The following is a 72,089-nucleotide window of genomic DNA, read 5'->3' as shown; positions in this document are numbered from 1 at the left end:
GTGGTCTGGCAGCTGTCCGACCAATGCGTGCACATTTGAAAAATCGACCCCCAACAAGAACCCCAACAAAAACAACAACAACACAAAGCTCTTGCAGATCTGCGACATGTCTGTCGCAGGTAAAAAATGATATGCAGAACTTTATCCATATTAGATGTGAGAAGTACAATACACATCTGTCACCAAAAATATATTACTCGTATTTACTTCGCTTACTCATTATGACAACCCAGAGGCGAAATTAACCTGAGAAACCACAGCATGCTAAATCGAGATAACTTCTTTTTTGTCTCGTTCTAAATAAACGGCAGGACATCCGAAAGTATTACTTACAGCTGGTGTGTCAAAGTGGCGAAGCCAAAATAAAACTCAAAACAAACTAGAACGGTACTCAGTAGAGAGCATACCTCCACCAGGTGAACAGTTTACGTTTTGTATCCCAGAGTAGACCAGAAAATCACAATACAGAATCACGTTGAATCAAAATCATCCGTCCACAACTTTTTAAGATATCCTGCTATGTATAGTTTTTGGCCCTATCTCCCAATGGTGAAGATTCACTTTTAAAATTCTACTAGCCGGATCCTAATCCGGAGCTTCACCAAAATTGAATCAATTCGTCCTTGTCAGACACACAACCTGTCCACCAAGTTTCGTCCAAATCCGTCCATAACTTTTTGAGATATCCTGCTACAATATACGTTGGTTTTAGCCCTATCACTCAATGTTGAAGAATTACTTAAAAAATTAAATAATTCTCATATCCGAATTCATATTCAGATCTTCACCGAAATCGAATCTTTTTGTCCTTGTCAGACACCCAACTGGTCCACCAAGTTTCGTCTGAATCCGGCCGCAACTTTTTGGGAAACAAACAAACAAGAAGACGTCATGCAGAGCACGATACTTGCAAAATGCCCCCCCCCACCCTCCACAAAAGGTTGCCATTAATACAGGAAATTGTCCATTTAATCAAGATTAAAATTGACGATCTTGATCAAAGCTCGGGTCAATAGGATGAAAAGTTATGATTTTAGAAGTTTGACCTTGAGTTGACTTTTGAACTTAAAAATAGTTGGTTTCCCTATTCAGTGATGCACTATGCAAATGCTGTTCAATTTGCAAGTAAATCGGATGAAAACTGATGAGTTTTCAGATGAAAATTCATGATTTTGGAAGTTTGACCTTGAGTTGACCTTTGACCTTTTTGCCTCAAAAATAGTTAGTTTCCCAATTTAGTGACAATGTGCAAATGCTGTTCAATTTTCAAGTCAATTGGATGAAAATTGATAGTTTTTCAGATGAAAATTTATGATTTTGGAAGTTGACCTTGAGTTGACCTTTGAGCTTTTGACCTAAAAATAGTTGGTTTCCTAATTCAGTGAGGCAATATACAAATGCTGTTCAATTTTCAAGTCAATCAGATGAAAATTTATGATTTTTCAGCTGAAAATTGATGATTTTGGAGGTTTGACCTTGAGTTGACCTTTGACCTTTATGCCTCAAAATAGTTGGTTTCCTAATTCATTGGGGCAATATGCAAATGCTGTTCAATTTCTAAGTCAATCAGATGAACATTTATGATTTTTCAGCTGAAAATTGATGATTTTGGAGGTTTGACCTTGAGTTGACCTTTGACCTTTAGACCTCAAAATAGTTGGTTTCCTAATTCATTGGGGCAATATGCAAATGCTGTTCAATTTTCAAGTCAATCAGATGAAAATTTATGATTTTGGAGGTTTGACCTTGAGTTGACCTTTGACATTTAGACCTCAAAATAGTTGGTTTCCTAATTCAGTGAGGCAATATGCAAATACTGTTCAATTCTCAAGTCAATCAGATGAAAATTTATGATTTTTCAGCTGAAAATTGATGATTTTGGAGGTTTGACCTTGAGTTGACCTTTGACCTTTATGCCTCAAAATAGTTGGTTTCCTAATTCAGTGAGGCCATATGCAAATGCTGTTCAATTTTCAAATCAATCAGATGAAAATTGATGATTTTGGAGGTTTGACCTTGTGTTGACCTTTGACGTTTTGACCTCAAAAATAGTATGTTTCCCAATGTAGTGACTCAATGTGCAAATGCTGTTAAATTTTCAAGTCAATCGGATTAAAAATGGCGATTTCAGAAATTTGACCTCCAGATTACCTTTGACCTTTGACCTCAAAATCAATAGGCTTCTCAATTGGGACGATCTATACAACTTGGTGAAGTTACAAACAAACAGACAGAATAACAAATGCAACCAACAAATATACTTGAAAAATATTTGATTTTGCACGTAACAAACGGACAAATATCCACCTTTGGTGGTGGAGGTAAAAAAGGAATAAAGGCAGTGGAGGTAATAAAGGCAGTGGGAGAAAAAAGGGGGAGAGAGAGGGAAGCACACAAGCACAACAACAGCAGGGAACAGGGACGTCGGTAGATCTGTGGAAGGGAGAAGGCAGGTGGGGTGGTGGGCAGGAGGGGGGGGGGGGGGGGGGGGAGAGAGAACGGTACACGGTATAAAGCAAATGAACATGACTAGGAATTTCAGGAATGAAGTCGGAGATTGAAAGAGGTGGATTTGGGTTGTATCAATGGGGGTAGAAGAGATCAGGGTTTTGGATGGGGGAAGATAAGAGATGGTGGTGAACAGCTGTTTTAAAGACCTGGAGGGAGGAGTGGGATTGAAGAGAGTGAGGGAGTTTGTTCCAGAGGCGGGAGAAAAGAGGAATGAAAGAGTGAAGGTGAGCAGAGAGTCTTGATTTTGGCAATTTCACCAGAAGAGGGTCGCTGACAGATCTTGTGCGAAGTCCTTCCTTGGTACACCTGAGCTCCTCACCACATACAAGGCTTTCATCCGCAGCTCAATGGAATACTGCTCTCCCCTCTGGGCCGGTGCTCCTGCCTCACACCTAGCTCGGCTTCACGCTGTAAAAACCAAAGATTTCAGAATCATTGCAATCTCCTGCGATGGAGCTGATTCTGAGGGCCTTTCACTCACTCTTCACTCACTCACCGGCGGCAGGTAGGTGGTCTTTCTGTCTTCTACCGACTCCTCTCCGGCCTAGCTCCCGCAGCCCTATCTGTGCTCTGTCCCCTTATAGTTCTACATTTTCTCCCCGCCACCCTCTTTTCTAAACCTCTCCAAAACTGAATCTACATTAAATAAATACGCTTCTTCCTCTAAAAACATTTTTAAATCAAGAAAAAAATCCATTTCAACCCTTGGATCTTCTTCAGAAAGACTGGTGTTGGCTTTCTGCCTGAAGATCTTCTAAAGGGTTGTGAGTTCTAGCCCCTGTCGTGCTCTAGCAATAACACCAGGTGGGTCGACTCAACCTGTCATCCTTCCAAGGTTGGCAAAATGAGTACCAGGATCACTGCATCAGTGGCACAGCTGAATTCCAGAAATGATGCAACCACCAGCCATAGGCTGCACAGAAAACAACAACATATTCGGAAATGCTGCACATGTTTTCCTGCTGCACCACAATCTGTCTCTTTTTCTTCTTCACAAGGATTATTTTTCCGAGGTGTTTGTTCGTCGGAGCTTGGTCCCAAAACCCTCTCCGCAGAGTTTCTTTTTGCCTTCAACAAGGAACCTTATCTCCCATCCAGGATCTTTAACTCTGTTTGTAAAAGTTGGGAATCTGGAATCTGAATAAGCATCCACCCCTTCCCCACGCAGACAATGCTTCACCTGCACTCCACACTCTCAACCCTACCGTCGCACTCCACACACACAATCCTTCACCCACACCCCACACTCTCAACCCTTCCGTCGCACTCCACATACACAATACTTCACCCACACTCCACACTCTCAACCCTTCCCTTGCACTCCACACACACAATCCTTCACCCGCACCCCACACTCTCAACCGTTCCCTTGCACTCCACACACACAATCCTTCACCCGCACCCCACACTCTCAACCGCTCCCTTGCACTCCACACACACAATCCCTCACCCGCACCCCACACACTCAAACCTTCACCTGCACTCCACACTCTCGACCCTTCCATCACACTCCACACACACACAAACCTTCACCCGCACCCCACACTCTCAACCCTTCCCTCACACTCCACACACACAAACCTTCACCAACACCCTACACTCTCAACCTTTCCAACGCACTCCACACACACAATCATTCACCCGCACCTCACACTCTCAACCCTTCCCTCGCACTCCACACACACAATTCTTCACCCGCACCCCACACTCTCAACCCTTCCCTCGCACTCCACACACAATCCTTCACCCGCACCCCACGCTCTCAACCCTTCCCTCGCACTCCACACACAATCCTTCACCCGCACCCCACGCTCTCAACCCTTCCCTCGCACTCCACACACACAATCCTTCACCCACACCCCACAATCTCAACCCTTCCCTCACACTCCGCACACACAATCCTTCACCCACACCCCACAATCTCAACCCTTTCCTCGCACTCCACACACAATCCTTCACCCGCACCCCACACTCTTTTTTTTTTTTTTTTTTTTTTTTCCTATACATAATCGAGGCTCGTGAAAGAGCTAACATTTATCAAACAAACAAATCAAACAGACAAAGAACCAAAGTATATAAAAAGCGGCGCTTAGACAAGATGGGGAGAGAAGGGGAAGCACATAAACACAACATTTGTGAGGGACATCGGGAATGTGTAGGAAGGAGAGGGCTTGGGGGGAGGCGGCGTGGAAAGGGGGGGGGGGAGGGGGTGGGAGAAGTATAAACACAAGGACACCAAGGACTTCCAGGAAATAAGTTGGTATTTCAAAAAAGAGGATTTGGGGTGAAATTAGCGGGTGCAGAAAAGATCAAGGTTTTGGATGGGGGAAGATAAGAGATGGTGGTGAACAGCTGTTTTAAAGACCTGGAGGGAGGAGTGGGATTGAAGGGAGTGGGGGAGTTTGTTCCAGAGGCGGGAGAAAAGCGGATTGAAAGAGTGAAGGTGAGCAGAGAGTCTTGATTTTGGCAGTTTAACCATAAGAGGGTTGCAGGCAGATCTTGTGCGACCTTCAGGAATATTTGGGGGGCAGAGCCCAGAGAGAGCTGGAGGAGCAAGGCCGGAGAGGAGTCGGTAGAAGACAGAAAGACCACCAACCTGCCTGCGGTGAGCAAGTGAAAGGCCCTCGGAGGTAGCTTCATCACGGGAAATTCCAATGATTCTGAATGCTTTGGTTTCAACAGCATGAAGGCGAGCTTGGTGTGAGGCAGGAGCACCAGCCCAGAGGGGAGAGCAGTATTCCATTGAGCTGCGGATGAAAGCCTTGTATGTGGTGAGGAGCTCAGGTGTGGCAAGGAAGGACTTCGCACGACGGAGGACACCCAGTCGGCGACTGGCTTTGGAGGCCAGATTTGAAATGTGGTTTTCCCAGGAAAGATCATGGCAGATAGTGAGACCCAAAAGCTTGAGTGACAGAACTTCTTGGAGAGGATTATTCAGAAAGTGGATGGGAGGGATGTCCAGTCGGTCTTTTCGGAGAGACACCGTAAGAGTGTGAGATTTGTCAGGATTGAAAGACATGTTCCACTTGTTTGCCCAGTCAGTGATTTTGTCCAGGTCTGCAGAGAGTGAGGGGGCTGCAGACTGCCAATCTGAGGGATGAGGAATGGAGCGGCAGAGAGTGGAGTCATCAGCAAGGAGATAGAGAGGATTTTCAAGAGAGTCGGAGAGATCATTGATGAAGACCAGAAAAAGCACAGGGCCCAGAACACTGCCTTGGGGAACTCCAGCCTGAACAGGAAGAGGAGATGAGAGAAACCCATTCAGGGCCACACGTTGACTACGACTAGAGAGGAAGTCCGCCAGCCATGCATGGAGATTTCCATGGATACCAAAGGAGGAGAGTTTGGTGAGCAGAGCGGGGTGCCAGACCGTATCGAAGGCACATGATATGTCGAGGGAGAGAGCTCTAATTTCCTGTTTGGCATTGAGGACCTCCATCCATTGTTGAGACAGCAGAAGCAGCATGTCCAGAGTAGAGTGACCTGGTCTGAAACCAAATTGATGATCAGAGATCAAGCCATTGGAGAAGAGGAAAGATTTCATATCCGAAGTAATGATGGATTCCATGACTTTGCTGATAATTGGGAGAAAGCTGATTGGTCTGTAGTTGCTAGGATCTGTTTTTGCACCTTTTTGTGTAATGCGGTGATGTTGGCTGATTTCCAAGCAGATGGCAGTTGACCTTGAGCAAAAGAGAGGGTGTAGAGAACAGAGAGAGGGAGTGAAAGAGCGGAAGAACAGGATTTTAGGACCCGTGGGCTGATGCCTCAGGTCCAGTTGCAGAATCAGAGTCGAAGGTTGACAGAAACTTTTCCACCTTGTCAGGAGGAAAGGACACAGAGTCCAGGAGCAGCTGGGTACGACTGGGTACAGTGGGTACAGAGAGGGATGGGTTTGGGACACAAGATTTAGAGGCAAACACAGAGTTGAGGCATTCAGCTTTTTCACGTGCGGAGTCGCTCTCAACCCTTCCCTCACACTCCACACACACACAATCCTTTACCCGCACCCCACACTCTCAACCCTTCCCTCGCACTCCACACACACAATACTTCACCCGCACCCCACACTCTCAACCCTTCCCTCGCACTCCACACACACAATCCTTCACCTGCACACCGCACTCTCAGCCCTTCCCTGACACTCCACACACACAATCCTTCACCCGCACCCCACACTCTCAACCCTTCCCTCACCATCCGCACACACAATCCTTCACCCGCACCTCACACTCTCAACCCTTCCCTCGCACTCCACACACACAATCCTTCACCTACACCCCTCACTCTCTACCATTCCCTTGCACTCCACGCACAGAATCCTTCACCCGCACCCCACACACTCAAACCTTCACCTGCACTCGACACTCTCGACCCTTCCATCACACTCCACACACACAAACCTTCACCCACACCCCACACTCTCAACCCTTCCCTCACACTCCACAGACACAAACCTTCACCAACACCCTACACTCTCAACCCTTCCATCGCACTCCACACACACAAACTTTCACCAACACCCTTCACTCTCTACCCTTCCCTTGCACTCTACACACACAAACCTTCACCCATACCCCACACTCTCAAACATTCCCCCACTCCTCACACATTCAATCCTTCACCCGCATCCCACACTCTCAACCCTTCCCCCACTCCTCACACATTCAAACCTTCACCTGCATCCCAAACACTCAAACCTTCACCCACACCCCACACTCTCAACCCTTCCCTCGCACGCCACGCACTCAAACATTCACCCACATCCCACACACTCAAACCTTTACCCGCATCCCACACACTCAAACCTTCACCCACATACCACACACTGAAACTTCTCAAGCACCCCTCTCACACACAAACCTTCACACATGCCCCACACTCTGAACCCTTCCCTCGCATCCCACACACTCAAACGTTCGCCCACATCCCAAACACTCAAACCTTCACCCACACCTCACACTCTCAAACCTTGCCCCACTCCTCACACGTGCAAACCTACACCCGCACCACACATACTCAAACCTTCACTTGCACTCCACACACTCAAACATTCACACGCAATCCAATACACTCAAACCTTCTCCAGCACCCCTCTCACAAACAAACCTTCCCTCACATCACACACAAACAAACCTTCCCCCGCACCCAACACACTCAAACCTTTTCACACACCACACAGACTCAAAGCATCCCCACACCCTGCCATCATAAACCAGACATCATCTGTTTAACAGAATCCTTCCTCGCACAGGACGTCCCCGACTCCTTAGTATCTCTCCCCGGTTATTGTCTCCTCCAATTTGATAGGCCTGAACTACGTCCTGGCAGCGGAGTTGCACTTTACATCAAAAACACACGTTTGCCCTTCCTGGGAGATGTCATGTGCCAGTTATTACTCGTTCTTAATGTTCGTTCTAATGTTCTAATGTAATGTACACGACATGACCAAAAGTATGTGGACACCTGAACATCACACATCTCATTCCAAAATCATGGGCATTATGATGGAGTTGGTCCCCACTTTGCTGCCATAACAGCCTCCAGTCTTCTGGGAAGGATTTCCACTAGTTGTTGCAACATTGCTGTGGGGATTTGCTCCCATTCAGCTACAAGAGCATTAGTGAGGTAGGGCATTGATGTTGGGCGATTAGGCCTGGCTCGCAGTCGGCGTTCCAATTCATCCCAAAGGTGTTTGATGGGGTTGAGGTCAGAGCTCTGTGCAGGCCAGTCAAGTTCTTCCACACCAATCTCGACAAACCATTTTAGTATGGACTTCGCTTTGTGCATGGGGGCATTTTCATGCTGAAACAGGAAAGGGCCTTCCACAAACTGTTGCCCCAAAGTTGGAAGCACACAATCGTCCAGAATGTCATTGTATGCTGTAGCGTTAAGATTTCCCTTCACTGGTACTAAGGGGCTGAGCCCGAACCATGAAAAACATCCCCAGACCATTATTCCTCTTCCACCAAACTTTACAGTTGGCACTATGCATTCAGGCAGGTAGCGTTCTCCTGACATCCGCCAAACCCAGATTCGTCCGTCGGACAGCCAGATGGTGAAGCGTGATTCATCACTCCAGAGAACGCGTTTCCACTGCTCCAGAGTCCAATGGCAGCAAGATTTACATCACTCCAGCCGACGCTTGGCATTGCGCATGGTGATCTTAGGCTTGTGTGTGGCTGCTCGGCCATGGAAACCCATTTCAGGAAACTCCCGACAAACAGTTGTTGTGCTGATGTTGCTTCCAGAGGCAGTTTGGAACTCGGTCGTGAGTGTTGCAACCGAGGACAATCGAGTTTTACGCGCTTCATCACTTAGCGGTCCCGTTCTGTGAGCTTATGTGGGCTACCACTTCATGGCTGAGCTGTTGTTGCTCCTAGACGTTTCCACTTCACAATAACAGCACTTACAGTTGACCGGGGCAGCCCATTCTACTTCCAATGTTTGTCTTTGGAGATTTCATGGCTGTGTGCTTGATTAATTATATATACCTGTCAGCAATGGGTGTGGCTGAAACAACCGAATCCACTAATTAGAAGGGGTGTCCGCATACTTTTGGCCATGTATTGTATGTGTGTGTATATATATATATATATATATATATATATATGTATATATATATATATATATATATATATATATATATATATATATATATATATATATATTCCAATAAACCCTCTTATCACAATTTACCATCAAGGCATTTTGCACTATGGAACATATTTGCTCCAGGAAGATGTTGCCACATACCACATGTCCAGAACCATCTCTTCCTGGAAGAGACAGAAGGGGCTGCAGCTCCTTCTTTCACACCACAGAGAGTCATGATATGAACACAATCAAACACGTTTGAGAACATATGGATCGGAAGTCGGAAGCTTCAGGAAAACCGACATTTAAGCAACTAACATGCAAGAGTTGCAACACAATCTGACTCAGGATGTGAATGAATTGAATGAATATGAATGTACACTCATTGTAGTACAAATGTACTGTACAAAATGTACAAATGTAGTATGAATGTACAAATGAATGTACACTCATCATACACTCAGGATGTAATACAGAAAATCTTGATTCAATGTATTCAGGAGTTCAAGCACTATGTGATGCCAACAGCCATCTTGCCTCAATTGATCCTAACTGGTCTGTAGTTATTGCAGCCACTCCACGAAGCTCCATGGACGATGGAATCCCAATAACTCAGATAAGGACATGTTTCCAGGCACAAACAAAACAATTGCTTTCAGGGTGTTTTTCACAAAGATGAGAAAACCTGAACTCGATTGGAGAGTGCCCTCTGGTGGCAGCAACAATGTGATAACACTGCAAATATTTAAATGAGTCAAAGGGACAATTTAAGTATGGATTAATCAGGTGTTGCTCATGGGATCATCTCAAACTACTGAGCATAAAATAGATAACGCTTTTTGGCAAAATTATCGTCAAAACCTCTTCCAACTCCGCCCCGACCCACACAGCCACGCCCCCTCCCTCCATCAAGCCATTTTCAGACCAGTCTGGACGTTGCAAAAACAAATGGAAGAAAAACAACAAGAAAAATAAATAAATAAATAAATAACACTAAAAATTAAATAAAAGAAATTATCAATTAGTGTTCTCGAAATTCTCATAATAAAGGTTTGTTGAAAATTTGATGACAAAAGCTCAAATGTCTTCTCCAATATAATTATTGCATAGATCACGCTCAAGAAATTTCAAACTGATCGGACTAAGTGTTGTAGGCTACTTGTTGAATTATGATGTTATGATGAACGCACCAATGACGTCATTGTTAACGGCACTTATTTTATTCCCCGTGCAGAGTTCTTCACCATGAGTCATGTTTCAATTTATTTCCATGGAACAGTTCTGGACATGTGGATAGAGAGGTGCACATTGTTCCGTTTTCCAAGATGGCGCCCTACCACTTGAGCTATGGCGTCATAATTATCACAACAAATTTCTACATGATATTACAAATTTCTACACGTATACGCATATTATATGGTGAACATTGTGTGTCAATCGGACCAACGGACGCCGAGAAAAAGATTTTTACCCTCGCCAGAGGAGAGGGTATTGCATTTGAGTCTGTTTCTCTGTCTGTTTGTTTGTTTGTCTGTTTGTTTGTCTGTTTGTTACTTGCCGGAAAAGATTCCGGCAAGTATGTTGATGGTTGGTTTGTCTGTCTGTCTGTTTGTCTGTCTGTTTGTTCGCAGTACTACGTGTACACCGTTGCACGTAGAATCGCCAAACTTTACACACATATTTGTCTTGCCCTGGAATAGACTGTGCCCATCGGTCACATCATTGATGACGTCATCGGTCAAGTGGTTCGGCCACCATCTATGAAAAACCAAAAAACTTTGCACCTCTATATCTCCAAAAGTGCTGAATAGAAAAAATTGAGGCATGGCTCATTGTAAAGAACTTTCCATGGGGAATAAAATATGTTAATGATGATGTCATTGGTGCCTACATTATGACATCATAATTCGACAAGTACAAAACTTCATCCGATGAAGATGAAATTTCTTGAGCGCCATGTCAGCATAAACTGGTGGAGAAAAAAAAAATGATGATGTCATCGGTCACGTGGTTCGGCCGCCATCTTGGAAAAACCAAAAAACTTTGCACCTCTATATCTCCGAAAGTGCTGAATCTTACTATGATTCACCAAATGTCTGTCTGTCTGTCTGTTTTTAGGTACCGTAAAAACTGTTGAACCGATCGCAAAGATATTTTGGGTGTATAATCCTGGGATCCCCAGGAGTAAAATAGACTATTTAGTTTTCCCAATTTCAGCTTTAGTCTCCAGCATTCTCAGGTTTGGACTCCCGGCTCCCGCATAACATTCGCGTTTGCATGATGTTCATTGTGACGTCTTCTTACGTCGAGTAATGGTACCCGCCCTATGGGTGGGGCTTCAATTGGGAGGCCCAAATGAAAAGGCTAAATATCGGAAATTGAAGCGTTTTTTTCTTTTAAATGATTTTTATAAACATCCGTCATGCGGAAACGTCATGCGGGAGCAGGTATCAGCAGGATGTGGCAGTGTGGGAGTCCACGTTTGCACCGATCGCTGCACCGTATGCCGCACAAACGGCTGGATCGCTGTACCGTGTGCCGCACAAACGACTGCACCGATCGCTGCACAGCTGCATCGATCGGATGTGGCATGAAGGAGGATCTGCACTTCGGCATGAAGGAGGATCAGATCTAACAGATCGCTGTCTCCATCGATCTTGCCAAGGCCGTAACAGCTATCGGCTCAAAATCCTTTTAACTGTTGATTTGGTACAGTTACAGGTTTCGGGAATTTGGTACACGTATCGGGAGTACATACGACATAGCGATTGTGAACACGATTATCGATCACGATTCGCGATCACGATCATCGTGTATCGATCACGATTTGAAACACGATGGAATAATATTTACCGATATGAACAGTGATGTGGCTTTTATTGAAATTCGAAAGATACTGTTTAGATTTTGATGATTTGCGTGTGATATGATTCAACGAATGTTTATTTGAATCGTTTAAAATAAAAAAAGCCTTCAATTTCTGATATTTTCCCATCGCCATATCCAGATTCGCCACGGACCCACGATCGATGTTTCTCTACGTGAACGTACCCGTTTGTTTGCGAACAGGTCCGTTTTTCATGGAAGTCCTTCACGAACTTGCTGTCCATGTTTGACGTGCGACTGAAGGTGCTACAGGAATGTGGAATTTATTGGTTTCATGCTTCAGCAATCAGCATTCACCGTATCTGCATTGCCTGTTTGCTTCTGGCCTCCCACCCGTGCGTAGCACGGGTATTTCTATCGTAGAAAAAATTGAGACATGGCTCATTGAAAAGAACTCTCCATGGGGAATACAATATGTTAATGATGATGTCATAGGTGCCTCCATTATGACGTCATAATTCGATAAGTACAAAACTTCACCCGATCAAGATGAAATTTCTTGAGCATAATCTAGGAATAAATTAGTTTAGAAAACAAATAATGATGACGTCATTGGTCACGTGGTTCGGCCGCCATCTTGGAAAAACCGAACAACTTTGATCCTCTATATCTTCGAAAGTCCTGAATAGAAAAAATTGAGACATGGCTCATTCTAAAGAACTCTCCATGAGGAATAAAATATGTTAATGATGATGTCATAGGTGCCTCCATTATGACGTCATAATTCGACAGTACAAAACTTCATCCAATCAAGATTAAATTTCTTGAGCATAATCTTGGAATAAATTAGTTTAGAAAACGAATAATGACGTCATCGGTCACGTGGTTCGGCCGCCATATTTGTCCAACATGGCCGATAAAAAAGAACATTCCGGCAAGTCCTCGGTCTCGGATCGATTTTTCATTTGTTTGTCTGTTTGTTTGTCCACACAGAATAAATATGATTTTCTCTGCAACCGTTGGTCCAATTGAAGGAAATTCTCACCATAGGTGCAACTCCACCTGTATAATTTTTTATGATAATGATGACGTCATAGGTCACGTGGTTCGGCCGCCATCTTGGAAAAACCGAAAACCTTTGCACCTCTACATCTCCGAAAGCGCTGAATAGAAAAAATTGAGACATGGCTGATTGTAAATAACTCTCCATGGGAAATAAAATATGTTATTGATGATGTCATAGGTGCCTCCATTATGACGTCATAATTCGACAAGTACAAACCTTCATCTGACCAAGATGAAATTTCTTGAGCAAAATCTAGGAATAAATTAGTTTAAACAAAATAATGATGACGTCATCGGTCACGTGGTTCGGCCGCCATATTTGTTTTCACACAAAAGCCCTAAAAACCACTGAAAATACATCCTGGCGAGGGTTTGCAATCTGATTGCTCTTTCTTGTTTTAAATTCAAATGGTTAGAAATGTTTTTATTCCTCATTTTTGAAGGACGGACGGACTTTGCCAAAAGCCTCTCGGCTCTCCCCCCATTGGTATTTTTGTGCACATAAGATTGTTCACGGTTCTGTTTAAATATTATTTAAATATGTATAACCTTTCCCCTTCAGTGTTTTACTCAGTGGTATTTTACAACACGCTGTTTTTCTTCCTATTTAAAAGGCTTTCCTCAATTTCCTCTCCAACTCATTCCACCTCAAAAAAAAGAAATTCAATATCTTATACGTCTCCCTCACTACATGGTCTAAATTCACATTCATTCCATCCCTCCTCCATCATTCTGAACCGGATTGCTAACTTGAAAATCACAACAAACCCAATTTGTTTTCAATGTTCGTCTTTCATTAATCATCCACTTTCTAAACTCCCCTCTTGCCCCTCCCATCCAAATCCCTCCCCTTGCACCTACACTCCTAAACTCCCCCCTTGCCCCGCCACTCTTAAACTCCCCCCCTGCCCCTCCACTCCTGAACTCCGCCCTTTCCCTTCCACTCCTGAACTCCCCCCTTGCCCTTCCCCTCCTAAACTCCCCCCTCACTCCTCCCCTTCAAAACTCCCCCCCAACCCCTCCCATTCAAATCTCCCCCCATACCATTCCTCTCCAATTCTCCCTCCTCCCCCCTCCTCCTCAAAGCTGCCTCCTCCCCACTTCGTCTCCCCTCTATCTCATACCTCCACCCCCCCCCCAACCTTCTTCTTTCCTCTGCCACCCCCTCAAACAACCCCTCACTGTGCCTCATCCCTTCACCTTCAAACCTTTCATCCTCCTCATCCTTCCCTTTCTTGGAACTCTTCTGCAATCGCTGACACACTAACAACTGCTCTCCCTACCTCCCCCTCTCATCCTTCATCTTACCCTACTCCTCCCCTCCCCTGTCCTGTACCCGATGCTCCCCCTCTCTCTTCATTAACGGTATGGACCTCAAACATCCGGGGCCTTCGCTCAAACCTGACTGATCTCTCCATACAGGTTGCTTCTGACAATCCAGACTTGATCTGCTTAACAGAGACTTTCCTCCTTCAAGATGTCTCTGATTCCTTAATATCTCTTCCTGGTTACTCCCTCCTCCGGTATGATAGACCTGAGCCTCGGCCTGGTGGTGGGGTGGCTATCTTTATCAAAAACTCTCTTCCTCACTCTCCTTGCACTGCCCTCTCTCCTCTTCACCCCCAGGAGTACCTCTGGCTACGGCTTCCTCTCCGCTCCCACCTTTTGTTCATATGTGTTCTGTACCGTCCCCCAAACAGTGATGACTCCATCTACATTTCACTGTCCGACAACATGGACCAACTTCTATCCACTCATCCCAACTCTCTCTTCCTCATATGTGGTGACTTCAATTGTCATCATGCCACCTGGTTGGGTGTGGGTTCCTCTCTCACCAGTCATGGCACCTCAGCAAAGGACTTCTGTGACTCACTGGGATTGACACAATCTGTCAATTTCCCGACCCGGATCTCAGCCAATGGAGTATCTTCTCTTCTAGACTTGATTATGACTAACTTCCCTGCTAATGTCTGCTGCTCTTCTTCTGCTCCAATCGGTTCTTCTGATCATGTGCTTGTCAAAGTGGACATCTCTCTGGCCATTCTCAGAGAGCCTCCTCAGCGTCGACGAGTCTGGCATTTCACTCAGGCCGACTGGGACGGTCTTCAAGCAGCCATCATTCGTCTGGATTGGTCTCCCATCTCCACTGCCTCTGTCATCAATTCTTCCTGGGAATTCTTCCAAAGCAAACTGATCTCTCTCATGCACAGATTTATCCCATCTCGCCTTCAGTTGTCTTACCCTTCCTCCCATCCATGGTACACTGAATCTTGTCGTGAGGCAGTTGCCCTGAAACAACTTGCCTTTGCCTCTTGGAAGGCTAATCCAACTGAAGGAAATCTCAGTTCCTTCCACCAAGCTCAGAACAAGTGTGTGTCTACCCTCAGGAGTGCCAGGAAGCACTATCTCTCCTCACTCAAGGATGAACTCTCAAACCTGTCTCCTTCCTCCAAATCCTGGTGGCGTCTGGTCAAATCCGTTTCTGGTGTTTGTTCCCCCTCCATCCCCTCCCTTACCTCAAATGGCCACACAGTTGACATCGCACGTGACAAAGCCGAATGCCTCAACTCTGTGTTTGCCTCAAAATCCTTAGTCCCAAACCCATCTCTCTCTGTTCCCACCTTTCCCAGTCGAACCAAACTGCTCCTGGACTCTGTGACCTTCTCTCCTGACAAGGTGGAGGAGTTTTTGTCAAACCTCGACTCTGATTCTGCAACTGGACCAGATGGCATCAGCCCAGGGGTCCTAAAATCCTGCTCTGCCGCTCTATCTCACCCTCTCTCTGTTCTTTTCACCCTATCTTTTGCTCAAGGTCATCTGCCAGCATCCTGGAAATCAGCAAACATTACCGCTTTACACAAAAAAGGTGCAAAAACAGATCCTTGCAACTACAGACCAATCAGCCTGCTCCCAATTATCAGCAAAGTCATGGAATCCATCATTGCTTCGGATATGAAATCTTTCCTCTTCTCCAATGGCTTGATCTCTGATCATCAATTTGGTTTCAGACCAGGTCACTCTACTCTGGACATGCTGCTTCTGCTGTCTCAACAATGGATGGAGGTCCTCAATGCCAAACAGGAAATCAGAGCTGTCTCCCTTGACATATCACGTGAGTAGTGTAATAATGTTGCTTCTGGGACACCTCCGTTTAACATGGGAAATCCCTATCTAATGTCATTTACCCCCTTGTCTTTTTCAAAAATCATAAACACCTCTATTTCTCCCACCCTCATCTTTATGAACCTTTTGTCTGTAGTACCTATCCTTAATGTTGTTCATTAGACCACTCAAACACTACAAATATTTGTTTTCTCTTATAGACCTATCATCCTTCTTCTACATATCATCTGGCAGATTAATCTTTGACCCATTCACTTCCATATTAAATCTTTCCCTCCCTCATTGACCCTAAACACCTATATTTCTCTCACCCTGTTCTTTACGAACCTTCTAACCTTTTGACATGTTATCCTTATTCATTAGACCACTTAAACACCTGTGATCCTTCTGACCTTATGGACCTTTTAACCTTTTACTCTTAATATCATCTGGTGAATATAACCCACTCAAACATCGACCCGACAAATATTTGTTTATGTGTGGGAAATAATTTAATTCTCTTGCCACTCTCTTCACCATCTAATATATTAACAAAAAATATGTTTGAGTTTGGTTCTTTATTAAGATATTTTAACTGAGCTAAGATAAAATGGTAAACCTCCCTCAATGTTCTTGTTTGAGCGCCTCCAGTGCCACATACCATTTTTTGGTAAGCTCCGCCCACTTTTTGGTAAACCACGCCCATTTTTTACTAAGCCCCACCCATTTTTTGTTAAGCCACGCCCACTTTTTACTAAACCCCGCCCACTTTTGCTAAGCTCCTCCCACTTTTGCTAAGTCCCACCCACTTTATAAACTCTTCAGCATTGTATCATTTCCAGGTAATACATTACATCATTTTCAGGGAATTTCCATCACATCATTTCCAGTTAAGACACGCCCAGGGAATTTCCACAGGAAGACACACCCAGTCCTTATAAAAGGCACCGACCACACAGGCTTTTTCAAACACGCTTTCTGCTTCACTTGAGAATGGACTACTATGCCGAAATGGAATGGGATAACTTTGCTATTCCATGGAGTCCTACTACCTGTGTAGAACTCAACCTTCAGATTGATGAACTGGACTCGAACCTCTTATCAATGGAGGTAAGTTTGTTTATTTATTTATTTATTTATTTAATTTTTTTTTTTTTTTTTTTTTTTTTTTTTTAAGATGAGACTCGTGTAAGAGTTAACAAAGTTTATTTTAATATTCATAGAGCTTGATTTATACAAATAAAAAATATTGTATTAAATTAATACATTGTTATTTTCTTTCACAGGAAATTGTATCTGAGATACGAAATGAAAATTCTGCTTTTAACACAACTTGGGATGAAGTTATTTTTTTGTTTGAAGACATTTTGAACAACCAAGACCCCCAGAACGAGTTCTACCTTGATGACCCAGCCAAAGAGTTATACCTTGGAGATCCACAAAATCCTGAAAAAGAGTTTTACCATGATGATACTTGTTGTGAGTTATCAAAACAAAACCCACTGAACAAGTTCTACCTTGATGAGCCAGAATACAAGTCATACATTGGAGACCCACAAATTTCTGAAAATTGGGAAAGGAGAGTTCTCCCTGATGGTCCGCAGTTATACTATGTGAGACACATCATAGAAACCCTAATAAATTGGGCAAGGAGAGTTCTCCCTGATGGTCCGCAGTTATACTATGTGAGACACATCATAGAAACCCTAAAAAATTGGGCAAGGAGAGTTCTCCCTGATGGTCCGCAGTTATACTATGTGAGACTTATCACGGAAACCCCCAATATTTCTGAAAATTGTGGTTTTACCTTGGGGACTTGGAAAGATGGTTATATTTTTGGAGACTCGGAATGGGGGTTTTGTTTTGATGACTCGGAATGTGATACCTATCTTGGAGGCTCAACAGGAATGTGGTTATACCTTGGGAACTTGGAAAGTTGGTTTTATTTTGGAGACTCTACCTGTGGGGTTCCTCTTGGAGACTCTTTGGATTCTAAAGCAATGAACAATGTTCTTTATTTAATGACGCTTGATTTAAGCAATATCAAGAAAGTTCGAGGAAGAAAATGCTGGAAAATTCTTTCTTCCCATTTCTACTTCTTCAAACTTAAAAGCCTTGAAAGACAGAATTGGAGGAAGAGGAAAAAAAAAAAAAGAAATACGTATTTAAAAAAGAAGAAAAGAAAGATTATGTTAGGGTTTGGGTGGGATTTTGAATGTGAGGGTTAGGGATGGGGTTGGGTTAGGGTTGGGATTTTGAATGTGAGGGTTAGGGTTGGGGTTGGGTTAGGGATGGGGTTGGGTTAGGGATGGGGTTGGGTTAGGGATGGGTTGGGTTAGGGTTGGGATTTTGAATGTGAGGGTTAGGGTTGGGGTTGGGTTAGGGATGGGATTGGGTTAGGGTTGGGATTTTGAATGTGAGGGTTAGGGATGGGTTGGGTTAGGGATGGGGTTGGGTTAGGGATGGGTTGGGTTAGGGTTGGGATTTTGAATGTGAGGGTTAGGGTTGGGGTTGGGTTAGGGATGGGATTGGGTTAGGGTTGGGATTTTGAATGTGAGGGTTAGGGATGGGTTGGGTTAGGGGTGGGGTTGGGTTAGGGATGGGGTTGGGTTAGGGTTGGGGTTGGGTTAGGGATGGGGTTGGGTTAGGGATGGGGTTGGGTTAGGGATGGGGTTGGGTTAGGGATGGGGTTGGGTTAGGGATGGGGTTGGGTTAGGGTTGGGGTTGGGTTAGGGATGGGTTTGGGTTAGGGATGGGGTTGGGTTAGGGCTTGGGTTGGGTTAGGGTTTGTATATTATTATGACTCACTCGCACATACACACACACACAAAAGTTAAGCCCCAACTAAAAAGTTGTGGGATTCTGTGTTTGGGGTTCACAGATTTAAAAACGTATCCCCATTATACACACACAAAAGTTAAGCCCCAACTAAAAAGTTGTGGGATTCTGTGTTTGGGGTTCACAGATTTAAAAACGTATCCCCATTATACACACACAAAAGTTAAGCCCCAACTAAAAAGTTGTGGGATTCTGTGTTTGGGGTTCACAGATTTAAAAACGTATCCCCATTATACACACACAAAAGTTAAGCCCCAACTAAAAAGTTGTGGGATTCTGTGTTTGGGGTTCACAGATTTAAAAACGTATCCCCATTATACACACACAAAAGTTAAGCCCCAACTAAAAAGTTGTGGGATTCTGTGTTTGGGGTTCACAGATTTAAAAACGTATCCCCATTATACACACACAAAAGTTAAGCCCCAACTAAAAAGTTGTGGGATTCTGTGTTTGGGGTTCACAGATATAAAAACGTATCCCCATTACATTTTATTTATTTATTTATTATTTTCAAGGGTATTAGCTGCTTACTTGTGTTTTTTGTAATTCTTGTGAGTAAATTGAACCCAAGATTTCTTCTCCATTTAAATCATATAATTTGTAGGTCCAAGGGACTGTATCCATTACATCAATGATTTTAAATAATTCACGAGTCCATTTTTGTGTATAACCTTTCTCAAAATGACTTTTCCATTTGTATATTCTTACAATATCACCAACTTTAAACTTGGGCTTTCTCAAATTAATCTCCTTTTCATATTCTAATTTTGTAAATGTTTCTGATGGTTTTGATTGTGTTGATGAATGAACTGTATTATTGTAATTATCTACAATATCCTGAATTAAATACACCCATTTTTGAGAACCGAGTTGTGTGAATTTTTTATATAATTTCTCTTTTAAAGTACGATTAAAACGCTCAATAACAACTGCCTTTCCTTCATTAAAGGTGCTGTATAATTTAATACCCTTCCCCTTAAGAAATTTCATGAATATTTTGTTATAGAACTCTGTTCCCTCATCAGTCCATAACTTCTTTGGTTTCCTTTTATCCCGATCAAATATTAGCTTAAAGGCTAACATTAAAGTATCACCCCTTTTATTTTTTAAAGGGACAACCCAGGCAAATCTACTCCTCAAATCAATAACGGTTAAAGCATACCTGTATCCCCTGTCATTATTCAATTCAATTAAATCAGCGGACCATATGTGGTCGGTGTATTTAGAATAAACCTTCCTTCTTTTAAACTTTGTGATTATAGGTTTGTGTAATTCTTCAGCCAAAAGCTCCTCAGTCTTGATGACATCATTAGAGCCTAATAGTTTTTTGAGGAATAACCAAGACCAAGTTTCAATTTAGCATTTATCAAATTTCTCACAATAAACCTATCAACTTTCTCTCTCAACGTTGGATTTTGTATCAAAGACAAATTATACAACATTTCGCTGTCGGCTTTATGTTTTTCAGTCAACGTAGTGGTTTTCCCATAAGCAATATCATGCTTCATACACACTTCGTCAACCCTATTTGTAGGTTTAGACCAAGGTTTAGGATTGTCAGCCTCATCTAATCTTTTATCCAAGTTTGTTCCTGGACCACAGAAAGAATACCCTGGAAGGTGTAATTCCCCTGGAATTCCAGTTGTTGTAAATTTACTTCCTGACAGAAACTTTTGTATGTCTCCTCCTCTTTTAGGAGAGATGAATTGGCACTTTTTAGAGCCACATACTTGACATATTCCTTTTTGATAAACTCTATTATTTTTAGCTTTAACATAAGAGATATTTTTAGATTTAGTTTTCTTTTTACATTTGAGACAATAACTCATATTTATTTATCAGAAAAATTCCGACAGAGTATCAAAACCTTTTTGGTTTTCAACATATACATTTCAATCTTTATTTTTAAAACATAAAGAATCCTAAGGAATGCCTTCACTCTCTCCTCCATTTATTTACAAATAAAAACTAACTAAAGTCAATGACACCAACATCATCAATCACATAATCTTTTCCTTCTTCTTCTTCTTCTTCTTCACCACTTTCTCGTTTAAATCTCCTCCCTGAAATTGAAGACATTGACGTTCTTATTTTTGAAACCATTATCTTCATAAGAGTTGTTAATTCTTTAATTTCCTCTTCGGTGCGTTGAGATTGATTTATTTGCTTTAATACACTCAATCTTTTATGAATCTCACTGATTTCCATCTTTTTATATTTTTCCTCCCTCTCTCTTTGCTCCCTCTCCTCCTCCTCCATTTTCTCCCTCTCCTCCTTCTCCTTTTTCTCCCTTTTCTCCCTTTCCTCCTTCTCCCTTTTCTCCCTTTCCTCCTTCTCCTTTTTCTCCCTCTCCTCCTTCTCCTCCTTTTTCTCCCTCTCCTCCTTCTCCTCCTTCTCTTCTTCAACTCCTTCCTCATCCCTTGCTACCCTTGAGTTTGAACCCCAAAGAATATTATACATATACTCATCTGGATTTTGAGATATTCTTGTATCTATAATTATTTTTCTCATAATAGGATACCAATAAGATTTGTTGACGATTTCTAAAAGAGTTTTATATTTCATAACTTTGAGAAGTTCATTTTTATTTAATATTTTAAACAAGTCTCTATTTGTGGGTTTAACAATATCAGTATAAGGCCAGTTTTTAATGACAAAATTCCCATGTATATGCTCCAAATCATAAGGTATGTAATACCGAGCACCCTTTTCTTGTAGGTATCCTTGAATACAAAAATTATAATTCTCTTGTAGTCTTCTTCCTGCCATTTATGTATCAGAAATATATGTGAGATTAATATTATGACAGGTAATACCACCCCATCTTCCCACTACCAAATCGGTTTGTATTCCTCGGCTTTCTATCCTTATCTCATTACCTTCCTTCTTTGTCATGCGAACCATCGCTATACTATCATATATTTTTATTTTCTTAAAATCACGTATTTGTTGTTTACTAATTGTACTTCCACATAAATCCTTATCTTCACCAAGTGGATAATATTCTTCTTTACGAGACTGATTTAAATCATGTAGGTCTTCTATGTTTATTGAAAAAGACCAATTATACCCTAAATCAGGCATATCATACCCCCATTTATTAATTCGCATATTAACTAAATGTCCTTCTTTATAAAATTTAATTGTAAGCAGGTAGTTAAATTCAATGAGGAAAGGTGTATGGTCAGTATAACCAGGTGTTGTGGTTGTAAATTTTACTTGTTTCACAAAACGTGCTGTTTTCTTTAAAGATATATATTGTGATAAATCACTGAATCTAATCAAGTCATTCGCATCTGTAGGGTTTGGATAATTGATTAATTTATAAGTATTCTTCATATTAATATTTTTACTTACACTATATTTTTGTCGTTCAGCCTGTGCCTTTGTATAATAATTTGATAAATCAATATCCTGAGAGGATTTTCCAAAGATAGAACCATCTTTTCCAACATAGGTCATTTATATTAGATAAAAAATGATATCATAAAAATTTTCATTATTGTTGAGTTGAAATAATACATATAAACATAATTGGCCACAACATTTAGAATTAATTTCTTGAACTTGGAATGTTTGATAAACACCATTCTGTAAGAATTGTATTACTTCAACAGGTGGTGGCATACCATAACTATCAAAATAATATTTATCCTGACTATTATGAATACAAACCCAATGAGAACCATTCTGTGTGTCTAAATTCATAATAATATTCTTTGTATTCTTATTTATATGTGTTAATTCATCTCTCATACAAATAACCACATTATCAATTTTTAGTGTTTTACAATACTTAGCTAGTTCTATATTTGACGTTGTATTCTTTCCAAATTGTTTAAACCATTTATCCATTTATTTATGAGAAAGATACAATCCATTACCCCGTTTAGTTAGTTTAACACCCGCTTGAGCGATAGAGGAAAGCATATCTCCAACCAACAATCTAGCTTTATCAGGTAGACTTTCAAGTTTTTGAGCAAAATCTACAATTACACCACTTCCACTAATTTGTTTCTCCAACTCCTTGTTATGTCTTTCCAATTCTTTTTGAGCTTTTAGTTGTGCCTTCCTTTCGTTAGCAGTTTTTACCGCTGCTGAAATACCACCAGTCAATGCTCCCGCCGCACTTAAACCAGCAAATAAAGGAATTAGAAACGGGAGAAATCCTCCTCTTGACTCGTCTATTGAATATTTCTTTAACATAGGTTTCGTCATTTTAATTTTAAGTGATCCAACATCATTTAGTGTTTTTACTTGTGTGTGTGTGAGTAAAACATCAATTCTTACAGCTCCTTTTCTTTGAATTGTATTAACATTAATAATACAAGGCTTTTGATTTTGAATACAAGATGTTAATTTATTAAGATTGATTTGATTAACATATACCCCAACCATTTATTTATGAGAAAAAACCTATGTGATATTAATCATAACACCATTATCTGTATTAATCTGTAATTCTGTTTCCTCCAAAAGCAAACAATATGCATTAACCTCTTCACTCTCCCCTCTTTCAATGTATAGAGAAGTATCCACTCGATTAGACTTTATAGTTTCCTTTTGAGAACTCAGGTCAATTGCGTAGATTGTATAAAGTTTTTGAAACGCAACCATATCCAAAATAGGATCATTATTACCATTACTTTCACACACCTTTTGGTAGGACTTGTAGGCTTCCGCATAATCATTTTTTTCCCAATCAATTTCCAATCTATCTCGCGGATAAAATGTGCCATCAAGAGAAACCCGAAGTTGTTTCACCTTTGCATTATCACTCAGGGCATTATTCTTATTAGTACCGTCCTCTCCATCTGGTTTTTTAAAAATGAGCCAGAGGTATCGTGGCTTTCCTTGAAGAACACCTAAATTCCAAGTGTAGGTAGTGTGTTCCAGTTTAACGTGTTGACATCTTCTTTTAAGGTATGATACATTTAGCGGTTTCTTTGAGTTAAGTCTTCTATTTAACATCTCTTCCGTTTTAAGATTAGGAGTATATTCACTGATATACCAACACAAATCATTAATAACAAATTTATTATTTTCTCCAAAAGCATTTTCATCCCCAAAAAGCAATCTATTTACATTATCATTCCTTTGTAGTTGAAATCTAATTTTAAGCCCATACAAAACTTTATCATAATCACAAAATCCAAATATACCTTTCAGAGGTACTGCTACGGTAAAACTATTCTCAGCTTTTGCGTCATCATTATACATTGACTTCCTTTGACTATAACCAGGGTCTGCGTTTGTACCCGTTGACATATCAGGAATAAAACCCTCAACAGCTCCCTTACCCATTCTATCACTAAACGAATATAGTGTAAATTTCATCATTTCAGATGTAGCAGAGACATAATCAACCGCTTCAACCTCTTGTGTTCCAATATACAGGCGGACACTGTCAAACATTTTCCAGAAGAAATCATTTACGAGTGTAGCATTAGTATTATTCGCAGCCTTAGTGAATTTAAATTTACACAGCAAGAAACTATCAGCTATATTCAAGTAAGTTTGTTGATTATTTATTTCAAAACTTTTTGTTCCGTTTGAATTCCAGTCTGTTCCTGTTATAGCATTTACCTTAAAATAGTCTTCCTTTTTAGTGGAGTTTGAAATGATAATCGTATCATCCAAATCATAGATACTATCAATCGCTTCCATACTTGTATTTATATAGCATTAAAATTGTTGAAACCCTGACCCAAGTATTTTAATGATTTTTTGTCGTTCTTGTGAAGATAGTTGAGTTTTACCTTTTTTTATTTCTTTGATTGCTTGTAATTTATGAGACTCCTTTTGAGCATCTTTTATACTCTTTATAGCACCCGCAACGGAGCCCACGGCAGAAGCAGTTGAACCAATTAGGTCTTTATGTTTAAGGATGGTTGAACCAATACCCATTAGAGTATCAATTATCCCATCTCCTTTATTTCGAAATTGATGACCTACACCTCGTTGTCTCTTAGGTTTATAGTATCCTCTACCCACATACCTTGTATAGTCTGGTGAAAGGAACATGCCCTCCCCTGTAATTATTTTATATTTTCCCAACTCGTGTTTTCTCACAATAACCATTATTTATTTATTGAAAAACTTCACGTAGGTGAATTCTGATGGATATAATTTCATCATTAAAGGATATCATACGATTATCTTGGTCGGTTATCCTAAAATTTACTCTGTATATGGTTTTTCCTGACACAGGTAAATAGACAAGATTTTTTGGTTCCATATTAAATTTATAACCAATCGGGGTTGAGTATGCACTGAATGAAAATATTGTATTTGTTCTTATTCCATCGTTATAAGCACCATCAATCAAATCACAATGAATTAATACTGAATTTATACCGGAGGATATTTGGATAACATTATCACTGTAAAACGTCCCGTTATTTTCAATCTTTTTTGAAGAGAAACCCAATAGCTCTCTAAACGAATTTTCAATCGTGAAATCAACTTTATAATTATTTTTAAGTTTAATAGTTGATTTTGAAGTGTGTTTTTGAATATCTATTACAATATTTTTTGGTTCATCACCTTTTTCTTTCATAAGGCGAGAGACTTCTGAAGATATTTGAGAAATCTCGTAAGCTCCAGGTGAAACGGTTATAGTTTTATATCCACTTCCTGGATTATAACTAAACTTGTTGTTTTTCTCTGTGATATTAAAAAGGGTATTGTAAGTTTCCATTGACAACAAAGATGCCTCATATGAGGTAAGGGGGTCAAGTTGTAGTGGGTAAGGGAATGAAGCTGTGTAATCGCTCGTTGTGAAATTAAAACTAAGAATTGTGCTTCTCATCTTATTTAATATCTAATAAAATATCTTTGTATTGACATTTATTAATTATTTTCATGTTCATCAACTGATCTAAAATGGCTGAGGATTCATTAAAACAATTGTTGTTTCCAGCCTTCTTACTACCTAACAACAATAATAGCCTATTAACTAATTGTGATGGGTCATTTGGAAGAAAACTAACACCCGAACCAAGCTTACTTAAAGCATCAATAATATGTTTCTCCTTCTCATTCTTCTTACTTTTACCAGCAACAGAAACTCCATAATCAAGTGCATTTAGCAACTCAATATATACCCTATCTTCCTCTCTTTCCATATCAAGTGGTTCCTCAAAATATTTTGAACCGCTGAATCCGGGGTTTGTTAGAAGAAACATTAATCTTGGAGTTAATTTAACATTTGGTTGAGTAGAACTCAAGAACATCAATTCATCATTAAATATCAATACCTTTTCTTCCACAAGATGAAACACTGCTGGTTCTTCTGTTGGAATGAGACCTGCTCTGGTTTTTGAACCCGCCGAATATTCATTGTTTTGAAGAGCTTCCACAACATAATTAGGGGGTTGATTTACCTCCTCAAGTTTCCGAAATAATCCCTCGTCATCATATTCTAATTCACCAAGTTCTTGTTTTGTTATCTGACTAAAATCTTTGAGCATTTGAAGTTTTTTCGGAGTAAATTCTACCGTGGGAACTGTAGGTGAGTGTTGAGTTTTCAAAAGTGGTTTAAAGAATTTCTCTTGTTTTCTTTCAAAGGCTTCTTCACCAGTTAGTTTCTGTCTCCGTTTCTTCTTTATCTCTTCCTGTTGTTTAACAACTTTTGAAACTAATTGTTGATGTTCCTTAAACTTTCTTTCTCTTTCTTCGGTATTCATTTTCTGTATTTATTTATTGAAAAATATCATTTAGTATCTCATCTTGTTTCACAACAATATATTTATATTTTCCAATCGTGTGTTTCATATAATTTTCAAATTCTTTTTTACTACATAACGTAGAGCAATTATCTCTCCAAAAATTATTTACATCTATTGAATTTAACTTAAATAAAATAAAAGTATTGGCATTGTTTCTTATTGAGCGTCGAGGGAGTTGAAAATATGATTGACTAAGATATATACAATTACAAGAAGAATGTCTCCCTCTTGTATAGTAGCTATCCATTACTGTTTGGTTTCTCTCATTAACACAATCATCAAAGATGACGAGGTTCTTTTTTGATTTATCTAAATCTTGAGGTGAAGGTATATCATCCGTATTATCACTGAGAATACAAGTTATGGGTTTCGATTTTGATTTCTGTGTATCACAAAATAATTGTATTATATCTTCAATATTATAATCATTCAGTTTGTTTTGAAGTTTAAATAAACCGATAATGTCTTCCTTTTTAAGACCTGCATTAAAACCCTGTGAGAGTAGTTGATACTCGGGTTGAAAACTTGACTTTGTAAAAATTATTAAATTATCATAATCTAAAAAATTAGGACCAAGGAGCATCTTTAAAAGTAAACAGGTTTTCCCACATCCGCTTGAACCAACTATTAGACATCTCAATGAATTTGGAATGTTTTTATGGTTATTAAATTTTATCTTATTTTCCCAAACGGGTAAAAAATCATTCATTTATATATTTGGAAAACAAGTCATCCAACTTTTTTTGAGCTATTTTAGAAACTCTATATTTATCCTGAGTTCGGGTTTAATTTCAAAATAATTCATTATTTTATTTATGTAGTATCTTGTATTAACATTTCCATTAAAATTATTTTGAATAATAAATATCATTAAACCCTTATACATTTCCTCAATACAAAGAGTCTCTTTCCTTGTAAGAAATGGTGTATTATCACCATAATGCTTAACATTCATCTCTCTTATTAATCTTGTAAAGTAATTCATTTTTGGTTCTAATTTAAAAGAGTTATATGTTTTTTTATATTTCTTATTATCATTAATTAGAATATAATCACAGAATAAACATTGTTTATATGAATCCTCATCATTAAGCCCCACTCTATCACAAGCCAGACAATTCTCTAATTTATCATATGGAGAGTCTGGAAATTCTAAATATCCTTCAGAACTTATCATATTTATGTGGTAAAATTTTACTTAAACTAAACGCAAGTTTATTCATTAATAAATACAATGTTTCAAAGCACAAAAGACAAATTTCAATCAATCTCTACTTCGGTGGAAGATATAGAAAAATATGTCAAAGATGTTAAATTGAACAAAGATAAATATGGAAATTTTTGGGTAAAACCAGTTATGGAAAATAACATGAGCCCCTCTATTTCATTTAAAGGAAGAGCTCTAACTATACCTGGAAAGACATCCATTAAAGTAAATCTAACAAAAGTTTCTCCTCTACTCCTGGCAATTTATTCAAAGCTTGAAAAAGTGATTGACCACGATACTTTGAAAAAGAATGATAAGACCATTAATAATTCTAGAGGAGACATTTGTATTTTCTTTAATAATCCAAAGGGTGTAGATCTAAGTAAAATGAATGATGTTAATATTTCTGGTGAAATGTCATTTCGTTCTATGATAGTTAGAGATTATTTAAAGATAACTTTTGATATAAAAATTGTAGAGATTGAATCTGTTAATGAAAGAAAGTATATAGATATTGATGGGAATATTTTTCTTGCTAATTAAATATGAGTCAATACAGCAGTGAAGATTTTACTATTTCATTGAACTCGGACGATAGTGATGATAGTATTTCATTGAACTTGGACGATGGTGATGATAGTATTTCATTGAACACAGATGATAGTTATGATACTAATAGTTTGTGCTCAAATGATAGTTATGAGAGTAGCTTTATTGATGACTCTGAGTATGATTCTGAGTATTCATGTGATAGTTATGACTTAGATGATTCTGAGTGAAAAAGTGTTTTAGTTTAAGCACAGCGATATATATAAAACGGAGCTGTAAAGCTCAAAAGTGTTTTATTTTAAGCACAGTGATATATATAAAACACCACGTTTTCTCACGCTATAAATATGGTTTATTGTGATACTTGCGAGAAGGAAGTAAAATATTATAAACAACATATTCTCACCGCAAAACATACATACAACATTTTAAACAAACTTTCCCCTCTTCCACCTGAAACAAAACACTGTTCTACATGTAATAAAAATATCCTCAAGAAAGGCTTCAAAATACATCTTAAAACAAATCTGCATTTATCAAATTTTATCACAACTAAAAACTCTGATGGAGCATTCAAAGGACATATTAAAATAAGAGTCTTTAACTTCAAACCTCCTGAACCAGAGTCTATAGTTGATGCTGTAGAAATAGTTAAACCTGCTGTTCAAACGTTGATTGAAAAAACACTAAAGGAAATGAAACCACTTAAATTTTATATGGGAGTAAAATTAGAAATGACAAAGGATGAAGGAGTTATAGATGCACCATACATGAGAACTGAGCCACACTTTATATCTTCATATCAAGATTTTAAAACATCAGGAGTCTATGATGAACTTATTAAACAAGAGCAAGATGTGGATAATTCAATCGTAGGAAGTGGATTCAATATAGGAAAAATTATTTACATAGACATTCATATTCTTAAATCAGATCCTCTAAAAGCTTCTTCTTACATTGATTTACCCAGTGTTATCAAAAATAGAAAAGCAGTTATCAATATCAAAAATAAAGACAATAAATGTTTTCTCTGGTCTATTTTAGCACACTTACATCCTCCACATTTTCATGATGAAAGAGTATCTCATTATAAAAAATATGAGAATACATTAAATACGAAAGATCTAAAGTTTCCGATGACTTTAAATGATATTCCTAAATTTGAAAAGATGAATAATTTATCAGTTAATGTTTATGGTCTAACAGAAACAAACAACATTCAGGTTTTAAAGCTTTCTGACAATTGTAAACAAACTCATATTAATCTTCTATATTTTAATTCAGACGAAAATTCACATTATACATACATCAAAGATATTGCTAAATTAATAAAACCACAAGTCTGTAAGAGAACAAATAAAATATATATTTGTTTGCGTTGTCTTAACTTCTTCAATTCACAAGAAAGATTAGATAAACATTCAAATTATTGTGGCAAACATAAATCAACGGTAATCAATATGCCTAAAGAAGGCTCAAAGATCACATTCAAAGATGAAAATAAAAAGATCAAACATCCATTTGTTATATATGCTGATTTTGAAAGTATTTTAGAAAAAATTGATACTGCTTCTCAAGATCCAAAAGAATCATACACAAATAAATATCAAAAACATACTCCTTGTGGTTTTTGTTATTATATCAAATCATCCGTTGGTGATAAATATAACAAGTTAGAGATGTATAGAGGCTCAAATACCCCAGAGGAGTTTGTGAAACGACTAGAAAAAGACTGTGTTCGATTAACCAAGATAATGAGAGAAACCAATAAACCAATGTCCTTAACAAGTAAAGAAAAAAGGGAATTTATAAAAAACAATGTCTGTCATATTTGTGAGGAGAAAATTGGTAAAGGTCTAAAGGTTAGAGACCATTGTCATCTCACTGGTAAATATAGAGGTCCGGCTCATCAAAGTTGTAATATTAATTATCAACTCCCCTCTTTCATTCCTGTCTTTCTTCATAACAACGCTCATTATGATACACATCTATTTATCAAGGAACTCTCAAAGACATCTGGAAGTATCTCAGCAATTCCAAACACGGATCAGAAATACATTTCATTCACAAAAACAATTCACACATCTCCTATTACTCATATCAGATTTCTTGATACATTTAAATTCATGGCAAGTCCATTGGTTAACTTGGTTCAAAATCTAAAAGAGTTTCCATGTCTTTCAGAGTATTTTTTAGATAAAGATTTTCTAACACAAAAGGGAATTTACCCCTATGACTATATGGACTCATTTGAGAGATTCAATGAAACACAACTTCCTTCAAAAGAAAATTTCTATAACAAATTAAATAATAGTCATATATCTGATAAAGATTATGTACACGCACAAAATGTTTGGGAAAAATATAACATCAAGAATCTTGGCGAGTATCACGATTTGTATCTCAAAACTGATGTGCTTTTATTGGCCGATGTATTTGAAGCCTTTAGATCTGTTTGTCGCACTGGATATGGATTGGATCCTGCTCACTACTACACAGCACCTGGATTGGCCTGGAGTGCGATGTTGAAAATGACAAAACAAGATTTGGATTTGATAACCGATGTTGATATGCTTTTGATGATTGAAAAGGCAAAAAGAGGTGGAATTTCACAAGTCTGCTCGAGTAGATACGCAAAAGCAAATAACAAATATCTTCCAAATTATGATCCAACGAAAGAGAGTTCTTACTTGATGTACTATGACGCGAACAACCTGTATGGCTGGGCAATGTCTCAGGCTCTTCCTTATGGAAAACTTAGATGGGTAAAGGAAAAAGACTACAAAAACGTTTTACAAGATGTATGTATCTCTACACAAAAAGAATTGGATGAAGAAAAAGTTGGTTATTATTTTGAAATTGATTTAAAATATCCAGAGGAACTCCATAACCTACACAAAGATCTCCCATTTGCTTGTGAGAAAGAAAGTCCAAAGAAAGAATGGTTGAGTGATTATCAACGATCGTTTGATATAGGTGAATCAACAGAAAAATTACTTACTACATTATATAACAAGAAAAATTATGTTCTACACCAAAGAAATTTGCGACAATATTTATCAAAAGGTCTAAGAGTAGAGAAGATCCATAGGGTTCTAAAGTTCAATCAAAGTCATTGGTTAAAGGGGTACATTGATTTTAATACACAAAGAAGAACAGAGTCAAAAACAGATTTTGAGAAAGACTTTTATAAATTGATGAATAATGCGGTCTTTGGTAAGACTATGGAGAATGTGAGGAAAAGACAAAATATCAGACTATCAACATCTTGGGAACAAGCATCAAAATTAATTAATAGACCGAGTTTTACTCGAGCTGAGGTCTTTACTGAGAACTTTTGTGCGATCCATTTGATTAAAGAGAGTATTGAAATGAACAAACCTATTTATATTGGAACAACAATTCTTGATTTATCAAAGTCATTAATGTATGATTACTTTTATAATAACTTGAGGAAGAAATATCAAAATGATGTTAATCTACTTTATATGGATACAGATAGTTTTATTTTGAAAATTAATACCAACGATGTTTATTCAGACATGAAAAGAGACATTAATATCTATGACACGAGTAATTACAGTCCAGAGAGTGAGTTGTTCTCTTCTAAAAATAAAAAGGTGATTGGAAAGTTCAAGGATGAATTAGGAGGAAATGTTATGAGTGAATTTGTGGGATTGAGGTCAAAGGCTTATGCTTATAAATACATTGTGAATAACGTTGAAAAGACTGATAAGAAGTTAAAAGGTGTAAAGAAAAATGTTATTAAAGAAACAATAAACTTTAAGGATTATTATAACTGTTTAACAACAAAGAAAGAAGAGTTTAGAAAGATTAATGGAATAAGAAGTTATAAACATCAATTATATTCAGAAGAGATAAATAAGAAAGCATTGGGGGCTTTTGATGATAAGAGGTTTATTTTAGAAAATGGAATTGATAGTCTCCCTTATGGTTATATAAGTATATAAGTGATAAGATATATATATAAGTGATAAGATATATATAAGTGATAAGATATACATAAGTGATAAGATATATATAAGTGATAAGATATACATAAGTGATAAGATATATATAAGTGATAAGATATATATAAGTGATAAGTTAAAAAAGGGGGGGGGGGGGGGGTTGGGGATTTTAACGGGCTACCGCCGCCTTTTTTACTATTATATAAATGATAGAACCAAGTATCAACCAGACTAAAGAGTGGAGGTGTAATCAACCTTGGTATATAAATGGAAAACATAATGAATGTGAAAAATATCAAATAGGTATAATTGAAAAGGCAACTGGTAAAAAAATTCACAAAACAAATAAGAGAATTAATTTAAATACCGGTGAATTGGGTAAAAAAGATGGAAATATTTTTGAGTGGACGGAAAACTTTGATGGTTGTCAGGAAAATATATACTTTAATTTTAAAATGGTATGTGGCACTGGAGGTGCTCAAACAAGAACATTGAGGGAGGTTTACCATTTTATCTTAGCTCAGTTAAAATATCTTAATAAAGAACCAAACTCAAACATATTTTTTGTTAATATATTAGATGGTGAAGAGAGTGGCAAGAGAATTAAATTATTTCCCACACATAAACAAATATTTGTCGGGTCGATGTTTGAGTGGGTTATATTCACCAGATGATATTAAGAGTAAAAGGTTAAAAGGTCCATAAGGTCAGAAGGATCACAGGTGTTTAAGTGGTCTAATGAATAAGGATAACATGTCAAAAGGTTAGAAGGTTCGTAAAGAACAGGGTGAGAGAAATATAGGTGTTTAGGGTCAATGAGGGAGGGAAAGATTTAATATGGAAGTGAATGGGTCAAAGATTAATCTGCCAGATGATATGTAGAAGAAGGATGATAGGTCTATAAGAGAAAACAAATATTTGTAGTGTTTGAGTGGTCTAATGAACAACATTAAGGATAGGTACTACAGACAAAAGGTTCATAAAGATGAGGGTGGGAGAAATAGAGGTGTTTATGATTTTTGAAAAAGACAAGGGGGTAAATGACATTAGATAGGGATTTCCCATGTTAAACGGAGGTGTCCCAGAAGCAACATTATTACACTACTCACGTGCCTTCGATACGGTCTGGCACCCAGCTCTGCTCACCAAACTCTCCTCCTATGGTATCCATGGAAATCTCCATGCATGGCTTGCGGACTTCCTCTCTGGTCATAGTCAACGTGTGGCCCTGAATGGATTTCTCTCATCTCCCCTTCCCGTTCAGGCTGGAGTTCCCCAAGGCAGTGTGCTGGGCCCTGTGCTTTTTCTGGTCTTTATCAATGATCTCTCCGACTCTCTGGAAAATCCTCTGTATCTCTTTGCTGATGACTCCACTCTCTGCCGCTCCATTCCTCTTCCCTCAGATCGGCAGTCTGCAGCCTCCTCACTCTCTGAAGACCTGGACAAAATCACAGACTGGTCAAACATGTGGAACATGTCTTTCAATCCTGACAAATCTCACACTCTTACTATGTCTCTCCGAAAAGATCGACTGGACAACCCTCCCATCTACTTTCTCAACAATCCTCTCCAAGAAGTTCTGTCGCTCAAGCTTTTGGGTCTCACCATCTGCCATGATCTTTCTTGGGAAAACCACATTTCCAAGCTGGCCTCCAAAGCCAGTCGCCGACTGGGCATCCTCCGTCGTGCGAAGTCCTTCCTAGGCACACCTGAGCTCCTCACCACATACAAGGCTTTCATCCGCAGCTCAATGGAATACTGTTCTCCCCTATGGGCTGGTGCTCCTGCCTCACACCTGGCTCGGCTTCACGCTGTTGAATCCAAAGCTTTCAGAATCATTGGAATCTCCCGCGATGAAGCTATCTCTGAGGGCCTTTCACTCACTCACCGCAGGCAGGTAGGTGGTCTTTCTGTCTTCTACCGACTTCTCTCCGGCCTTGCTCCCCCAGCTCTCTCTGCGCTCTGTCCCCCAAATATTCCTACAGGTCGCACAAGATCTGCCAGCCACCCTCTGATGGTTAAACTGCCGAAATCTCGGCTCTCTGCTCACCTTCACTCTTTCATTCCTCTTTTCTCCCGCCTCTGGAACAAACTCCCACACTCACTTCAATCACACTCCTCCCTCCAGGTCTTCAAAACAACTGTTCACCACCATCTCTTATCTTCCCCCATCCAAAACCTTGATCTTTTCTACCCCCACTAATTCACCCCAGATCCACCTTGTTTGAAATTCCAACTTCTTTCCTGGAAGTCTTGGCAGTGTCCATATGTTTTATACCTCTCCCACCCCCCCCCCCCCTTCCCATGCCTTCCCCCCAAAGCCCTCTCCCTCCCACAGTTCTCTCGATGTCTCCATGTCTCTCGGTCCCTGCTCTCAATGTTGTGTTTGTGTCCTTCCCCCTCTCTCCCCATCTTGTCTACCGCTCCCGATGTTATTTGTTTTGTGTGTCTGTTTGTCTTTCTGTGTGATTAATGTTCGCTCTTTCACGAGCCACGATCTTGTATACAAAAAAAAAAAAAAAAAAAAAAAAAAATATATATACATATATAAAAAAAAATATTGAAATGGCTTCACCGCTTAAAAAGTGTTGTGTAGCTGTGTCTTTGGGGTCTTAGCTTAGGGTCTTCAGTGTCTTCGGGGTTTTAAGGGTGTTAAATAATTTTTGGGGTCTTTGGAGTCTTCGTGGTTTGGTGACTCTAGTTGTGCTGACCAAGATGGCGACACGACGGGTACACTTTTCACGGGCTATGAGCGTTCGATAGATTTTCAGTTCAGTGCACCCTCCCCACGTGACGCTCTGGGAATCGCCCGCCCCTAAAACGTCACGTGCTTTGTGTGCGACCCTTATTAAATTATTAAATTAGGATTACATACGTTGCGGCTCTTTGCCACGGGCCTCTGGCAGCTTGCGCTATGATTGCCAACCTATGGTTTTGTGCGCGGATGTTTAACTCGGCCGGGATTCGAATTCGCCTCGGTCGGAGCAAGATTGTCGATTTACCGGTTTTGTCGAACAAGTAAAAAAAAAAAAAGCGCAAACGAACGTGTAGTGAAAGATTAAAGCGATTTCCCAACACCAAGGGGCGTGGCAACCCGCCACGTGAAGGGTCACGTGACGTACTGTCAATCAATTTGGTCGCGAGGATCCCGGAAGTGTGTGTGTGGGTTTGAGGTGCGTTGAACGTCGGGCCTGCTTTGGAGCGCTGCGTTTGGAGTTTGGCCGCCGAGGTTTGATCGTAGTCCCGATTCATAACGGAGCTGCGACCGTGGGAGTGAGACCTGGAAGCAGAGATACCTAGACCCGGAGAACCATGGCGGATTTCGACCCGAATCCATTTGCGGACCCCGCGGCCGTGAACCCTTTCCAGGTACGATCCCAAGATCCCCGTCCCATTCCAAGCGATATCCCAACGACGTCCCGATATTAATGTATCGTATATAAAACAAACACCAACGTATTAACATCATTGAGCGACGGCTCCAAACATACACATCCTCATTCCTATACATGGGCTCTTTTGCCACCTTGCGTGTTATTTATTTAATTATGATTATGATTTTGTTTTTTTGCTTAGTTACTGTAATTGTACCGAATGAGTGATTATAACACTCCCCCCTTGCCCCATGATGGGTCTGCTTTGTAGGTTTTGGTTGGGATTCCTATCTGGTGCCAGCATTGCTGGTGTAGTCTCCACCAGAGGGTGTTGAGGTGGTTGTTTCTAAGTATTATGAAAGTGTATGTTTAGTTGAGTTGGCCATTTTGTTGGTAGGATCATTGTGAATAGTTTGAATGAATAAATACCAATTTGCATTGAACTTGCACCTTTCATTCGGGCAACAGGAGGAGCAAACGTAAATTTAATTAATTTATTTATTTCCATTGAACTACCTACCTTCGGGGCATCTTTTCATACTGAGGTTGCCAGTTCTTCTGTCACTGCCATTTTTTATTTTTTATATTTTTATATTTCTTGTACATGGAGGATCCCGGTGTGTACCTGGTTAGAATAGGTACACCGTGTCCCTGCATGTCGTAAGAGGCGACTAAGAGGGTTGGCTTCAGGAAGGGCATCCGGCCATAAAAACATTGCCTCAAAAAGAGAACCATGACAATTACAACTACATATGGGCAGGGTACAGCCCGAAGTGGAGATCGGTTTCTGAGGTTTGGGACATGGAATGTAGGGACAATGACGGGGAGATCAGGAGAAGTGGTGGAAGTATTGGTCAGAAGAAGAATGGACATATGTTGTGTGCAAGAGACGAGATGGAAGGGAAGTGGTGTGAGAATGGTGAAGGGTAGGCAGGGACAGAAATACAAGTTTGTGTGGCAAGGGTGCCCAGAGGGTGTGAATGGTGTTGGTGTCCTGTTTTCTGAGGAGTTTGTAGACAGTGTGGTGAGTGTGACTAGAGTGAGTGATAGGTTGATGATGGTGAAAATGATGATTGGAAAGCTCTTGGTGAACGTCATCTCGGGATATGCTCCGCAGGTTGGTCGGAGTGATGAAGAGAAGGATAAGTTCTGGTGTGCGATAGAGAAGCTGATGGAAAACGTGAAAGATGAAGTTGTTGTGGTAGGAGGAGACCTAAATGGACATGTGGGAAGGAGTATGGACGGTTTTGAGGGAGTTCATGGGGGTTATGGATATGGTGTGAGAAATGGAGAAGGTGAAAGGATTTTGGAGTTTGCTGATGGAGCTGATTTGTTGATTTGTAATACTCAGTTCCAGAAAGAGGATAATAAGCTTGTTACATACACGTCAGGTGGGTCGACGACAACCATTCACAACCTGATGGTGCGTAGGCGAGATAGGGGGCACCTCCGGGACACAAAGGTGATCCCGGGGGAGGAGGCTGTTTCGCAGCACCACTTGGTTGTCTGCAACATAAGGGTGAAAGGTGCGAGGAGAGCTCGGCGGGTGAAGTACCAAGCGAGAACGAAGTTGTGGAGGTTGAAAGAGGTGACAGTAAGGGAGGCATTAAAAGAGAGGCTGAGTAGGGTAGAGGATGATGTGGTTGAGCTTGAAAGTGGTTGGATGTCAATGAAAGATAGTCTGTTGGGAGCCTTTGGTGAGGTACGTGGATGGACAAAAGGACCACCGAGGCACTCGGGAACATGGTGGTGGGATGATGAAGTTGGAAAGAGGATTGATGAGAAGAGTAAGAAGTTCAAGGAGTGGCAGAAGGCAAAGGGAACAGGAGCAGAAAAAGCAGAGCATGAAAGTTAGAAGGCTGCAAAGAAAGAGGCAGCAAAGGCGCAGGAGGCATGTAGGAAAATGTTCGGAGAACACTTGGATTCGGAAGAGGGTCAGAGAGCGGTATTCAGGATTGCAAAGCAGATAGCGAAAGAGAGGTGTGATGTGATGGGGTGAGTTGCTTGAAGGATGAAGTGGGACAAATCGTTGTGGACCCAGATGGAATTAAAGGAAGATGGAAAAGATATATGGAAATGCTGTTGAATACAGAGAATGAATGGGATGGCAACATCGAGAGTAATCCAGTTTTAGCACCGGCAGAGAAGATAACTGAGAAGGAAGTTGAGGAAGTGATAAAAGCAATGAAGAGTAGAAAAGCGGTAGGGCCGACGGGAGTTGTGGGAGATATGTTGAAGGCAGTAGGAAGTTGGGGTGTGAAGAGAATGACAGAGATCTGTAATCTGGTGGTGAAAGAAGGCCGCATTCCAGTGGATTGGGAACTGAGTACCCTCGTCCCTCGATACAAGGGGAAAGGTCTGGAGTCTGGAGAGGAAAGGTCTGGAGACCCTCTGGAGTGTGGCTCGTACCGAGCGATAAAGTTATTGGAGCATGGAATGAAGGTATTGGAAAGGGTGTTGGAGAGGAGAATAAGGAAGAAGGTGAAGATCGACGAAATGCAGTTTCGATTTATGCCAGGAAGAGGAACGACAGATGCGCTCTTTATTGTGAGGCAGTTGCAGGAGAAGTACATGGAGAAGAGGAAGAAGTTGTTTCTTGGGTTTGTTGATCTGGAGAAAGCATTCGATAGGGTTCCACGCGAAGTATTGACATGGGCATTGAGGAAGTTAGGAGTGGAGGAATGGTTGATATGAGTAGTGATGGCAATGTACAAAAGAGCGCGCACAGCTGTAAGGACGAAGGACGGGAACAGTGGTGAGTTTTAGGTGAAGGTGGGAGTGCATCAGGGGTCGGTACGAAGTCCACTACTATTTGTAGCTGTGATGGAGGTGCTGGCTCAGAACGTAAAGGAGGGTTTACCATGGGAGTTGTGTGCAGATGATCTGGTGTTGGTTGCGGAAAGTATGGATGGACTGAAGGAAAAGATGAACAAGTGGAAGGAATGTATGGAGACAAAAGGTCTGAAGGTGAATATTGGAAAGACGAAGGTGATGGCAAGTGGTAAAGCATGTGGTGAGGTGGAAAGAACTGGGAACTGGCCGTGTGCTGTGTGCAGGAAGGGTGTCGGAGTGAATTCCATTCAATGTACAATGTGCGCTGAGTGGGTTCATCAAAAATGTAGTGGTTTGAGAGGGTCATTAACCAGTGTGTCAGCTACATTCAAATGTAAGGTGTGCACAGAGGGAGGTGCAGATGGAGGAAATGTTGAGTTGGATCTTGGAGACGGCGTGAAGCTGGAAGGTGTGAAAACATTTTGCTACCTCGGAGACGTGCTGAATGGAGAAGGTGGATCGGACTCGGCAACGGTTGCTGGAGCGAGATGTGCATGGAAGAAGTTTCGGGAACTGAGTGGCGTACTGATGAGGAGGGGAGTGTCGTTGAAGCTGAAGGGAAAGGTGTTTGCTGTATGTGTGAGAAGTGTTATGATTTTTGGGAGCGAGACATGGGTAATGAACGTAGAGCAGCAACGAAGGCTGGAAAGGATGGAAATGCGAATGGTTCGGTGGATGTGCGGAGTATCGTTGAGAGAGAGGAGGACAAACGATGAATTGCGAAAGATGATGGGAATCGAGCCTGTGATGGATGCTGTGAAGAGAAACAGGTTGAGATGGTTTGGTCATGTGTTGAGGAAGGATGAAAGTGACTGGTTGAGAAGAGTGATGGAAATGAATGTGGAAGGAAGTAGAGGACGGGGAAGACGGAGAAATTATTGGCTAAAGGTGGTGGAAGAAGAAATGTGGGCAAGGGGGTTAACAAGGGGAGATGTAGAAAATAGGGTAAAATGGAGAAGTTTGTCATGGGGACCGCAAGGATAACCCCCGCTCTTGCAGGGAAAATGGCCTTTAAAATGCCTGTTGTTGTATGTGGGATTTAAATCCGGGATTCCAATATCTTGAGCTTTGTGCTCAGATGGGAACAACAAACATGCCATTTTAACCCAAGGATGCATGGCCCGAAGTCATTCTATGGGAAGCTGCGTCCATTGGACCCGGTCATGCATCCTGGAGTTCATCACAGTACAGAAACTTAAATAATGCATGCACCGTTTATCCATTGATTCCAGAAGAGATACAAATGTGAAAGTTTCGAGCTAAAACTTGTATAAATTGAATGAAGACATGGACGTGGTGGAGAGCACATTCTCCCTCTCGGAACATCTCGGGGCGAAGAGTGAATTTCCATAACATTAAGGACGAGGCCATATTAATATAATTTAACACAAATGCTTTGCTGTTCCTCCGTTCGCATCCTCAATTGCAGGTGTGGCAAATATCTCGCTTTTATTTATTATTGCTCTTTTGCAACTGGCATTTGAAGGAGCAGATGTTTGCCAGGTGAGTAGCAGATTCTTCGCATCAGCACCAAGGATTGTCATGGTAACTGCAAATTATATTCCATCTTTTCCTACCTGAAACTACCTACAATGTCATAAAACATTGCTTCAAAAAGGTGACCACGGTGCCCAAAAAAGGCCAACCCCTGCTCTGCGGGGAAAAATGGCCTCTAAAGGTGGTTCTTCTTTTCCTACCTGAGATCCAATACGGTTAAGTGCTATCCACTTTTCAATGCCAGACTTGAGTTCCAGAGCAGGTGTTCTCACAGATTAATGAGGGTGCGTTTTTTTTTTGCACCAGTCAATCATCAGATGGACATTTTGTTGAGAAATCGGCAAAAAAAAAAAAAAAATCCTTGGAAGATTTGATGGCATTGGGTTAAAGGGAAGCGTTTGGCGATCTTTTTTGGTTAACGGAGTATGCTTCTGATTGTTCCATCATCATCTGCATCTTTGTTGTTGATGTCTTGTATAATCTAATCATTTTCATGTGATCTGTAGGACCCATCGGTGACTGAAGTGACAAATGCGTCACAGCGTGGCATGATGGAGAAGAACCCATTTTCCGATCAAAAACAGGTGGGCCTTCATTGATTTTAGGGCGTTGATGTCGTGATTTTTGTGTTTTGAACTGTTAGGGTGACGTCTCTGAGTTTGGGCTTCATGGCCAGAGATTTGGATTGGTTCAACCGAAGATCCCTTCCACATTTCCCTTTTTTCATCATGGTTACCCTGTGCTCGCGAAGTGAAAATCAGGGTTAGGCATTCGGTTGCGTATTGTACGTGTCTGCATTTTCAAAATTCATTTTCTCGGCAACCTTTGGTCCGATTGACACGAAATTTTACCATAGGTGCGCCAACCCTCAGTAGAATTTTTTTTTGTTCACAATTATGACGTCATAGGTCACGTGGTATGGACGCCATCTTGGAAAAACGTTACGCCTCTATCTCCGAAACTGCTCAATGGAAAAAAAATTGAAGCATTGCTCATTGTGAAGTACTTCTCATGGGGAATAAGATATGTTAATGATGACGGCGTCATCGGTGCCTTCATTATGACGTCATAATTCAACAAGTACAACGCTTGATCTGATCAGTATGAAAAAATACAATTTATCTGCAACTGTTAGTCAGATGGACTCGAAATTTTCACCATAGGAGGGCTTCCTCCTGTAGATTATTGTAATGACAATTATGACGTCATAGGTCACGTGGCACAGGCGCCATCTTGGAAAAACTGAAAAACGTTGCACCTCTATCTCCAAAACCACTCAATGGAAAACATTTAAACGTGGCTCATTGTAAAGAATTCCATATGGGGGAATAAGTGTTGTTCACGATGACGTCATTGCCTCAATTGTGACGTCGTAATTTGACAGGCACAACCCTTAGGGTGATCAGTTTGGAATGTATTGAGCGTGATCTACGCAACAATTATATTGGAGAATAGAAATTTATGATGTCATCGCCCACGTGGTCTGGCAGCCATATTGGATCAAAGAAAAATAAACCTTCCAAAACAGAAGAGTTTTCTCGTACCAAGTTGACTGCGCAGGGTAAGTATTCTATGAATACCATCTAGTTTGTAAAATGCATCAAGTAACATTGTAAGATTGGGAAGCCAGCTTGTGTTTATGTGCAAAGGTAGGTTGTTATGTAGGCCTACTGTGTTCCAAGCAAAGGTGGAATGGAGTGGAATGCTGCAAAATGTTGCAGCAATGTGTTAGACCACGAGTTTGTTTTCAATATAAAGTGCATATTTTGCTGAGAAAAGGCACCTTGTGCCCCTTAATTGGCTCTTTGATAGGGAACCACAATTCCAGCAACACCAGCTGCTGGCCCAGTTGACATAGCAAAGACACAGCCAGCCGTCATGCAGCCCACCGAGGAGCCTTCGTACACTCCACAGGTACCGTCATGCTCGACAAATATGCCACACCGTGCTTTACTTTTTGTACTGTGATGTTGAATGTTCCTGTTGATTCTCGTGTTTGTCAATGTACGAGATTCAAAAGAAATATTGAATTACCCAAGTTTAATTTCATAAGTTTTACTTCCAAAAAAATCATGCTTTTGGAAGCTCGCTTTTGCAAGGAAGCTGTGTGCAATGGATGTGATCCTCATATGTGGAAGGGAGATCTTGTGGCTACTGTGTGCAGGGAACAGTTCCAGTTCCAGAGCAGTTGCGGCAACAGCAACAAGAACTGGAGCGGAAGGCAGCCGAACTGGATCGGCGTGAGCAGGATCTCCAAGAGATGAACTCGGGTAATACGAAATATACAACAACCAGCCTGACCTAACAAGGCTTTTGTAAACTCGGACATTTTAGGATGCATTTTTCTTAACATCAACCATTATGGGATCATTTTGGTTCCATCGACCAGACGGGAAGATTTCCTCTGCTGCTCATCCCCTGTGGCCAAACCATTTAGTTGGCGAAAAAGAAGTCTTCTCTGGACAAAAGACTCAAACTCAAATTTTGATAACTAGTACACACCCACTCATTGTGGGAGCAGCAGGAAGGGTCATGTTATTATCCTCTCTGTGATATGTAGGCTTGGGTCTGTTAGTCTGTGGGGGATGCGATAAGCATATAATGCCTCAAGAATGTCTGGATTCCTCCAGATTTTTTTCAGTTTAGTGTTAAACAGCAGTAGCGACTGTTTAAAAAGGTAATCATCTGTGATTGTGGTTTATAATATTTTTTACTTCTGGTAGGAGTGCCCATGATATGCCACTGTAAGCTATTTATACACATTAACACGGCACTTGTTCAAGGTATTCATACTGTTTTGTAATAATGTTAATATTGTGCTATTATCATTGTTGTTATTGCCCTCGCCAGAGGAGAGGGTATTGCATTTGAGTCTCTGTCTGTTTGCCCGCCCAGAATAAACATGATTTTCTCTGCAACCGTTGGTCCGATTGACAGGAAATTTTTACCATAGGTGCAACTCCACCTGTAAAATATTTTTAATGATAATTATGATGTCATAGGTCACGTGGTATGGGCGCCATCTTGGAAAAACTGAAAAACTTTGCACTTCTATATCTCCGAAAGCACTGCAAAGAAAAAATTGAGACATGGCTCATTGTAAATTTAACTCTCCTTCAAACTGATCGGACTAAGTGTTGTATTTGTTGAATTATGATGTCATGATGAAGGCACCAATGACGTCATTGTTAACGGCACTTATTTTATTCCCCGTGCAGAGGGGAATGTTAAGGATGATGTCATAGGTGCCTCCCTTACGACGTCATAATTCGACAAGTGCAAAACTTTATCTGATCAAGATGAAATTTCTTGAGCGTCATCCAGGGATAAATTGGTGGAGGAAAATAAAAAAGAATGATGACGTCATCGGTCGCGTGGTTCGGCCGCCATATTTGTTTTGACACAAAAGCCTCAAAAACCACTAAAGACACATCCTGGTGAGGGTCTGCAATCTCTCATTGCTCTTTCTTGTTACTTTTGTTATTAGAAGCGGCGTTGATAAAAACGCCACAATTAGCTATCTTAACACAGATTTCGCCCAAGATGGAAAGCACGCTTGGGGTGGGGGGTCCAATGAACTTGATACATCATATCTAACGAGAATATAAAATAGCTGGGATAATGTGCGAAGGCTGCGGATGGGTTGGCGATGACAACAATCTGACCTGTGTGTTGGCATGAAGTGTGGGCGCACACCTTGCTGTCCTCACTTGCAGGTGTTCATGCAGGCCGATTGAGTGGGTCACTGACAGGCTAAGGCTCGTCCAGATGTGCTTTTCTCGTCTCTTTATCCCATTTCTGTTGTTGTCAGTGGCCGCTAGTCTTCAGTCTCTCGAGGCGAGGGGGATTATACGAATTAAAATGGGGGGAGGAGGGAGCTGTTTTATGTTGGCTTGCAGTATGGACCTCCAGCTTAATTATTGACAGATGAGCCTACACTTGTCTGGCGAGACACCCCTTCCCACCAAGCGAGGCTGACAGCACTAACCCGAACAGCGGTGGTTCTTATCACACATATACACCACCCTGTACATCTGATTCCTGATTTATATTTTATATATGTGTAATGTGTATTCATGGCCTATTCTCCTGCAGATACCATATTGTAATAAATGTGCACACACTGGTAACTGATGTTGATCTTATTTATGTCTCAATAAATAAAGACAGATGCAGTAATTGACCAGATTGTCATGGGACCCATTGATGCTGTGACAGTTGCTCACTCATAACTTGCAATTCGTGTCCATTTGTCCAATACACATTATCTTCTCATTCCTTTCTTACAACCCCCTGTCCCCATACTCCATAACCCCCTGTCGTACAGGTACAACCAAGAACAATTGGCCACCCCTACCATCTTTCTGTCCTGTGCAGCCCTGCTTCTACCAGGATTTTGCTGTAGAAATCCCGTTGGATTTCCAGCGTACTGTCAAAATGCTGTATTATCTGTGGATCTGTAAGTATGGACAAAAGTTGCTTTCTAATTTATTATTACTAGCATACAAGACCCGTCACTTCGCTGACGGGAACACCAATCTTTGCGTAATTGAAAAAAAAAAAAAAAAGGTTGTTGTTCTGTGGTGTTAAAAAAGACATTAAATGAAAGAAATTGGGAAAATGTATGATTTGGATTCGAGGAGATTCGTGGAGATTTGGAATCAGTGGATAAAACATCTTTGTAGGGAGAGGGATAAGTGGTTATGTTTACTCCCTGAGTGGTTTCATTGAAATCCGATCAAGTTAACAAAGGATTCTTGGGAGATCCTGCTCTCCGTGCAGGGATAGCCAACGTCACGTGTTAGCATTTGCAGTTTACACGCGTGGCCATGTACCCATTAAAAAAAAGATTTTTTGGGGGGATTACAGACATTCCCGCGAGTTTCCAGAATCCACCGTAATTGGATTTATTGAAATCCGTTAATCTGTTCTCAAGTTATAACACAACAAACAAACAGACAGACACGGCTCCTTTTATAATATAGATAACCTTCTAAATGACTAGCAGAGTTACCCGGCGTTGCCAGGAAAATAAAAAGTCACGTGTGTGTCGTGGAATTTTTGGGAAATACTTTTTGTATTTTCCATACCTCCCTTCCATCAATTTTCTGACCCATTTTTTTTGTATACTCATGGAAAAAAACAACAATACTTTTTGGAAAATATAAATACGTGTGTGCAGTCAGAGGAAGCCACACCCCTTGGGCACGCGCCGCTGCCACGCCCCTTCGGCACGCCCCTAATCTAAATCTGATGCACCCATGTTTTTTGTCGTGAAAAGTTACCCCCATGGACCCCCTCTTCCCTCTCTAAGTCACTTCCTTAGGCTGTCCATGAGGCACAACCGAACAACAGATGTTCACAAATAGGGTTATAGATAATAAAATGTGCCCAACTTACCGTTTAACTCTTGTTCCCCCACCCCCCCCCCCCATGCTTTTGAACATGTTTTCAACATGAGAATAGTTTGTTTGAGTGATGTTTTTTTTCTTGTAATAGGACCAAAAGTAAAGTAGGGTTTGTAATTTCTCAACTGACGAAGAAAAAAAACAAAACTGCGACCTAATATATACATATGCCCTAAAGTATTCGTTTTTTTTTTTGTTTGTTTTTTTGTTTTTTTTGTATACAAGATCGAGGCTCGTGAAAGAGTTAACATTAATCACACAAAAAGACAAACCGACACACAAAACACAAAAAACAAGGGGAGCGGCAGACAAGATGGGGAGAGAGGGGGAAGGACACAAAAGAGAGGGGGAAGAGGGGGAAGGACACAAACACAACATTTGAGAGCAGGGACATCGGGAGGACTTGGGGGGAGGTGGGAGAGGATTAAAACATATGAACACTGCAAGGACTCTGGGGTGAATTACCGGGGGTAGAAAAGATCAAGGTTTTCGATGGGGGAAGATAAGAGATGGTGGTGAACAGCTGTTTTAAAGACCTGGAGGGAGGAGTGGGATTGAAGGGAGTGGGGGAGTTTGTTCCAGAGGCGGGAGAAAAGAGGAATGAAAGAGTGAAGGTGAGCAGAGAGCCTAGACTTTGGCAGTTTAACCATAAGAGGGTTGCAGGCAGATCTTGTGCGACCTGAAGGAATATTGGGGGGACAGAGCACAGAGAGAGCTGGGGGAGCAAGGCCGGAGAGGAGTCGGTAGAAGACAGAAAGACCACCAACCTGCCTGCGGTGAGTGAGTGAAAGGCCCTCGGCGTTGACTACATCGCAGGAGATTCCAATGATTCTGAAAGCTTTGGCCTCAACAGCGTGAAGCCGAGCAAGGTGTGAGGCAGGAGCACCAGCCCAGAGGGGGGAACAGTATTCCATTGAGCTGCGGATGAAAGCCTTGTATGTGGTGAGGAGCTCAGGTGAGCCAAGGAAGGGCTTCGCACGACGGAGGATGCCCAGTCGGCGACTGGCTTTGGAGGCCAGCTTGGAAATGTGGTTTTCCCAAGAAAGATCATGGCAGATAGTGAGACCCAAAAGCTTGAGCGACAGAACTTCTTGGAGAGGATTGTTGAGAAAGTAGATGGGAGGGTTGTCCAGTCGGTCCTTTCGGAGAGGCATTGTAAGAGTGTGAGATTTGTCAGGATTGAAAGACATGTTCCACTTGTTTAACCAGTCAAATTTCTCTGTCACGGAGGAAGTGACGTCACGTTTATCACTGAAAGGGAGGGAGCACACACAATATCAGTGTTAGCGCCAATCGCCATTTTGTTTCCACTCGGGGGAGGGGGGGGGGGGGGGGAATGTTAATTTATTCCGTCCAAAACTCTTTACCACACATCGGAATTTGGGTAGATTTCATGACCGTTCTGGCTGTTTTCACAAAAATAACACCAAAGGTGAGACGTTAGTAATTACTATTTGCAGTAAAAAAAAAAATCGATACGGGTGAGTTATTTTACTGAGTCATTTGAAATTCAGTTATCACTGATAATAGAGATTTCTGAAATAATCATACTTTTGTTTATGAAACTGTTGCAACACAAGAAAAAACAATTTTCCCAAGAAAGCTGCTGTTTAACGACCAAAAAAAAATAAAAATTCCATACCTACCTTATTTTTTGACTAAGTAACAACATTGGCTTGCAAACCTTTAATCTGATTGCAGGAATCCTCGTGCTTTCTCTATCATACATGCAGTATACATATATTTACAAGCTAGGTCACTCGATCATGATTGGCTTATTTAGACTTTAGTAAACAATCAAGAAGATTAATGTTTAAAGCTGTAGCAAAAATTAACCTGGAGTGCACAATGGTGCAAAATGTGCAAAATGGCTTCATTTCCTTGTTTTAAATCGGTTTCTCATTGGTGTCATGTGGTCAAGCAGTCTCAGGTCGCCGGATTTTGTTTTCCTTTGATTTTCAGACGTACGTACATTCATACAATTGCCGGGAAGGGATGGGGGAGAGGATTGAGGGGGCTGTTTAGAGGGGTTGTTCCCATGATCTGTGGTACCCTTAGCATTTTTGCAAAATTTGGTAGAGATTGGCCCAGAGGTATGGAACTGGATCTAAATCAAAGAAAAAAAAAATTGCGGACTGCAGACCACACACGCTGCAGACCGCACACATCGCAGGCCGCAGACCGCACACATCGCAGGCCGCAGACCGCACACATCGCAGGCCGCAGACCGCACACATCGCAGGCCGCAGACCGCACACATCGCAGACCGCACACATCGCAGGCCGCAGACCGCACACATCGCAGGCCGCAGACCGCACACATCGCAGGCCGCAGACCGCACACATCGCAGGCCGCAGACCGCACACATCGCAGGCCGCAGACCGCACACATCGCAGGCCGCAGACCGCACACATCGCAGGCCGCAGACCGCACACATCGCAGGCCGCAGACCGCACACATCGCAGGCCGCAGACCGCACACATCGCAGGCCGCAGACCGCACACATCGCAGGCCGCAGACCGCACACATCACAGGCCGCATACCGCACACATCACAGGCCGCATACCGCACACATCACCGGCCGCAGACCGCACACATCACCGGCCGCAGACCGCACACATCACCGGCCGCAGACCGCACACATCACAGGCCGCAGACCGCACACATCACAGGCCGCAGACCGCACACATCACAGGCCGCAGACCGCACACATCACAGGCCGCAGACCGCACACATCACAGGCCGCAGACCGCACAGATCACAGGCCGCAGACCGCACAGATCGCAGACCGCACAGATCACAGGCCGCAGACCGCACAGATCGCAGACCGCACAGATCACAGGCCGCAGACCGCACACATCACCGGCCGCGCAGACCGCACACATCACCGGCCGCAGACCGCACACATCACCGGCCGCAGACCGCACACATCACCGGCCGCAGACCGCACACATCACCGGCCGCAGACCGCACACATCACCGGCCGCAGACCGCACACATCACCGGCCGCAGACCGCACACATCACCGGCCGCAGACCGCACACATCACCGGCCGCAGACCGCACACATCACCGGCCGCAGACCGCACACATCACCGGCCGCAGACCGCACACATCACCGGCCGCAGACCGCACACATCACCGGCCGCAGACCGCACACATCACCGGCCGCAGACCGCACACATCACCGGCCGCAGACCGCACACATCACCGGCCGCAGACCGCACACATCACCGGCCGCAGACCGCACACATCACCGGCCGCAGACCGCACACATCACCGGCCGCAGACCGCACACATCACCGGCCGCAGACCGCACACATCACCGGCCGCAGACCGCACACATCACCGGCCGCAGACCGCACACATCACCGGCCGCAGACCGCACACATCACCGGCCGCAGACCGCACACATCACCGGCCGCAGACCGCACACATCACCGGCCGCAGACCGCACACATCACCGGCCGCAGACCGCACACATCACCGGCCGCAGACCGCACACATCACCGGCCGCAGACCGCACACATCACCGGCCGCAGACCGCACACATCACCGGCCGCAGACCGCACACATCACCGGCCGCAGACCGCACACATCACCGGCCGCAGACCGCACACATCACCGGCCGCAGACCGCACACATCACCGGCCGCAGACCGCACACATCACCGGCCGCAGACCGCACACATCACCGGCCGCAGACCGCACACATCACAGGCCGCACACATCGCAGGCCGCAGACCGCACACATCGCAGGCCGCAGACCGCACACATCGCAGGCCGCAGACCGCACACATCGCAGGCCGCAGACCGCACACATCGCAGGCCGCAGACCGCACACATCGCAGGCCGCAGACCGCACACATCGCAGGCCGCAGACCGCACACATCGCAGGCCGCAGACCGCACACATCGCAGGCCGCAGACCGCACACATCGCAGGCCGCAGACCGCACACATCGCAGACCGCACACATCGCAGGCCGCAGACCGCACACATCGCAGGCCGCAGACCGCACACATCGCAGGCCGCAGACCGCACACATCGCAGGCCGCAGACCGCACACATCGCAGGCCGCAGACCGCACACATCGCAGGCCGCAGACCGCACACATCGCAGGCCGCAGACCGCACACATCGCAGGCCGCAGACCGCACACATCGCAGGCCGCAGACCGCACACATCGCAGGCCGCAGACCGCACACATCGCAGGCCGCAGACCGCACACATCACAGGCCGCATACCGCACACATCACAGGCCGCATACCGCACACATCACCGGCCGCAGACCGCACACATCACCGGCCGCAGACCGCACACATCACCGGCCGCAGACCGCACACATCACAGGCCGCAGACCGCACACATCACAGGCCGCAGACCGCACACATCACAGGCCGCAGACCGCACACATCACAGGCCGCAGACCGCACACATCACAGCCGCAGACCGCACAGATCACAGGCCGCAAGACCGCACAGATCGCAGACCGCACAGATCACAGGCCGCAGACCGCACAGATCGCAGACCGCACAGATCACAGGCCGCAGACCGCACACATCACCGGCCGCAGACCGCACACATCACCGGCCGCAGACCGCACACATCACCGGCCGCAGACCGCACACATCACCGGCCGCAGACCGCACACATCACCGGCCGCAGACCGCACACATCACCGGCCGCAGACCGCACACATCACCGGCCGCAGACCGCACACATCACCGGCCGCAGACCGCACACATCACCGGCCGCAGACCGCACACATCACCGGCCGCAGACCGCACACATCACCGGCCGCAGACCGCACACATCACCGGCCGCAGACCGCACACATCACCGGCCGCAGACCGCACACATCACCGGCCGCAGACCGCACACATCACCGGCCGCAGACCGCACACATCACCGGCCGCAGACCGCACACATCACCGGCCGCAGACCGCACACATCACCGGCCGCAGACCGCACACATCACCGGCCGCAGACCGCACACATCACCGGCCGCAGACCGCACACATCACCGGCCGCAGACCGCACACATCACCGGCCGCAGACCGCACACATCACCGGCCGCAGACCGCACACATCACCGGCCGCAGACCGCACACATCACCGGCCGCAGACCGCACACATCACCGGCCGCAGACCGCACACATCACCGGCCGCAGACCGCACACATCACCGGCCGCAGACCGCACACATCACCGGCCGCAGACCGCACACATCACCGGCCGCAGACCGCACACATCACCGGCCGCAGACCGCACACATCACCGGCCGCAGACCGCACACATCACCGGCCGCAGACCGCACACATCACAGGCCGCACACATCGCAGGCCGCAGACCGCACACATCGCAGGCCGCAGACCGCACACATCGCAGGCCGCAGACCGCACACATCGCAGGCCGCAGACCGCACACATCGCAGGCCGCAGACCGCACACATCGCAGGCCGCAGACCGCACACATCGCAGGCCGCAGACCGCACACATCGCAGGCCGCAGACCGCACACATCGCAGGCCGCAGACCGCACACATCGCAGGCCGCAGACCGCACACATCGCAGGCCGCAGACCGCACACATCGCAGACCGCACACATCGCAGGCCGCAGACCGCACACATCGCAGGCCGCAGACCGCACACATCGCAGGCCGCAGACCGCACACATCGCAGGCCGCAGACCGCACACATCGCAGGCCGCAGACCGCACACATCGCAGGCCGCAGACCGCACACATCGCAGGCCGCAGACCGCACACATCGCAGGCCGCAGACCGCACACATCGCAGGCCGCAGACCGCACACATCGCAGGCCGCAGACCGCACACATCGCAGGCCGCAGACCGCACACATCGCAGGCCGCAGACCGCACACATCACAGGCCGCATACCGCACACATCACAGGCCGCATACCGCACACATCACCGGCCGCAGACCGCACACATCACCGGCCGCAGACCGCACACATCACCGGCCGCAGACCGCACACATCACAGGCCGCAGACCGCACACATCACAGGCCGCAGACCGCACACATCACAGGCCGCAGACCGCACACATCACAGGCCGCAGACCGCACACATCACAGGCCGCAGACCGCACAGATCACAGGCCGCAGACCGCACAGATCGCAGACCGCACAGATCACAGGCCGCAGACCGCACAGCTCGCAGACCGCACAGATCACAGGCCGCAGACCGCACACATCACCGGCCGCAGACCGCACACATCACCGGCCGCAGACCGCACACATCACCGGCCGCAGACCGCACACATCACCGGCCGCAGACCGCACACATCACCGGCCGCAGACCGCACACATCACCGGCCGCAGACCGCACACATCACCGGCCGCAGACCGCACACATCACCGGCCGCAGACCGCACACATCACCGGCCGCAGACCGCACACATCACCGGCCGCAGACCGCACACATCACCGGCCGCAGACCGCACACATCACCGGCCGCAGACCGCACACATCACCGGCCGCAGACCGCACACATCACCGGCCGCAGACCGCACACATCACCGGCCGCAGACCGCACACATCACCGGCCGCAGACCGCACACATCACCGGCCGCAGACCGCACACATCACCGGCCGCAGACCGCACACATCACCGGCCGCAGACCGCACACATCACCGGCCGCAGACCGCACACATCACCGGCCGCAGACCGCACACATCACCGGCCGCAGACCGCACACATCACCGGCCGCAGACCGCACACATCACCGGCCGCAGACCGCACACATCACCGGCCGCAGACCGCACACATCACCGGCCGCAGACCGCACACATCACCGGCCGCAGACCGCACACATCACCGGCCGCAGACCGCACACATCACCGGCCGCAGACCGCACACATCACCGGCCGCAGACCGCACACATCACCGGCCGCAGACCGCACACATCACCGGCCGCAGACCGCACACATCACCGGCCGCAGACCGCACACATCACCGGCCGCAGACCGCACACATCACCGGCCGCAGACCGCACACATCACCGGCCGCAGACCGCACACATCACCGGCCGCAGACCGCACACATCACCGGCCGCAGACCGCACACATCACCGGCCGCAGACCGCACACATCACAGGCCGCAGACCGCACACATCACAGGCCACAGGCCGCAGACCGCACACATCACAGGCCACAGGCCGCAGACCGCACACATCACAGGCCACAGGCCGCAGACCGCACACATCACAGGCCGCAGACCGCACACATCGCAGGCCGCAGACCGCACACATCGCAGGCCGCAGACCGCACACATCGCAGACCGCACACATCGCAGGCCGCAGACCGCACACATCACAGGCCGCAGACCGCACACATCACAGGCCGCAGACCGCACACATCACAGGCCGCAGACCGCATACATCACAGACCGCACACATCACAGGCCGCAGACCGCACACATCACAGGCCGCAGACCGCACACATCACAGGCCGCAGACCGCACACATCACAGGCCGCAGACCGCACACATCACAGGCCGCAGACCGCACACATCACAGGCCGCAGACCACACACACACACACACACACACACACACACACACACACACACACACACACACACACACACACACACACACACACACACACACACACACACACACACACACACACACACACACCGAGGTGACATCTACCCAATGGACAGACACACACCACAAATTCACTCTTGTATACCGTTTTTTTTTTCTTGACTCGCCGTGGGTGGATGCAGCATTTTGGGCGATGCCCTTTGTCCTCTATATAACTGCGTTGAAATGTTTTACTTCTGCTAAAGCACACTAGAGCTGGCAAAGGGATTGATACTCGGTGTCTTAAGAGGTTGGGGTAAGGGGCGGTGGGGTGGAGGGTATTCTTTTGAATGAATAAGTGGTGCTATTTCCCCAAAGTGTCGTGCTCTCACTGAACCGCATGATTTGGTGGGTTATGACCATGTAAGGCCAGATAAAAAAAAGAGTTGTTGATCGTCCCCGCCCACGAAACACACCCGACCCGAAACTTTTCTTTTTTTTTTTGAAAAAAATCATAAAAAACGATCTTTTCACATTCAAATTTGGCGCCGTTCTGCACCGCATGCAAAGTGCGTGCTGCGCGGAGCGTCGCAAGTGCCTCGGGCAACTTCACCCATTTTACGTTGGCCATTCATGGCCCTGGTGTTGGGCTAGCGGCTAGGGTGCAAGCTTAGGATCTTGGGTTCGAATCCCGGTCGATCGCTGAATTAACGCCAGGGGGGTTGACTCAGCCTGTCATCCTTCCGAGGTCGGCAAATTGAGTACCAGTTCACTGGTAATTCCCTGTTTGTCGTAAAAAGGCGACAAAAAGGGTTGGTGGCAGGAAGGGCATCTGGCCGTAAAACATTGCTTCAAAAAGGGGACCCAAAAACAACAACAACCACGGTCCCCGAAAAAGGCCAACCCCCGCTTGCGGGGAAAAATGGCCTCTAAAGGTGTTTTTTTTTTGTTTGTTTTTTCATGGCGGCTATTGTGTGAGATTTTTCTCGCTGAAATCTGTATTGATTCGTGCTAGAATCGGCTTGAAATGCCTATTGTGATCGCATCAATAGCCCGTGAGGGCTCTTCCAAGACGGTGAAGGACTGGTTTGCGTGCAATATCGAGTTGGATGTTACAATCTCGGACTTCTATGCAGAGTTCTCAGACGGCAAGTATGATGGGGATCGGGAGCCATTGCCTGACGATACACGCGGTACTTTTGTCAAAGTATTCGCCGGCCCCAGTAAAACTGACATGACGAAAGTTTCACCAGCTTGCAAAGTTTCTGATGTGACAAAGACTCTTGGCTCATTTCTCAAATTTGTGTTGGCTGCAGACACGGCCACGGATCACAGGATGGAACCCGATGAATGAAGAAATAAAATCATTTTGAGGAGAAAGGAGTCTTTATTTCATATTTTTCCATGTCAACAAAACTCAATGGAAAGTAGGAAAAAAATAGAAAAAATTAAAATAAAAACCTCCCTCCCTACCCGAACTTTTGAGAAAAAAAGGACGCTCAACAACTTTTTATTTTTATGTGGCCTAATAACAAGAAGCCATGTGATGCTATCCATCTGAGTCACACCTGCTGATGTCATCGAGAAGCATCGCAAACGAGATATGCTGAAAAAACATTGTAATTGCTGAGGAAGGCACTTTTCTGTTGCAGAACTTTATAATGCCAGATGTGCAGCTGTTGTTTTCCATTATTTGCTGCACAGTAATGTGAACGTCATTTGCATGAGCTGTGGGCCTGTACTGTGGACCCTCTGCCATTTGCTCCTTCTGACTGTCATTCTCGTCGGTCTCCCCACAGTTCACATGGTCACTCTGCTTCTCAATGTGCTTGGTACCTTGGCTTGGTTCATTTCGGATTCTGCCCGTGGCATCGATTTTGGAATGTCCATACTCTGGGTCGTCCTGTTTGCACCCTGTTCATTCTTCTGCTGGTACCGGCCTATTTACAAGGCATTCAGGTTAGTGTGATGTTTGGGAAACGATGCAAGTGCGCTTGTTGTTCTTTCGTCCTTTCTCGCGCTTTCACTTGGGGTCTTTTGTCTTGGATCACTTTGTTTTTGGGATCCTCGTGCTTTCTCTGTCACACGTTTCTGCACTGTCCAAATTAACTTGTCAACCCCCCCCCCCCCCCCCCCCCAAAGCTTCCACCTATTAATATTAACAAGCTCTCACTGTAGGCTGAATTTAAAATTCGGACTCAATTTCAGGTATTTCAGGTAATTTCAGGTAATGTCTCAATTTCAGGTATCAGGAAGGGAGAGTTTCACAATAACTGAGAATAGATATTGACAGGTTTTTATTTGTTGCATCCTAAAAACATTTATTGAGACACATTGCCAGGATGAATGAGTGCAGCCAAATGAGATTATTTTTTTTGAGTTTCAGGACTGGCTATTATACTATTATTATTATTTTACTATATATTATTATACAATACTGTTATTAAAAGAGAGGCTGAGTATTGGAGAGGATGATGTGGTTGAGCTTGAAAGTGGTTGGATGTCAATGAAAGATAGTCTGTTGGGAGCCTTTGGTGAGGTATGTGGATGGACAAAAGGACCACCGAGGCACTCGGAAACATGGTGGTGGGATGATGAAGTTGGAAAGAGCATTGAGGAGAAGAGGAAGAAGTTCAAGGAGTGGCAGAAGGCGAAGGGTATGGGGGCAGAAAAAGCAGAGCATGAAAGTTATAAGGCAGCCAGGAAGGCTGCAAAGAAAGAGGTAGCAAAGGCGCAGGAGGCATGGAGGAAAATGTTCGGAGAACGCTTGGATTTGGAAGAGGGTCAGAGAGCAGCATTCAGGATTGCAAAGCAGATAGCGAAAGAGGTGTGATGTGATGGGGGTGAGTTGCTTGAAGGATGAAGTGGGACAAATCGTTGTGGACCCAGATGGAATTAAAGGAAGATGGAAAAGATATATGGAAATACTGTTGAATCCAGAGAATGAATGGGATGGCAACATAGAGAGTAACCCAGTTTTAGGACTGGCAGAGAAGGTAACCGAGAAGGAAGTTGAGGAAGCGATAAAAGCAATGAAGAGTAGAAAAGCAGGAGGGCCGACGGGAGTTGTGGGAGATATGTTGAAGGCAGCGGGAAATTGGGGTGTGAAGAGAATGACAGAGATCTGCAATCTGGTGGTGAAAGAAGGCCGCATTCCAGTGGATTGGGAACTGAGTACCCTCGTCCCTTTATACAAGGGGAAAGGTGACCATCTGGACTGTGGCTCGTATCGAGCGATAACGTTATTGGAGCATGGAATGAAGGTATTGGAAAGGGTGTTGGAGAGGAGGATAAGGAAGAAGGTGAAGATTGATGAAATGCAGTTTGGATTTATGTCAGGAAGAGGAACGACAGACGTGCTTTTTATTGTGAGGCAGTTGCAGGAGAAGTACATGGAGAAGAGGAAGAAGTTGTTTCTTGGGTTTGTTGATCTGGAGAAAGCATTCGATAGGGTTCCACGTGAAGTAGTGACATGGGCAATGAGGAAGTTAGGAGTGGAGGAATGGTTGATCAGAGTAGTGATGGCAATGTACAAAAGAGCGTGCACAGCTGTAAGGACGAAGGACAGGAACAGTGGTGAGTTTGAGGTGAAGGTGGGAGTGCATCAGGGGTCGGTACTAAGTCCACTACTATTTGTAGCTGTGATGGAGGTGCTGGCTCGGAACATAAAGGAGGGTTTACCGTGGGAGTTGTTGTATGCAGATGATCTGGTGTTGATTGCAGAAAGTATGGATGGACTGAAGGAGAAGATGAACAAGTGGAAGGAATGTATGGAGACAAAAGGTCTGAAGGTGAATATCGGAAAGACGAAGGTGATGGCAAGAGGTAAAGCATGTGTGTGATGAGGTGGAAAGAACTGGGAAGTAGCCATGTGCTGTGTGCAGGAAGGGTGTCGGAGTGAATTCCATTCAAGGTACAATGTGCGCTGAGTGGGTTCATCAAAAATGTATTGGTTTGAGAGGGTCATTAACCAGTGTGGCAGCTACATTCAAGTGTAAGGTGTGCACAGAGGGAGCTGCAGATGGAGGAAATGTTGAGTTGGATCTTGGAGACGGCGTGAAGCTGGAAGGTGTGAAAACATTTTGTTACCTCGGAGACATGCTGAATGGAGAAGGTGGATCAGACTCGGCAATGGTTGCTGGAGTGAGATGTGCATGGAAGAAGTTTCGGGAACTAAGTGGCATGCTGACGAGGAAGGGAGTGTCGTTGAAGCTGAAGGGAAAGGTGTATGCTGCATGTGTGAGAAGTGTTATGATTTATGGGAGCGAGACATGGGTAATGAACGTAGAGCAGCAACGAAGGCTGGAAAGGATGGAAATGCGAATGGTTCGGTGGATGTGTGGAGTATCATTTAGAGAGAGAGGAAGACAAATGATGAATTGTGAAAGATGATGGGAATAGAGCCTGTAGAAAAATGTCTGGTTGAGAAGAGTGATGGAAATGAATGTAGAAGGAAGTAGAGGACGGGGAAGACCGAGAAAGACTTGGCTAAAGATGGTCGAAGAAGAAATGCGGGCAAGGGGGTTAACAAGGGGAGATGCAGAACATAGGGCAAAATGGAGAAGATTGTCATGGGGACTGCAAGGCTAACCCCCGCTCTTGCAGGGAAAATGGCCTTAAAATGCCTGTTGTTGTTGTTGTTGTTGACTGGCTAGCTCCACCCCATGAAATGTGTGTAGGATAAAGACTTCTGAGCCCTCTTGAAATGCATGATCTTGCTATTCTGAATTGAGATTGTGGAGCGGAGATTCTTGGTTGTCATTGCTTGCTGGATTAGAAAATTTCACAATTCTCATGTCGAGGGAGGGGTGAAGTTTGCAGTTTGAAGGGCCATGTATAGTCGCCGTTGTCTTGTAACATGCAGCATCACACGGAGCACATCAAAAGGTTGATGCGGCAAAAATTCAAATGGCTTCTTTTGTCATCGAGTCGGAAAACTGGGAGCAACAATTACCATTTATTGCCACGTCTGAATATATGAATGATCGTTTTAAGGCCATTTTCCCCGCAAGAGCAGGGGTTAGCCTTGCGGGCCCCATGACAATCATAGTTCCCTGTTTGAGGCAATGTTTTTATGGCCGGATGCCCTTCCTGACGCCAACCCTTAGTCACCTCTTACGATGCGCAGGGATATGGTGTACCTATTCTAAACCGGGGTACACACCGGGATCATTCATCCCAGCAAGCTGGTACTCAATTTGCCGACCTCGGAAGGATGACAGGCTGAGTCAACCTCCCTGGTGTTAATTTAGCGATCAACCGGGATGCGAACCCAGGATCCTAGGATCCCAAGCCGGCACCCTAACCGCTAAGCCAACACCAGGCCATGTCTGATGCAATGTAAATGCTCTAATGGCAGCGAGGAGCTCAATTTGAAACCGTTTGTTTGATATATGTAGCTTTTGATGACTCCGTAATTAAAAAAAATTTTTGTGTCAAAACCAGTGACCAATTGCAAATTAATAAGATAATGCCAAATATAATATGACAATGCCTTCCCCATCACATTATTAGAATGGTATGTTGCCAATCTTTGAAGCTGAATTTTGTTATCCACTTCCTTTCTGTCTCTCTTACCAGGAGTGACAGCTCTTTCAATTTCTTCCTCTTCTTCTTCGTGTTTGCTGCACAGTTTGTAGTCCACATCATACAGGCCCTTGGCATAGAAAACTGGGGAAACTGGTATGTTGTGCACCAACATTTTTCATCACGTTGCCTTTCAATTTACAGCATTTTTCCATTTATTATTTGAAAACAGAGTTCCAGGTATGCCATATCCAGGTATGCCTGGAATAGAAGCTGTGTTTATGACTTAAAACAAAACTAGAACGACACTCTTAAGACGTCACAACGTCGACCGATATCCATCCGCCCACATTATTGCATAATTACACATATTTGTACCAAGTTTGATTTAAATCCATTCAGCTGGTGTTGTGTCACATTTTTACCTGACATGACCTATGACTTCACCAAAATCACCTCAATTCTCACCTTTGATGCCAAAATCGAATTAGTTCATCTTTGCATAATATACTCCCATACCAAGTTTGTTCAAAACCCCATCACTGGGTCACGAGTTGGCACGGCAACATAATTTTTACTTAACGTGACCTCTGACCTCTTGACTCCAAAATCTAATCAGTTCATCTTTGCATCATATACTCCCATACCAAGTTTGTTCAAAACCCCATCACTGGTTCACGAGTTGGCGAGGCAACATAAATTTCTGACTTTCCAAAAAAAGTTTCTGGGGAAACTTATTATTACTCCCCCCTTGTTAACTTAAATTTTATGCATCTTCCGAACTGACATATATTAGGGGATTAATGGGAAAGGCTATACTAGGTTGCATATGCCCTAAAACACTTGGTTGCTGCTAATCAACTGATGACCTCACACTTGCCCAACTGAACCTTTTAGCGTCATAGATGAAAAACAATGCTGTGGAGTTAAGACTTGTATTTTGTAAAAGCGTGCTTGGAGTTAGCGACAATAAGTTGAAGGGGACGTTGAAAAGGTTGCATTTGAAATGGTACATAGGAGCTGCAGTATGTTCATTGCTGATGTGAAGCAGAGTGCCCAGGTCCAAAGGTGATGCTGAAGGCACGAGCTACTAGGATGCGAGAGAGAGCGATGGGTTATTTGTAGGGCAAACCTAAACTAGATAAGAATGTCATCAGGCAAAGTGTTGTGACTAGAAATGAAATGCAAAGAAGCAAGATACTCATCTAATGTTGGCGACATTTAGATCTCGGGTTCAAGAGGCAGGATTGAAAAAGTTTTAAAAGACATTCACTCTAACATATGGAAGTCACTTACATTTTACACACATGCGTGCAAACACATTAACCACCAAGCTCTTCCAGCCAAAGAAAGCCGCATAAAGCTACACAAGGCAAGTCCTTTGCTGTTTCAAGCCCTACCTGGGTTCCTCTACAGCTGCAAACTGCTATTGATATTCTTGGGTAAAAGGCTCGTTTATATATGGGTTTGTGCCATGTGGCAAAGTATAGAAAAGAAGGAACATTCCATAGCTTATAGAAAATGTCGAACAATAGAAAAGAAGGGACATTCAAAAAATCTCGTGTGCATTCTGGACTACCCTTTGTTCTTAGGAGAAAACAAGTAATGCTCTAGAAAAGTTAATGTAAAGGGACGCCAATTTGATTCATACACCTGCATGAAGAAGTAAATGTATTTTATTTGCCAGATGTAGTAGGGCACCCCTCTATATGAACTTTTCTTGAGCATTACTTGGTTCTTCCTAAGAACACCAGGGTAGTACAGCATGTGGGTTAATTTGGGTAGACGAGCTGGCTGGACGAGCATGTGGGTTAATTTATAGAAATCCTAGCCACCCAGGCTAATGGAGTAGGTAACTGCCGATTGGTTATTGCCTCCAATTACGGGTGACAGATGTGATTATATTTATCTGTATGTATATATAGCTTTTATTTTCATAGGCTCCAAGGCTCGTGGAGAAGCTGTAACACAATTTGCAGCCTTTAAACAAATGCAGCCACTGAATGGAAGGGAAGGGGAGGCAGGTGGGGAGGAGTGATGCAACTTCCCAGGGCATCCTGGGTACCAGCACCATCCTTGCGGGGTTGCTTTTTCCTCTGTAGATAGTGGGCAGTATATGTGAATTTTGATAAAACTGTGATTAACATTACTAGGGCATGCCCGTACGTGGGTGCAATGCCCGTACGTGGGTACGTGGGTACGTGGGTGCGAGTACGGTGACAATCCCCCCCCCCCCCCCCCTCTATTTACATGAAATGGTTTGGTCCATGAAATGTTTTGGTCCATTCGCAACGCCAAAGCGAACGGCGAACGGCTTGCGAGTACAGTGACAATCCCCCCCTCTATTTACATGAAATGGTTTGGTCCATTCGCAACGACCACAGAACCCCCCCCCCCCCCCTCTATTTACATGAAATGGTTTGGTCCATTCGCAACGCCAAAGCGAACGGCGAACGGCTAAATCGCCATAGCTCGGTAACTACTTGTCCGATTAATTTCAAACCTTGAAAAGGCACATCCTCGGGTCCCCAGCAATATACCTGGCAAGTTTAAAGTATATCGGACCCGTGGTTGTCGAGAAACAGCGGTCACAGACATACAAACATACAAACATACAAACATACACACAGAGATTACTGGAATTATAGATAGATGTCACAAATCCTTTTTTTTGTATAAGATCTTAACCCGGCAGGTTCAGTTGTGGTGTATCACGTTTGATTGGCTAAAACTGCATATCAACCTTCTCTTTCAGTGGCTGGATCTCTGCAATCACAGAGCTCCGCAGAGACATTGCACCAGGGGCCATCATGATAATAATTGCCATCTTGTTCACCATCTCGGCTGCCTTCTCTTTAATCATGCTGAAACGGGTATGAATAGTTTATCTCCTACCTATTCCATATTTAGCAGCACGTAATGCTCGCTTCTCTTACATCAACATCAAACATCTTGTGTAACTACTAAGTAGAAATTGTGTGAAAATCGGTACTTTTGGTTAATTATTTGTACTAGTGAGATACCCGTGCTACGCTACGCACGGATGGGAGGCCAGAAACAAACAGGCAATGCAGATATGGCGAATGCTAAAGCATGAAACCAATAAATTCCACATTCCTGTAGCACCCTCAGTCGCACGTCAGACATAGACAGCAAGTTCGTGAAGGACTTCCATGAAAAACGTACCCGTTCGCAAACAAACAGGTATGTTTGTTCCATTCCCAGTCAATGTTGAATCTGCATATGGCGATCCGCGAAGTTCACGTTTAGAAGGTAGAAACCATCACGGCATGTCGTCATTTACTACTTGAACTCTATCTTTTTTTCATTCCAAACAACATAACTCCAATCACAAATTAATCACAAAATATACTTTTAACAACATTGTTAATGTTTCCTTCATTGTAAAAACTACCAAGTCAACAGTTAAAAGGATTTTGAGCCGATAGGTGTTACGGCCTTGGTCCTTGCTGTCCTTAGCCTGGTGTTGGGCTAGCGGCTAGGGTGCCAGCTTAGGATCCCAGGATCCTGGGTTCGAATCCCGGTCGATCGCTGAATGAACGCCAGGGGGTTGACTCAGCCTGTCATCCTTCCGAGGTCGGCTAATTGAGTACCAGTTCACTGGTAATTCCCTGCTTGTCGTAAAAGGCGACAAAAAGGGTTGGCGGCAGGAAGGGCATCCGGCCGTAAAAACATTGCTTCAAAAAGGGGACCGAAAAACAACAACAACCACGGTCCCCGAAAAAGGCCAACCCCCGCTTTGCGGGGGAAAATGGCCTCTAAATGTGGTTTTTTTTTTGGTTTTTTTTTGTTACGGCCTTGACAAGATCGATGGAGACAGCGATCTGTTAGCGTTTTCACTGCCCAAATAGCTATAAATTCTCATGTAGAGATTAAACTCATGTCGTTTGAACTTTGGCCAGGTCATTATTTACTTTTAATGATGTTTATATACGAATCAAAAAGAAGATAATTGGTTTTGGGTCGTTCCTTCCGCACATCTCGTGGGAATGTGAGTTGGAGACGGCCGTGATGGCGGGGAGGGGGTTGACATTCTCTCAAGCAGGGATTCAACCCATGTCCTTATAAAAGGTCTTTGTCCGATCGGTGCAGCCGATAGGTGCAGCTGTGCAGCGATCGGTGCAGCCGTTTGTGCGGCACCCGGGAAAATAACATTATGCGGGAGTCCAAACCTGAAAATGCTGGAGGCCAAAGCTGAAATTGGAAAAAAATATAGCCTATTTTACTCCAGGAGATCCCAGGATTACCCACCCAAAATATTGTTGCGATCGGTTCAGCCGTTTTTGCGGTACCTTCGAATGGACAGACAGACAGACAGACAGACGGACGGACATTTGGTGAATTATAGTAAGATCGTACACACCAAATATTTACAAACAAAAACTCATTTTCTACAGATCACGAATTGGTGAGCAATTCCAAATTTGAGCCCTCCCTATTTATACTTCAGGATGCACGTGCTCGTCCAGTAACTGAGTATTCCCCCTCCTGGTTAAACTTCCAAAATTTAGGCTAACTGCATGCATCAACTCTTTTATTCTTCACGTCTCATCGATTAAACCACCTTCGAGGCTGTTCTATCTCTGTCTTCTCTCCAGGGCTTCATGCAGGCAGCGTACTGCCATCTCTTGTCATTCCCAAATCTGTCCGTGTCCCATGATCTTTTTTTTACCGACATTAACCTCCCCTAACTCGACCATCTTGCTTGTTGCAGTGTTTCCACACCTCCCTTTCCTCTTGATTTTATCGAAGATCCCATCTACCTTTCCCTTCCATGAGCCTCGCTTTTGTAAAGAAAGAAGAAGAAGAAGAAAGAAAAGATAAACCTCTTTCTTCAGCCATTGGTCTTGACTGTTAGTGCTCTGATCCGAAGATTAACATTCTGTGTGTTGCAGGCTTTTGTCAGTCCTTGCTCCCAAAATAATAGAAAATGCCCATAATTACCGCGTCATCAGATGATTGGGCCCAGACCACACCCACCCTTAATTGCAGACCAGTCAATCTTCCTCCCATCTTATTGTTTTGTTTTGGGGGATATTGTTTTGTAATATCATTAATATTATGGTATGTTGTATTGTTATTACTTTTGTTATAAGAAGCGGCCTTGGAAAAATGCCACGTTAGCGACAGGAAGGGTCGTGTTATTAACCCTTGAAGGGTATATAGACTACAGCAGATCTTCCCTCATTTCCGTTTGTCGACGTGATAAGCATAGATTTCCTCACGGATGTCCAGATTCCCTATTGCTGTGGATTAAATGTTAGTTACAATTTCATACATTGTGGCTCAGAAAATTAGTTCAACAGAAGATGCTTCACGCAGTTGGGGAAACTTTGATTATGCCTTGTACAACCGACATTGTCAGGGAAATGTATGGGAAGGAGAAAACCAAGGCACTGCCGAACATACCAATATCAAATGACACTGTAAAACGCCGCATCTCATCTAAGTCTGAGGACATACGGAAACGGTACTTCTACACGTCTCTGATAATAACTTCGCCATCCAATTGGATGAGTCGACAGATGTGTCCAAAATGTCACATCTACTGGCATATGTGCGCTATGAGTGGAAGAATGAGATAAGAGAGGAATTCTTGTTTTGCAGTTCCAGGTATGTCATGACGCAGCAATGAAGGTGTTAATACCATTCAGCAGCACCCACCTGTGTGAGGCTGGCTTTTCAGCCATAAAAGCACTGAAACCTAAATATAGGTCAAGATTAAACATTGAATATGACATGCGTGTGTCTGCTTATGAAAGATCTCCACGTGCATTGATTGACAGCATTATCGCTAGTCACCAGCAGCAGGCCTCACATTAAGTAGAGCTTGGATTTAGGCTTGAATTGGAAAAGTCCACAGTGATTCGGAGTGAAGCTTTTATTACCTCTGCCCCCAAAGGTGGATGGATGGAGGTTATGTTTTCACCCCTGTCTGTCCGTTTGTTACTTGCAAAATCGAAGATTTTTCAAGTATATCGGTCGATTGCGTTTGTTATTCTGTCTGTTTGTTTGTCACCGGCCTACAGGTCACAATTCTAAACCGATCGCCATGAAACTTCAAGTTGTAGAGGTCACCATTGAGAAGCCTATTGATTTGAGGTCAAAGGTCATCTGGAGGTCGAATTTCTAAAATCGCCATTTTTAATCCGATTGACTTGAAAATTGAACAGCATTTGTATATCGGGTCACTAAATTGGGAAACCAACTATTTTTTGATGACAAACGGTCAAAGGTCAACTCCAGGTCAAACTTACAAAATCATCAATTTTCATCCGACACTGCGTCAGCGGCGGTAAATTCCAGAATTTATTTATACGACTTGTACAATCTTTATTTGATCGAAATTGAATTATATACAAATCACCTTATCACTTCCAAGAACCTCCATTTTAGCAGTACCTGGACGTGTTTAATGAGGGTGGTGTAAAAGACTGTTTCATCGAGTGCGAGACTTCCAGAATTTTTTTTAAACGATCTTCAAAATGATTTTTTTTGTTTTTAAGTATAAACTTGGACATTGTGTGTGGTATTATGTTCTACGAACTCTCTAGTTTGTATGTGTGTTTGGGATAAGATGAGTGTAAACTTTTCTTTTTACTTTATTTGTTTTTTAATAACAGCCTTGGTGATACTTGACTGCCAATCATTTCCCTACGATATTTCCGCAGGTGCACTCTCTATACCGACATACGGAGGCCAGCTTCCAAAAGGCACAGCAAGAGTTTACGCAAGGGGTGTTCTCCAATCGAAACGTGCAAAACGCGGCTGTTTCTGGTGTGCGTAGAGCAGTGTAATTTGGCGTGTGCACCACGCTTTAACCACCCAGGCATTTGCGTGACGCTGCAATTCTCCGAGCACCAGCTCTTCATGTCCACACTGGAGTTTCTTCATATTTCACAATGAACTAACTTTCACTCTTTGCAGTGATTTGTACCTCTCCCCCCCCCCCCCCCCCCCCCCCCCCCCATTTCATGCTGCTTTGGCCTAGCTCGCTTGCCATTTTCCCATGTATTTCGAGCTACACGTTCGGTGTGTTTTCTCTGGAGTTCCAAATGTCCCAGTATTCTCTTTGCTTGTTTTACTCGTAACGAACGTCGCTCCCTGTCGCTTGAGTCTGTCCTTTTGTCTTCGCGTATATTTCCCGTTTCCCCAATTTTTGCTGCCTTGCATGGGTTTGCTTTGTCTGGCAGTTCGGCTCGGGCTGGGTTTAAAATGAGACGGATGGACGTCGACCTGGAGTTTGGGACTGGCTGCACCTGGCATATAAACAGCATGACGTGAAGGTTGAGGGCCAATGTTGACGCCTCCTATTGCAGATTGAGAGCATGGATGAAGATCGGGTTTATTCAACCAGACTACTTTGTTCTGAAATTTATGGAAAAAAAAATTTGCTTCCTTTTTGGTATTGTAATGGTGGCGAGGGCATTTTGTGCTGTATATTTTGAACCATGGAATAGGTATGTCTGCCAAGAATACCTGAAAAGTCGATTTCTGCCTATGGTGTTTTGTTTCTAATGAATATGGGAAACTAAAGATTTATTGTCTTTGAAATAAAGATTTTGGTTGTTTAGCGGTTTGCCAAAGAGAGCCTTTTGAACTTTTTGGTTTATTGGACGCATCAATGCGATTTTCTTTTTTCTTTTTTTGCATTAACGAATTGTTTTTGTGAGAAATTGTAAAAATTAAAATTGTGAGGTCAATGAAGCATATTGTGAAAATTAACTCCCATTTGGAAGTGGTGTATTTTGGTTCTGTTGATGCAAATGGGATTTAAAGTTTGATTCATTTCACCAGAAAGTAGCCTGTTTACAGAACCTTCCGGCAGGTGATGCTATACGATTTTTTTATTTTTTTTTATTTTTTGTTTTTTGTATACAAGATCGAGGCTCGTGAAAGAGCGAACATTAATCACACAGAAAGACAAACCGACACATAAAACATATAACATCGGGAGCGGTAGACAAGATGGGGAGAGGGGGAAGGACACAAACACAACATTTGAGAGCAGGGACCGAGAGACATGGAGACATCGAGAGATCTGAGAGAGGGCGAGGGCTTTGGGGGGGGGGGGGCATGGGAAGGGGGCGGTGGGAGAGGTATAAAACATATGGACACTGCCAGGACTTCCAGGAAAGAAGTTGGAATTTCAAACAAGGTGGATCTGGGGTGAATTAGCGGGGGTAGAAAAGATCAAGGTTTTGGATGGGGGAAGATAAGAGATGGTGGTGAACAGCTGTTTTAAAGACTTGGAGGGAGGAGTGGGATTGAAGGGAGTGAGGGAGTTTGTTCCAGAGGCGGGAGAAAAGAGGAATGAAAGAGTGAAGGTGAGCCGAGATTTCGGCAGTTTAACCATCAGAGGGTTGCTGGCAGATCTTGTGCGACCTGTAGGAATATTTGGGGGACAGAGCACAGAGAGAGCTGGGGGTGCAAGGCCGGAGAGGAGTCGGTAGAAGACAGAAAGACCACCTACCTGCCTGCGGTGAGTGAGTGAAAGGCCCTCAGAGATAGCTTCATCGCGGGAGATTCCAATAATTCTTAAAGCTTTGGTTTCAACAGCGTGAAGTCGAGCTAGGTGTGAGGCAGGAGCACCGGCCCATAGGGGAGAACAATATTCCATTGAGCTGCGGATGAAAGCCTTGTATGTGGTGAGGAGCTCAGATGTGCCGAGGAAGGACTTCGCACGACGGAGGATGCCCAGTCGGCGACTGGCTTTGGAGGCCAGCTTGGAAATGTGGTTTTCCCAAGAAAGATCATGGCAGATGCACATTTACTTAGAGAATTGTGGTCTTCCACCCACCCTGAACCCTGGGGTCTATTTTTATTTTATTTATTTATTAATCTTGCCATAATATCGCCATTTTCATCTCAAAGTGCTGGTTCTTTTGAAAACCGGTTGAGCAGGTCATGAGACTAACCTTGCATTGGAACACAGTAGGACGAGGAGGTCTGTGTTACCGTTGAGCAGCATACTGTTGGTGACCATTGCAGACTCCACAGTCTTCTGTACAAGGAGGAGCTCGACGACAACTATCGGGGACACCTCTTTGTGCTGGTTGTACCCCCAACGCAAGTCGGGGGCAAAATCTTCCCCATTATTCCCTGCTGCCTGGATTCATCAGAGCAGAGCGGTCACGGTCAGAGTGCTGATCAGTCCCCATGAACCGGCCCTTTCCTTCTTGTCTCTTTCTTTCTCTAACCCTATCGTGTCCTCGACTTCATGAAGGTGGGGGTGCACCATCCTAGATGGGGGGGGGGGGGGCGGGGGGGTCTCTGGGTCGCTCCTGGGAGATCAATCGGTTGTCTCCGTGCCACAGACGTGGTCAAGAGAACTGTCCGGAGATATACTACAACCAGCTAGAACGGCACTCAGAGAGCATACCTCCGCCTAGTTGGTCATATCACTCAATGGTGATGAATCACTTCAAATTCTACTAGCTGGATCCAGATCTTCACCAAAATTGAATCGATTCTTCCTTGTCACACACAACCTGTCCAACAAGTTTCGTCCAAATCCATCCATAACCTTTTGAGATATCCTGCTATGTATCGTTTTTGACCCTACCTCCCAATGGTGAAGAATTACTTAAAAAATTAAATAATTATCATATCCGAATCCATATTCAGATCTTCACCAAAATCGAATCTATTTTTCTTTGTCACACACCCAACATGTCCACCAAGTTTCGTCCAAATCCGTCCACAACTTTTTGAGATATTCTGTTCACAGACAGACAGACAGGGGTGAAAACAACCTCCATCCATCTTCGGTGGTGGAGGTAACAATAGCAACAACACCGAGGAGCTAGATCGGTATCTCCTGAAGCAAGGTGCATCTGACAGTTCTGCTTCTGTAGCTCTTCACTCAACACAATAAGAGTGCATTAAATCTAGATAAAGCAGGTGCGTTCATATAATTTCCCAAAAAATAATAAGAATACTGATTTCAGGAATTTCCTCTTGCAGGATTCCATCAGACTTTTTATATGTCATAGAGGACACCTTCCTAGGTATGATGCAAGTGAGAAAGCCTTTGTGGCAATTTGTTGGAGGTAATGGTACTTAATACCTGTACTCCAGGCTATACAGGTAGCTCATCCCTAAATTCGACTTGTTGAGCAAACTATGAGCTGTTCCTGGTTGGCAAACACTAAAGGAAGTTGGTCAGCATTTTGGTCTTCACGTCAAGACGTGGAGGAAGACCGATATCCTCCTCTGTGAGAGCACCTGTTTCACAACTCACGTGTCTTCAGGTTCGTGCCTTTACTGAGTTTGTCGGCACTTGCAGTGAAACGGATGATTTTATTATTTGCATCACAACTTGTATTACGTTCTTAACAGAAGAGATTGCCCATTATGAGATTACATTGTCATGACAGGTGACAGCATGTCACCTGGTACAACTCCTGATTCCACATGGGATGTAATGGATCATTTCAGCACAAAACTAGAATGGCACTCGGTAGAGAGCACACCTCCACCTGGCTGAACAGTTTATGTTTTGTATCCCACTGATAGGCCGGATCTGAATTCAGACCTGAACCAAAATCGAATCACCTTGTTATTGTCACCTAACCAACTCATCCACCTAGTTTAGTCATAATCCTTTCACATCTTATTAAAAACATCCTGATCACAGAGAAACAGGCAGTGGTGAAAAACATGACCTACCTTTGATAAATCCGTTGTGACTGCTATTTACAGTCATTAACAGTCAATATCAGACATTAACAGTCAATATCAGACATTAACCGTCAATATTAGACATTAACAGTCAATGTCAGACATTGACAGTCAATATCAGACTAACAGTCAATATCAGATATTAAGTCAATATCAGACATTAACCATCAATATCAGATATTAACAGTCAATATCAGTCATTAACAGTCAATATCAGTCATTCACAGTCATTATCAGCCATTAACCATCAATATCATATATTAACAGTCAATATCAGTCATTAACAGTCAATATCAGTCATTAGCAGTCAATATCAGTCATTAACAGTCAATATCAGTCATTAACAGTCAATATCAGTCATTCACAGTCATTATCAGACATTAACCATCAATATCAGGCATTATCAGTCAATATCAGTCATTAACAGTCAATATCAGTCATTAATATAACGGTCAATATCAGACATTAACAGTCAATCTCAGACATTAACAGTCAATATCAGTCATTAACAGTCAATATCAGACTAACAGTCAATATCAGTCATTAACAGTCAATATCAGATATTAAGTCAATATCAGACATTAACCATCAATATCAGATATTAACAGTCAATATCAGTCATTAACAGTCAATATCAGACTAACAGTCAATATCAGTCATTAACAGTCAATATCAGATATTAAGTCAATATCAGACATTAACCATCAATATCAGATATTAACAGTCAATATCAGTCATTAACAGTCAATATCAGTCATTCACAGTCATTATCAGACATTAACCATCAATATCATATATTAACAGTCAATATCAGTCATTAACAGTCAATATCAGTCATTAGCAGGCAATATCAGACATTAACAGTCAATATCAGATATTAACAGTCAATATCAGTCATTATCAGACATTAACCATCAAGATCAGACATTAACAGTCAATATCAGACATTAACAGTCAATATCAGACATTAACAGTCAATATCAGACATTAACAGACGGATGGTCACAGTTATCGACTCGCCTCCATTTTTAGCTCACCTGGAACGAAGTTCAGGTGAGCTTATGCGATGGTGCGTCATCAGTCCGTAAACACTTGAAACTTCTCCGAAACCGCTGATGGGATTATGACCAAATTTGGCACAAATGATATTTGTTGTGTTGTGACTAAAGTTTGTTCAGGCATTAAAAAAAATCGGGGTCTAGGTGGGTCGACGGGGTCAAAGTGGGTCCAGGTTTGACCCCCAAAAATAGGAATTTGCTTTTTTCTCAGAAACTACACACACGATTTAGATGAAACTTCACCATAACCTTCATCATCCGTGATGTAACAATGTTTGTTGAAGGCATTGGAAAAATTGGGGCCTGAGGAGGTACACGGGGGTGGGGGGTGTCCCCCAAAATAGGTATTTTTTTGTTTGTTTGTTTAAAGTTTTATGATTATGTTATTATGATTCTACGTGCTTCCCTGTCTTCCAGCAACCATTGAAATTGGTTTAAAATACCTTTAGTCAGTGCGGTATACTGTTTATTCTACCAGGTGAGCACCAGGTGTATTGCCCTTATGTTTTTGCTCATCTCCCAACCCTCGTGCGTACATAATAAGTGGACCTCGCATGAATCCGACTCAACTCGATAAAAACTCAATTACGAAGATCTTAGTGCAGAATGTAAAGGGTGTGTGTGTGTATAATTTTAGAAGGGAAGAAGCTGCACACATCAAACCACCACCACAATCATACCACCACCACAATCACGTGACCAAGAAATAGTTCCGTGCGTTTTCACAAGAGGCGCCGCCTCCGTTTTGGCGGCATGTTGGCCGGCACGGCCGTGGCTCACTGTCGGGGATGCTGGGTCAAGCGGCCCGATTATTCCTGAAGACGTGACCGGAGTGTGCAGGGACCTCAGGCCTGTGCGTCGGGCCGACATGAACAGCGGTGTCATTGCGGGTCTCACGTCGGGCTCCGACACCGGGCCGTCCTCGACTGGATCGGTGAACAGCAAAAGGCTGTACAGGTCCGATGAACAGCCAGCTGAGGCCGTACCGGGGCTAGGCCTTTGGTTTAGGCCGCTACGTTTAAGCTGTCCGCCTTTCAGGATGCACGCTGTTGTTTTTCTGTCCTTGATACTTGTGTCTGTTTCTCCTGAATTCGTTCGTGGGTTTGTTATTCGTTGTGCTTCCTGTTTTATTCACGTATGACGTACAGAGCGGTGGTGGACATCGTGCATCGCCTGGACTTGCTGCTGGGCAGTAACGATGCATGCCAGGAGGTCTTCAAGTTGGAAAACGTGATCCTAAGGAGTCGGTGAGTTTGAAAGTGCGCACTTGCTGCACAATACGAGTTGAAAACGTTAAAATGTACAATGTATTAAAACATATATATATATATACACACACACACACACACACACACACACACACACACACACACACACACACACACACACTAAAACACACTAAAACACACACACACACACACACACACACACTAAAACACACACACTAAAACACACACACACTAAAACAAACACACACACTAAAACACACACACACTAACACACACACGAAAACACACACACACTAACACACACACGAAAACACACACACACTAACACACACAAGCTAAAACACACACACACACACACACACAGACACACATTAAAACACACTAAAACACACACACACACACACACACACACTAAAACAAACACACACACGAAAACACACACACACACACACACACACATACAAGCTAAAACACACACACACTAACACACACACACACTAACACACACACGCTAAAACACA

General features: G+C 43.5%; 2 protein-coding genes across 2 annotated transcripts in view; both read left to right on the top strand.

The window, feature by feature from the left end:
* The first annotated feature begins 35,229 nt into the window (after window positions 1–35,229).
* LOC137421150 (secretory carrier-associated membrane protein 1-like) lies at window positions 35,230–66,305 on the top strand. Its single transcript, XM_068106895.2, has 9 exons — window positions 35,230–35,765; window positions 40,606–40,683; window positions 41,912–42,013; window positions 42,264–42,369; window positions 44,427–44,558; window positions 54,851–55,010; window positions 58,632–58,733; window positions 61,333–61,450; window positions 65,270–66,305. Exons 1-9 carry the CDS (start codon window positions 35,709–35,711, stop codon window positions 65,393–65,395), a joined length of 981 nt encoding a protein of 326 aa, XP_067962996.1. The 5' UTR covers window positions 35,230–35,708; the 3' UTR covers window positions 65,396–66,305.
* A 4,748-nt stretch (window positions 66,306–71,053) lies between these two features.
* The window catches only part of SMG5 (SMG5 nonsense mediated mRNA decay factor), a 290,371-nt gene continuing 289,335 nt past the window's right edge, over window positions 71,054–72,089 (top strand). The window contains exons 1-2 of the mRNA XM_068106896.2: window positions 71,054–71,296; window positions 71,488–71,586. Coding sequence (XP_067962997.2) covers window positions 71,208–71,296; window positions 71,488–71,586 — 188 coding nt within the window. The 5' untranslated portion in view covers window positions 71,054–71,207. The remainder of the gene's footprint in view (window positions 71,297–71,487; window positions 71,587–72,089) is intronic.

The sequence above is a fragment of the Myxine glutinosa genome, chromosome 2 (genome assembly GCF_964187855.1).
Source record: "Myxine glutinosa chromosome 2, kmMyxGlut1.1, whole genome shotgun sequence".
NCBI classification, from domain to species: domain Eukaryota; kingdom Metazoa; phylum Chordata; class Myxini; order Myxiniformes; family Myxinidae; genus Myxine; species Myxine glutinosa.
The sequence above is the reverse complement of the archived record's forward strand: the minus strand, read 5'-3'. Positions and strand labels throughout refer to the sequence as shown.

Bases quoted from the DNA above. Each gene is read 5' to 3' on its own strand.
- LOC137421150 (XM_068106895.2), top strand. From the start codon at position 35,709: ATGGCGGATTTCGACCCGAATCCATTTGCGGACCCCGCGGCCGTGAAC. The intron at 40,684-41,911 runs GTGGGCCTTCAT...GCTCTTTGATAG, and splicing joins CATTTTCCGATCAAAAACAG to GGAACCACAATTCCAGCAAC. The intron at 55,011-58,631 runs GTTAGTGTGATG...CTCTCTTACCAG, and splicing joins CCTATTTACAAGGCATTCAG to GAGTGACAGCTCTTTCAATT.